Genomic DNA, 62,490 nt, shown 5'->3' with positions numbered 1-62,490 from the left:
CAAGGGCAGGCAGCAGTGTGACTGGCAGCACTGCTTCAACTACTTTTGTCATCATCTTTTAGGGCAGTTTTGCTGCAGAGAAACATGTGCAAGGACTCTTTTTTTTTCTTTTTTTTTTAATTCCAATGTTGTCGTAGTCCCAGGTATACAGTATGCCAGATGATGAAATAGCTTAGAGAAGTGCTAATGTGCTTTTGTTTGGGGAGGAAGGGTTTGCAAAACAAAAATTTATCATTACAGATATGCCACTGTTTTCAAATTTGTTGATTTGTTGATTTGTTGATTTGTTGATTTGTTGATTTGTTGATTTGTTGATTTGTTGATTTGTTGATTTGTTGATTTGTTGATTTGTTGATTTGTTGATTTGTTGATTTGTTGATTTGTTGATTTGTTGATTTGTTGATTCGTTGATTTGTTGATTTGTTGATTTGTTGATTTGTTGATTTGTTGATTTGTTGATTTGTTGATTTGTTGATTTGTTGATTTGTTGATTTGTTGATTTGTTGATTTGTTGATTTGTTGATTTGTTGATTTGTTGATTCGTTGATTTGTTGATTTGTTGATTTGTTGATTTGTTGATTTGTTGATTTGTTGATTTGTTGATTTGTTGATTTGTTGATTTGTTGATTTGTTGATTTGTTGATTTGTTGATTTGTTGATTTGTTGATTTGTTGATTTGTTGATTTGTTGATTTGTTGATTTGTTGATTTGTTGATTTGTTGATTTGTTGAATTGTTGATTTGTTGATTTGTTGATTTGTTGATTTGTTAATTTGTTAATTTGTTGATTTGTTGATTTGTTGATTTGTCTATTTGTTGATTTGTTGATTTGTTGATTTGTTGATTTGTTGATTTGTTGATTTGTTGATTTGTTGATTTGTTGATTTGTTGATTTGTTGATTTGTTGATTTGTTGATTTGTTGATTTGTTGATTTGTTGATTTGTTGATTTGTTGATTTGTTGATTTGTTGATTTGTTGATTTGTTGATTTGTTGATTTGTTGATTTGTTGATTTGTTGATTTGTTGATTTGTCTATTTGTTGATTTGTTGATTTGATGATTTGTTGATTTGTTGATTTGTTGATTTGTTGATTTGTTGATTTGTTGATTTGTTGATTTGTTGATTTGTTGATTTGTTGATTTGTTGATTTGTTGATTTGTTGATTTGTTGATTTGTTGATTTGTTGATTCGTTGATTTGTTGATTTGTTGATTTGTTGATTTGTTGATTTGTTGATTTGTTGATTTGTTGATTTCTTGATTTGTTGATTTGTTGATTTGTTGATTTGTTGATTTGTTGATTTGTTGATTTGTTGATTTGTTGATTTGTTGATTTGTTGATTTGTTGATTTGTTGATTTGTTGATTTGTTGATTTGTTGATTTGTTGATTTGTTGATTTGTTAATTTGTTAATTTGTTGATTTGTTGATTTGTCTATTTCTTGATTTGTTGATTTGTTGATTTGTTGATTTGTTGATTTGTTGAATTGTTGATTTGTTGATTTGTTGATTTGTTGATTCGTTGATTTGTTGATTTGTTGATTTGTTGATTTGTTGATTTGTCTATTTGTTGATTTGTTGATTTGTTGATTTGTTGATTTGTTGATTTGTTGATTTGTTGATTTGTTGATTTGTTGATTTGTTGATTTGTTGATTTGTTGATTTGTTGATTTATTGATGTTTCTCTTGTTGAACATAAGATTTGAATTTGTAATCCCTGTTATAAGCTTTTGAACAGAACCGGTACAGTCCATAAAGTGTTCTACTTCTGTCATGTTGTTTCTAAGAAGTTGTTACTGCTGACTGCCATGACAGTGGCTCGCTGCTCCCTTAGTCATCATTATCATCATCAAACGGACAGACATTTATGACGGAGCGAGGCGCGCGTGAAAAATATGCCCATTACGTTTCTTTGACTGGCTACAGTGAACCTACAAAAATTGACCTGAAGAAATTTAAAAAAATAAAATCTAAATATTTTGTAAACCCACCTAACAAAATCATGCTTCTTAAGCGCAACAATGTGTTTAAAAAATTTCACAGAATCATAGTCAAGGGGATACGTTTCCCGAAAGAACCTTTGCGGCAACCGCAACGGAGAGCATAAACATAGAGTCCCATAGATCTTGCCCTGCCGGGGTTCCTCAGCGGGACCAAGGATGGCACCTCAGCACCAGGCACCAGGCAGTTGTACGAACTATGTTGTCATTTTTCGCAATAATTTATGGACATGTTGTGAATTTTTAATGATTATTTATGAAAAATTGCCCCAAGTGCTCGCCGCACCAGGTTGGACTAGAACAGAGACGAGAACGAAGTCATTCGGAATAGTTAGTCAGCCAGCAGGAGGGGGTTTGGCCCAGGAAATGGCAACCAGAGCAGCAAATGGAGTCCCGCTTGCCGCGCTGCAGTTGATTGAAGTGACGTACTACGCCGGGGATGCACTGAGAGCGCGCTGGTTAGAAGGAATGTTGATTTGTGTTCTTGGGCCGCAGCCGCATCTATTACTTGCATTTGTACAAAAAGTTGTCGTTAAAATGTATACGTTCGGAAAGTGCGTTTAATGAAGCAGATAGAGTTATAAGTCATCTTTTTGAACCAGAATTTTCAGAAAGGTACACATTCGTCACATGAGTTGACAAACAGTAAGGAATGTATAGACTTAAGGGTTGAATGTGAATAACTTTTAACAATACTGTAAGTATGTTACGTTTTCATTTTCATAAGAACTGAAATTAAAATTGACATCGAAATTACCCCCAATCAATCAACATTCCCCAGAGTTAATTTTATGCCCCGTTAACTCTACGTCACAATGTTGATTACAACCGTCGGTCCTCCCGTTGTGGTCGTGGTCGATTAAGTAAATGTAATATTAACAATTATCGACGGCACACAATTGTCGTGCGTGTGTGCTCCTCGCGGTACATTCTCGCTATTTGTCGTCACATTTTTTAACCCGCACCGGAATACTTTTGTGCCGATAATTAAAGGCCACAGGAGCAGGAGGAGGACGACCACTCGGCCGAATGCCATCCTGTCGATAATAATTACCGCTCATTAAGGCGCAGAACTCTTTACTCGCTGGACGGACTTGGTAGCACTTGGAGCTCAAGCTGTGATTATTAACACGCTTTACGCCCCTACTTTTCCCCCGTTTTTTGCCATGTTCGAAGGGGGGGTGTTTCCTTGATTGGGTTGGGTTCTTTGCAGAAGTGCAAATGAAATAATCTGTTTATTTCTTTAAAAATTTACTGCATTTTATTCTAAACCAAAGCGATTGGTACGGTATGTCCACGCATCCATCCTCCCCTGTAGATTCTGTGAAATGTGATCTGTTCATTCATAGAAGAGCAATTCTCTACGAAATCGGTATTTTTTCTTCAATTTTAATTTTTGTATTTTTAATCCGACTGAAACTTTGATGGTGCCTTCGGTATCCCCAAAAAAGCCATTTTGCATCATTAGTTTGTCCATATAATTTTCCATACAAATTTGGCAGCTGTCCATACAAAAATGATGTATGAAAATTCAAAAATAAGTATCTTTTGAAGGAATTTTTTGATCGATTTGGTGTCTTCGGCAAAGTTGTAGGTATGGATACGGCCTACACTGAAAAATATGATACACGGTAAAAAAAAATTGGTGATTTTTTTATTTAACTTTTTATCACTAAAACTTGATTTGCAAAAAAAACACTATTTTTAATTTTTTTTATTTTTTGAAAACATTTAGAGGACTAAAAATGCCAACTTTTCAGAAATTTCCAGGTTGTGCAAAAAATCATTGACCGAGTTATGATTTTTTTTTAATCAATACTGATTTAAAAAAAAATCGAAATTGTGGTCGCAAAAATTTTTGAATTTCATTTTTCGATGTAAAATCAAATTTGCAATCAAAAAGTACTATACTGAAATTTTGATAAAGTGCACCGTTTTCAAGTTAAATCCATATTTAGGTGACTTTTTTGAAAATAGTCGAAGTTTTTCATTTCTTAAAATTAGTGCACATGTTTTCGAAAACAATATTTTAAAAAAAATTCAAATCAAGACTAACATTTCAAAAGGGCCAAACATTCAATATTACGTCCCTTTAAAATGTTAGTCTTGATTTGAAAATTTTAAAAATACTGTTTTCGCAAAGATCGGAAAATTTTACAAATATTTCATATTTTGACATTGAAAATCGGACCATCAGTTGCTGAGATATCGTCATCGAAAAATGGTGCGCTGTTTGGGTGAGACTTAGAAAACATCAATTTTCCTGTTTTTAAACCTTTGCATTGCAATATCTCAGCAACAAAAGCTCGTATCAACAAAATCCGAAGAAGCAAAATATAGAGAGTTTTCTCAGCTTTTCAAAAATATTTTTTTCAAAAGTGGGCAAACATGTGCACTAATTTAAAAAAAAATGAACAACTTCGACTATTTTCAAAAAAGTCACCTAAATATGGATTTAACTTGAAAACGGTGCACTTTATCAAAATTTCGCTGAAGTACTTTTTGATTGCATATTTGATTTTACATCAAAAAATGAAATTTAAAAATTTTTGCGACCAAAATTTCAATTTTTTGAAAAAAAATCAGTATTGATTAAAAAATTCATAACTCGGTCAATGATTTTTTGCACAACCTGGAAATTTCTGAAAAGTTGGCATTTGATGTCCTCTAAAACATATAAAAAAATAAACAAAATTAAAAATAGTGTTTTTTTGCAAATCAAGTTTTAGTGATAAAAAGTTAAATAAAAAAATCACCAAATTTTTTTTACCGTGTATCATTTTTTTCCAGTGTAGTCCGTATCCATACCTACAACTTTGCCGAAGACACCAAATCGATCAAAAAATTCCTTCAAAAGATACAGATTTTTGAATTTTTAAACATCATTTTTGTATGGCCAGCTGCCAAATTTGTATGGAAAATTATATGGACAAACTAATGATGCAAAATGGCTTTTTTGGGCAAACCGAAGGCACCAAAAAAGTTTCAGTCGGATTAAAAAATACAAAAAAAAATCGAATGACCGAAATCCTAGAGAACTGCTCAGAATCCTCCACAACGCAAAAGAGCTGACCGCATTATTTTTTGTAATACATTATCAGGTGTTCTCAGATGTACTGCAATTGTAAATAATGTCAAGAAAAGTACTTGGGGCGTAATCTTATCAAAATAATTTCCAGCAAGCTTTTTGTATTTTTGTATTTTTCAAATCAAAAAATCTAATTAATCGCTCTACAGCATTGCCTTGGCGTTCTCGATTGTAAGATTCCTACTCGAAACTGGGTGTTCGAAGGCTTGATTGTTGAGGCAATTGCAAACCTCTTTTTACACCTTAGCTTCCATCCATCCCGGGATTCGAACTGGCGACCTTTGGATTGTTAGTCCAACTGCCTACCAGCGACTCCACCGAGACAGGACCCAGAAAGACGACTCCTACACCTGGACTGAGCTATCGACCTAACCTCTAGGTTAGACCGGGGCCAACATTTACTTCCCGTCCGACGGCAGGCGTGATCAGACAAATCTCGTCTCGAAAAATGCCACCGGGACCGTCTGGGATCGAACCCAGGACCGAGTATTTTTGTATTTTTGTATTTTTGTATTTTTGTATTTTTGTATTTTCATATTTTTGTATTTTTTTATTTTTGTATTTTTATATTTTTGTATTTTTGTATTTTTGTATTTTTGTATTTTTGTATTTTTGTATTTTTGTATTTTTGTATTTTTGTATTTTTGTATTTTTGTATTTTTGTATTTTTGTATTTTTGTATTTTTGTATTTTTGTATTTTTGTATTTTTGTATTTTTGTATTTTTGTATTTTTGTATTTTTGTATTTTTGTATTTTTGTATTTTTGTATTTTTGTATTTTTGTATTTTTGTATTTTTGTATTTTTGTATTTTTGTATTTTTGTTTTTTTGTATTTTTGTATTTTTGTATTTTTGTATTTTTTGTATTTTTGTATTTTTGTATTTTTGTATTTTTGTATTTTTGTATTTTTGTATTTTTGTATTTTTGTATTTTTGTATTTTTGTATTTTTGTATTTTTGTATTTTTGTATTTTTGTATTTTTGTATTTTTGTATTTTTGTATTTTTGTATTTTTGTATTTTTGTATTTTTGTATTTTTGTATTTTTGTATTTTTGTATTTTTGTATTTTTGTATTTTTGTATTTTTGTATTTTTGTATTTTTGTATTTTTGTATTTTTGTATTTTTGTATTTTTGTATTTTTGTATTTTTGTATTTTTGTATTTTTGTATTTTTGTATTTTTGTATTTTTGTATTTTTGTATTTTTGTATTTTTGTTTTTTTGTATTTGAGCAATTCTCTGAGATTTCGGTCATTCGATTTTTTTTGTATTTTTTAATCCGGCTGAAACTTTTTTGGTGCCTTCGGTAAGCCCAAAGAAGCCATTTTGCATCATTAGTTTGTCCATATAATTTTCCATACAAATTTGACAGCTGTCCATACAAAAATGATATGTGAAAATTCAAAAATCTGTATCTTTTGAAGGAATTTTTTGATCGATTTGGTGTCTTCGGCAAAGTTGTAGGTATGGATATGGACTACACTGAAAAAAATGATACACGGTAAAAAAAAATTTGGTGATTTTTTATTTAACTTTTTGTCACTAAAACTTGATTTGCAAAAAAACACTATTTTTAATTTTTTTTATTTTTTGATATGTTTTAGAGGACATAAAATGCCAACTTTTCAGAAATTTCCAGAATGGGCAAAAAATCTTTGACCGAGTTATGAATTTTTAAATCAATACAGATTTTTTCAAAAAATCGAAATATTGGTCGCAAAAATTTTTCAACTTCATTTTTCGATGTAAAATCGAATTTGCAATGAAAAAGTACTTTAGTGATTTTTTGATAAAGTGCACCGTTTTCAAGTTATAACAATTTTTAGGTAACTTTTTTGAAAATAGTCGCAGTTTTTCATTTTTTTAAAATAGTGCCCATGTTTGCCCACCTTTGAAAAAAATATTTTTGAAAAGCTGAGAAAATTCTCTATATTTTGCTCTATTGAACTTTGTTGATACGACCCATAGTTGCTGAGATATTGCCATGCAAAGGTTAAAAAACAGGAAAATTTATGTTTTTTAAGTCTCACCCAAACAACCCACCACATTCTAATGTCGATATCTCAGCAACTATAGGTCCGATCTACAATGTTAAAACATGAAACATTCGTGAAATTTTCCGATCTTTTCGAAAAAAATATTTTCAAAAATTTAAAATCAAGACTAACATTTCAAATGAGCGTAATATTGAATGTTTGGCCCGTTTGATATGTTAGCCTTGATTTTAAATTTTTGAAAATATTTTTTTCGAAAAGATCGGAAAATTTCACGAATGTTTCATGTTTTAACATTGTAAATCGGACCTATAGTTGCTGAGATATCGACATTAGAAAATGGTGGGTTGTTTGGGTGAGACTTAGAAAACATCAATTTTCCTGTTTTTTAACCTTTGCATGGCAATATCTCAGCAACTATGGGTCGTATCAACAAAGTTCAATAGAGCAAAATATAGAGAATTTTCTCAGCTTTTCAAAAATATTTTTTTCAAAGGTGGGCAAACATGGGCACTATTTTAAAAAAATGAAAAACTGCGACTATTTTCAAAAAAGTTACCTAAAAATTGTTATAACTTGAAAACGGTGCACTTTATCAAAAAATCACTGAAGTACTTTTTCATTGCAAATTCGATTTTACATCGAAAAATGAAGTTGAAAAATTTTTGCGACCAATATTTCGATTTTTTGAAAAAATCTGTATTGATTTAAAAATTCATAACTCGGTCAAAGATTTTTTGCCCATTCTGGAAATTTCTGAAAAGTTGGCATTTTATGTCCTCTAAAACATATCAAAAAATAAAAAAAATTAAAAATAGTGTTTTTTTGCAAATCAAGTTTTAGTGACAAAAAGTTAAATAAAAAATCACCAAATTTTTTTTTACCGTGTATTTTTTTTTTTCAGTGTAGTCCATATCCATACCTACAACTTTGCCGAAGACACCAAATCGATCAAAAAATTCCTTCAAAAGATACAGATTTTTGAATTTTCACATATCATTTTTGTATGGACAGCTGCCAAATTTGTATGGAAAATTATATGGACAAACTAATGATGCAAAATGGCTTCTTTGGGCATACCGAAGGCACCAAAAAAGTTTCAGCCGGATTAAAAAATACAAAAATTAAAATTAAAGAAAAAAGACCGATTCCGTAGAGAACTGCTCATTTTTGTATTTTTGTATTTTTGTATTTTTGTATTTTTGTATTTTTGTATTTTTGTATTTTTGTATTTTTGTATTTTTGTATTTTTGTATTTTTGTATTTTTGTATTTTTGTATTTTTGGTTTTTTGTATTTTTGTATTTTTGTATTTTTGTATTTTTGTATTTTTGTTTTTTTTTGTATTTTTGTATTTTTGTATTTTTGTATTTTTGTATTTTTGTATTTTTGTATTTTTGTATTTTTGTATTTTTGTATTTTTGTATTTTTGTATTTTTGTATTTTTGTATTTTTGTATTTTTGTATTTTTGTATTTTTGTATTTTTGTATTTTTGTATTTTTGTATTTTTGTATTTTTGTATTTTTGTATTTTTGTATTTTTGTATTTTTGTATTTTTGTATTTTTGTATTTTTGTATTTTTGTATTTTTGTATTTTTGTATTTTTGTATTTTTGTATTTTTGTATTTTTGTATTTTTGTATTTTTGTATTTTTGTATTTTTGTATTTTTGTATTTTTGTATTTTTGTATTTTTGTATTTATAGTGACATACCGATTTGCAAGAGATTATCCCCCACAGTAAGTATGCAAAACGACGTCCTCCAACGGAACAAAACGGAAGCCAACCTCTGCCAGCTAGGACAAAGGCCCTGGCCAGTGTTTGTGTCGTAATTATAAGCGGTAATTGCCAATATTAAGTAAAATCAAATCGCTTTAATCGGCAATTATTATCTGCTCTGTTTGTATCTTGGCAGCCTCCACCCCTTTGAATCTTGCGAAAATTGCGCTTCCAACGGCTTGGCGTAAACAAATTACCTCGCGCGATCCAATCTGGCCCCGGCTACTGGTTTAGTGAGCTTGTACCAACATCCACCGCCCCGCCATGCAACGCGAAAGGACCAAACGTGGCGTGTATCACCAATCAAGGTGTCAGCTCTATATTGGCACTAACCTGGGCTACCGACTGCAATGCCGACAAACGGCCGCCCGTCGTGTGGTGAGAAAATGGTTGTCATTGGTGATTAAAATATCACGTCAATTTGGGCTGTAAATCTTGCACGTTTTACTGCACTTGCACGAAACCATTCCGGTTCAGTGAGTTTCGGTTCGGAAGAATGAAGTGCTTGCAGTTTAATGTCGCAGACAATTAAGGTGCTAATAACTGGTATTTTTTTTTTATAGAATGCCTACCTTTACACCTTGTGCTCGGAGGGCTCAGTGAGTCGTAAACTGTGCAGTTGGAAATTACCTGTGAAGAAATTGAGATAGAGAAAAGGTAATTACACACATTTTTTTAAAGTTTCCAAAGTTTGAAAAAATAAGTTGTTCAAAATATAACAGTCAAAAAAGGACTGAATCTTTTAAAAAGTATAAATGCATACAATTTATGCGAAACTGGTAATGATTTCATCACCCAATCAATACTTATCAATCCGGGTTCGAAACTCAAACAACATAATTACTCTCTTGACAAGATAAATAGTGCCCAATCATGCGTGGCACATAAATTATTCCCGTTTTCAACTCGTGCCCAATTTCCGGATTATTGCCGCGGGCTTCAACCTTCAAGAAAACCCAAACCAGCCATGTTTGTCAAACAAAAGGATTCCGGAATCGAATACTTCGATTTGTAACGCGTTCTAGGATCGCAGATATATTTGCCAAAGGGATGATCCATTGTGGTTGGCCAGTAGGGGAGAGTGGTAAATTTTAAGAAATTTTTTACATTTTTAAAAGAAATTCCTTTTTTTAACCATTGTTTAAAAAATTCGAGAAAAAATGTTTTTTGTATACTATATTCCCCTAAAGCCTCATGCTAAGATTTTCCAGGGAATATCAACCACCCATGGCTTTGTGTTCAATAATGCAGCTGGAAGATGAGCCATCCGGTAAAATCTTTGAAGGTTCTCGCCGGAAATTGGAGCAGGTGGTTGGAGAGACTTTCATTGAAATATTTGCGATAAGTTCCCAGCACTATTTCCGCCACTTGAACAGTTTTGAATAATTTAATCTATCCAATCGTGCGTTAATTTTCGCTATAATTCAGCGAAAATTTTCCATTCTCATCGACAATGGAGTGCCAAGTCCGTGGTACAACCCTCGATTTACCATTTTACCAAACTTTCCCCGGAACGCGCCAATTCCAGCGAAGATGAGCTCCGCGCGTTCTTATCCACCGAAGGTTTTTCGAGGAAAAGTGAAAATTTTCCAACTTGTTTTTCGGCTGAAGTGCGGCGAGCACGCGTGGTACTGATGGAAATGTCATGAAAATGTTGTTTTTTTTTATCCGGGGATATGCTGATCTGGGAGCTTTGGTTGGCCCTGCAGAGGAAATTTTCCACGAACAGGGAAATTACGCTAATTGATTTCTGGGGTCTGCGAGTGGAAACAAATTGTGGGAAATAAAACAGTGCAATGTTTTTTTTTTTTTTCGAAGGCTGCGGGGGAATTTTCTGAGAAAGAGACGAACAAATGAGCTGCCACTGTCGGTGTTTTTTTTTATACAATTAAAACAAATATTACCTTTAAAGAATTTTTGAACGAAAAATGTTCCGTACAAAATAAAATTTTCTGTCAAATAATTTCCAAATTAATTACTGAGTACATATGACTGTATTTGTCCTTCAGATGCAAATAAATTCATTATTCTAATGCATTGCATAAAAAAAGTTCATAGGAAGAGTCCACTCGAAAACAATGCTAATTAAACATTTCTAGCAAATCTGTTCAAAACAGAAAGAGTAAAACTAATTTGAAGTGAATTTAATTCACTTCCCAACCACTTCATGTCTATCCTCAGCTATACAGAAATAAGAAAAAAAGTAGTTGTCAAACAAAGGAAGGAAGGAAATCTGTTTTCCCAGGAAAAGCACTCCAACAACACAAAAAGAACACTTTCCTCCGAGGCTCCAGAATGTCATCACCATCCCTTACCTCAGCGTGCTCGTCGTGTTGGATTGTCACAACGTGCACACGTGCACGGGTGGAAATCATAATCACGTTATATGATCATGACCGTGAATGTTATAATTGCTCTCCGAGAGCCGGGCAGAACATGCAACGTGCTGGCCCCGGGGGCCACCATCAGGGACCTTACTATGCCGGGCCCTGGCGCTCCTCTTGGGAGGGGATTTTCTCTGAAACACGGGACATGTCAGCAACGTCATGATGATGGCTTTTGTCGCCGGTGCAACACAAGACAAGCGACCCTGGGGCGAGTCAAACTTAATGGAGATTTAATTTTCTACAAATGTTGCCGACAATGGGGATTTGCGAGTTGGAAATTGTTTGAAGTTGTCGTTTTTGATAGACAGACAATTTTTAAAAATACTTTTGTAAACGGATTAAACAGTCATTTTACAGGAATTAGGGAAAACATCAAAACTTGAGTCAAAATATACGTTCAAAGGGTATTTTTTTATGCATTACTTATTCCTTATTAGGATCAACATTTTTGATCGATTTGGAGCTTCTGAAAAATTTTATGAAATTGTAGCTTAATCATACGAACTATTATTGAATATCCAAAAATTTTATATTTTGAATAGGCCTAAACATCTTTGAGCATGGTAAAACAAATTTTCAATTAAATTTTTAAAATAATGTAAAAATGCAAAACAATATTTGCAATTGAAAGTGATTTTACAATTTGTTTAAAAAAGTTCATCATTTTTAGGTTAGGCCGATCCAATTATTTTTCAATGTTTTTGTCCCTCGACTCTGGTCGGGGTCGAGTGGAGGGGGGGGGGGGGCTGCCCCGTGATTTTTCGGGCTAATTTTGAAGGGGGGGGGGAGACAAAAACTTTAAATAAAATTTGTACCAGCCTTATAGGCATTTTAAGGTATTTTTTTTTCGAGAGATGTTTAAAAAATTAAAATTTTCCATGAAGGAGAAGTTATTAGCCAATAGAAAGAAAGCAAACCAAAAATGAAGAGCTGCGATTTTCACAATTTCTTATGATTTTCTTATTTTGACTTCCAAAAGCTTAAACTTTGTGAAAAATTAGTTTTCCCAACGTCAGGGATTATTATACCTCGTTTTTCAACTCGGGATGTCTCGGTTGGATTTTTAATTTTAAAATAAAACTTTAAATAAAATTAGTACCAGCCTAATTTAGAAAATGTGAAAATGAAATACACAGCCTAAGCTGACCAAAAATAAAACGTTTTTTAAAACATTAACAAAGTTACACTTTCAACCTTATGATTTTCTTAAATTTAAAGAGTTCTTCTTTCCATTGCATTTTAAAGATAAATAGGTTGAAAAATAGATTTTTATATTAAGATACTTTAGGTTAACCCAATTGGGTTGTGGAGGAATGAGGACCTTTTTAAAGAAATAACCTTTTCATGAGCTTTTTGTGGCAAAATAGTACTTGGTTTTTGTCAAACTTTCAATATTTCGTATGTTTCATCGCAAATGTGTATACTGCCCAAGGGGTACACAAACTTTTGTCACATACTGTAAATCTGTAAATGTTCAGAGTTTTGAATGATGATTCCAAGATATAACAAGTTAAAGATTAAAGATTCAACATTTGAGTGCCACATGGGGTGATAAGACAAATGGAAATCTTTGGAAATGCCCCCTGGCTTAATTTCAGGTCAAAATAAGTATCTGAACTAATTTTGAGCCAAATCGGTTAAGGTTAAAGGGTCGCTGTAGAGCGTTGAACTTTGTATTTAAAAAAATGCAAAAATATATGGGGAAAAACTGAATTTTGCTGGCAGGTGGAGCTGGTCTCGTCCAAATTTGTCCAACTTTGAGATTCTTGTGAGAAATTCAATTCCCTAAAACTTTGTCGAAGGGAGCATATCCCAGTTGATCCTGATTTTTATTGATTTTTTTAAGTATAGGGAATGATACACAGCAAAAAAAAAAAATTTTTATGTCAGAAAATATGTGTAATTTTACCTATGGAAATGTGTGATTTTACCACTTTTCTGATGTCATGCCACTTTTCAATCTAAATTTAGGTAAAAATATACTATAAAAATTATTATAATAGATGCTCAACTTTCATAATAACAGGATAACACGTTATTCTCAAGTTACACAGAAAAAAATAGTTTTAATGAGCAATTCTCTCAGGTTTCGGTCATTCGATTTTTTTGTATTTTTTAATCTGGCTGAAACTTTGTTGGTGCCTTCGGTATGCCAAAAGAAGCCAGTTTGCATCATAAGTTTGTCCATATAATTTTTCATACAAATTTGGCAGCTGTCCATACAAAAATGATGTATGAAAATTCAAAAACCTGTATCTTTAAAAGGAATTTTTGATCGATTTGGTGTCTTCGGCAAAGTTGTAGGTATGGCTAAGGACTACACTGAAAAAAAATGATACACGGAAAAAAAATTGGTTATTTTTAATTGAACTTTTTGTCACTTAAACTTGATTTGCACAAAAACACAATTTTTTATATGTTTTAGAGGACATAAAATGCAAACTTTTCAGAAATTTCCAGGTTGTGCAAAAAATCTCTGACCGAGCTATGAATTTTTGAATCAATATTGATTCTTTCAAAAAATCGTTATATTGATCGCAAAAAAAAATTTCAACTTCATTTTACGATGTAAAATCAAATTTGCAATCAAAAAGTACTCAAGTGAAATTTTGATAAAGTGCACCGTTTTCAAGTTAAAGCCATTTTTAGGTAACTTTTTTGAAAATGGTAGCAGTTTTTCATTTTTTTTTAAATTAGTGCACATGTTTGCCCAGTTTTGAAAATGAATATTTTTGAAAAGCTGAGAAAATTATCTTTATTCAACTTTTTTGAACTTTGTTGATACGACCCATCGTTGCAGAGACATTGTCATGCAATGCATTATCTATAAATTATCTATAAAATTATCTACATTTTGCTTTTTTGAACTTTGTTAATACGACCCTTAGTTGCTGAGATATTGCCATGCAATGGTTTAAAAACGGGAAAATTGATGTTTTCTAAGTTTCACCCAAATAACCCACCATTTTCTAACATCGATATCTCAGCAACTAATAGTCCGATTTACAATGTTAAAATAATTAAAATTAAAAATTTTTTTTTGCTTTTTTCCGATTAAAATTCATGCTGAATCGACATATTTACGAAGATGGAAATGACGTCCTGGCTTAAAGTAAAACCTATACCTTTCTTTAGTAAGAAAGGCAAAAAGTAAATCGTTCTAAAAATTGATCGGGATTGCCGATCGATGTCGAATTTGTTTCAGATGCTCACTCATGGTCTGTACTATGAATGTAGCAAGAAATTTCGAATAAAATCAGAAATGAAAAATGTTGGCGAAGGTCACCAGGTGGGCTTTTACCTTTTTCAGGGTTTTTTTTTTCTTATGGTAGGTCAATCAAACGGCTCTAACTCCAGAACCATATTATGAATCTGGATGAAAATTTGGGGGGTTGTAGGGCTCGAAAAATGCAATTTTTGAGATAAATAAAAGTTATGAAAATGAAAAATTTTGACCATATTTTCATTTGAAAACTGTGTATTTTGTTGAAAAGTCTGGCCGCATCCGAAAACAGATGGATATTTCGAAATTTGCGCGGCAACTCGCCCAGGTTCAGCACACTACCTTTCATCTGCATTTAGAAGAATCGAAATCGGATATATGGGAGCTGAGAACGGCGCGACACAAAATTTTGCAAAATTTTACCACATACGAACATCACTCGACCTCCACGGAATTTATTTTCTCAAAATTCGAGGGTTGGAGATAGACGAGTTCTGTCAAGGTGAATCGATAGAGCGTCGAAAATCGATGCAGTGTGATTTTTTGACGATTTTTTCGATTAAAATTCATGCTGAATCGACATATTTACGAAGTTGGAAATGACGTCCTGGCTTAAAGTAAAACCTTTACCTTTCTTTAGTAAGAAAGGCAAAAATTAAAAAATAGTGTTTTTTTTTGCAAATTAGGTTTTTGTGACAAAAAGTTAAATTAAAATCACCAATTTTTTTTACCGTTTATCAGTTTTTGTCAGTGTAGTCCATATCCAAACCAACAACTTTGCCGAAGACACCAAATCGATCAAAAAATTCCTTCAAAAGATACAGATTTTGGTTGGTTGAATATTACTTTTTTTTTGAGTTACTTTACTTAACATTTTTTTGAAAATGTGAACCTGATGATAATTAATCAATGAATATTCACCTATTCCTGATGTAATATTACACTTTTTTTCACACAAAATCCGTCACCATTTCCTGATAAATATTACCATCATTTTTTCTGTTTAGCTTTAATTCGAGTTGTAGTGTTTGTTGGGAAGATGCATGGTCCAATGAGCCACTCTAGGCAAGTGGTAGACAGTTTTGTATTGTTGTTCTTATTATTCGTGTGTTCTATTTTTTTCCAATTGCTCCTCATTCATAATCTCTACTCATATCTTTTTGGATGAATTCTTTAAGACCCCCAGGCTAAAATTTGTTTTCGTTCTGAAAACATGACCGAGCCACGTAGCCCAGTGGTAACGCTTCCGCCTCGTAAGCGGTAGATCGGGGTTCAAATCCCTGCTCGGACCAACACAACTGGTGATCGTTTCTCTTCTGGATTCGATTGCTTAGTAAAGGGAAGGTAGTGTATCGTCACAAACTGGACCTTATCAAGACACCTTAGGAAGACAACCTATGAAATGATAACATTAACCTTAACATGTTAACATTAAGTTGATTAATAAACTGTCACTGAATCCGCTTTGTAAATGCCGGCCCCGATACTCTTCAAGGGTGTGCCCCTCAGGAACAGGGAAAGATTTACTTACTTACTGAAAACATTCAACTTATCCGATTCATGGGTTCAACTATGTTAGTACATGTCTCACAATTGTCGTGTGGATAGCATTTTGCTTCCCAATGCAATGGACGGAGATCGAACCCCGTCGAGAGCCTATTTTATTTCAATCATTCTGGAACTTTTTCGTTGGGGTCCGTTTTCGAGTCAAAACCAGGATTATTCGCTTACAAAGCGAACATTGTAATCATTTGGGCACGACTGCCACCTCAAATCCTTCTAAGTTGAAACTTATCTAGATTGTTCTCTTTATTAACAGTCAATCCCGTTTCTGTTCTGACTAACTGAATTTACCCTTATTCTCTTTACCATTAGTCAAACATGGGCAAACCTTCCGAGTAAACAAAGTCCCTATCCCCCCAGATCAAAAACAGAGGTGGTGCCTACCTCCAACCTCCATTACTCACAGTCACTGCCAAATGCCAACCTTCCGATTCACCAGAACAGTGGCAAACACAAACAATAGACTTAATAAGTGTTCACAGCACGGTGAGCAAACAGAAAATCGTCCGTCCGTCCTCAAGACCTGCGACGACCTGGATCCTCCGCTAGAACAAACAACTTCTAATTTGCATGTTTGCCTCTTTTTTTTTTTCGACGTCCGCCCAGGGTGGTGTGACTAAAATGTGCCGAAATTTCTCCTTAACTTCTCGTTGGCAGGAAGCTTTACGCTCACTTTGTGGCTGACTGGGCAGAATAAATGACCCAAGGTGAGGGAGGGGGTGGTGAGGGCGAAAAGGTAGGCAAATCTTTTGTTTATTTTATGTGAAAGGACGGGTGGTCATTTTTCTTGGGGCTGCTGCCCACCCCCTCTCGGGGGAGTCATTTTTACCTTTGCGTTTATTTTTATTTTGGGCTGGTCATTTTTCTTTAGTGTCGTTTCGGGGGTTAGCAAAGGTGCGAAAAGGTGTGAAAAGTTGTTGAAAGTGCACTGGAAAGGTTACCTGAAAGATTTTTTTTAAATATTATCCCAAAATTGAAGCTAATGTAAATAATAACATAGAAACATCACAAATGTTATTGATTTTGAATATAACCGACAAAAACATTAAAATCAAAAAATATATAAATTTTTTCCGTGTTCTGAACTCCCAATCTAGACAGTGAACATCTTCAAACGTTAGAACAAGAGCCAGTAAAAAATGATAGGCTTGTGAAAATGACTAGCTGAAAGGTATGTGACAAGTCATAAAAAAAAAACAAGGAGAGAAAAGGAACGTAAAAAGAATGGTTCACAAAATAAATGTTAAATGTACCTTTGCATCGGTATTCGACCTACTTACGAAAAACCAATTTCAAAAATGCTTGAGATTGTTCAGTTACACGTCCTTCAATCGCCCTAAACTTAAAACAAATGAAATGTTGTTTTAATTTGAAGAAAAAGAAAAATTAGTGCCGGAGGTCATGGTGGCTCTTACGGCTTTTTGAAAACTCACCCGAGATTTGTTGATTAGCAGAAGATTCTGAAAACTCGTATTGGTTTCAATTTCAGCTATAAAGCTTACCAAAGTGGGATTCATCCAAAGCAAACTATCTGCGAGATCAACGGTCTCAAACCAGCCAGCTCACCCTAAGTGGAATGTCCCTGCCCTCCCCAGAAGCCAACCACCCCGACGTCCTTCATCCGTGTCCCAGCTTGGCAAACAATAAGGCGATAATACCACGATTGCGCGGAATTGAATAAATTTGATTTTAAATTCAAATAAATTTAAAAACGAAACGCAAGGCGCAAAATAAGTTCAAGCTGCTCAACCATCGACCATCGCCGTCGTCGTTCTTGGTTTGACTATTTATAAGCCAACCAACCGGGGAAACTTCCTCTTCTGTACAAGCAGGAATAGCAGAAGGAAAAAAAAAAGCTTGGCCGCGCGCGCCTAGATCGTGAAGATTACATTAATTTCCTCCCAATCCCCAACTCCTTTGCCGCTCCTAGTTCTACGAGGGATAATCCACGTCGACAATCGTGTAAAACAGTAGCCGATTGTTCTCCGTCTCGGGTCAATGGCAGCAAATAGCTGGGTGCCCTTGCCAGAACCCTGGCGGACGAGGTCTCAGGTGCAGATCCGGCGCAGGTGTCGGTAAACTTGCTTACGGTGGTCCACCTCCCAGAACAGGGGCTGATAATAAGTGAAATTTCCATTATCGCCACCTCGCGGGTCTCGTTAGAGTCGACAAACGGAATCGCAAATTGATTGGTTTGAATAATGGATGGAACTGCGGAAACTCGCGCTCTGTGGTCTTGTTAAATATTAATATTTGCGGTCAATTCTGACAGTGGTGGCAGCACCCGCAGCAGGCCAAAATGAAATAAAAAAGATTCTACCAAATTACGGATTCAACGCACTGGCGAGGGACACTATAAATTCGCAGTGCTGTAATTTATTGGCTCTATATGTCACATGGAACTTTGAACCATTTTAAGTAAAAAAAAAATCCAGCATGTAAAGGCAATTTTCAGCATCATTTCAAGGGTGCAAAAAGAATAAAGTCGTTCTAGCCATTTCTTAAATCTCTGAATGTGCTTTGCATGTTGGAAGGAAAAAAAGTGACCTTTTCTCGCTTATTCGGCTGTCGTCCAAATGGCCATATCTTGATGTCGTGGCTTATCTAGTATTTGTACGAAGGCTGCCCTTTTAAATTGGATGCGTTTAATTGGATGGGACCTTTCTGGGTTAATGTAGATTCGAAAAGTACATTAAATTTCCCTTCAAATGACATGTTACAACATTTTTTAACAGTTGAGTAACGGAAAATGGCAGAACTATTTATCACAAAACTCAATATGGCAAACATTAACTTCTTCGATGTTTCTAGCGAGTTGGCCGTGCGGGTTGGGGCGAGGATTTAGTAAGCTAGATATAACTAACGCTGGTTTGATACACAGAAATTAAAATCATGGTTATATTACATCTGGGAAGGGGTACATCTTTTATGTCAGAAAAAATGTGTAATTTTACCTCTGAAAATGTGTGATTTTACCACTTTTCTGTTGTAATGTCGCTTTTTCAGTCTAAATTGAGGTAAAATTACATCGTAAAAGAGGTTATATTCAACTTTCCTAAATTACACCATCCAAATTTACACAATTTTTTACTATGTATTATTTTTTTTGATGACATTTTTTTCCAAGCGTCTGCCAGATGTAAATTTACACATTTTTAGAGGTAGAATTAACCCTTTATTTTGACATTAAAGATGTACACCTTTTTAGAAGTAATTTTATCAAGATTTTGTTTACTGTGAACCAGGGATGCCACATGATTTTTTTAAATGTCTGTGAAAAAGTCTGTGTATGTCTGTGTCTTTGTCTAAAATTCAAAGAAATCAATTTACAGTCATAGAAATCTATCAAAAATTGTGTTTTTAAGCATTTGAAGACTAACGAAATAAGTTTCGATTGATATTTTAACAAAATAACAATTTAATGAAGTTTTTAAAAAGTCTGTGCACCTCAAAAAATGTCTGACTCGAGCTCAAATGTCTGTGAAACACAGACAAATCTGTGTATCTGGCATCCCTGCTGTGAACAGGGGCGTAAACCCATTTTTATTTTTTTAATTATTCAACAAAATTGTCTTGTTTAATTTTTAAAAATGAGAAAATATATATTCTACAACTTTATTTTTTGAACATTGTTGATCCAACAATGTTGGAAAGATGCTGAGATGTGATTATTTTTAAGTTGTATCCAATTGACCCTCAATTTTCAATCGATGATGTCTTGGAAACCGTTGATTAGACTTTCAATGTTTAAAAGTGAAACTTGTGTGAAATGTTTTAAAAGTTTTATTTAATTCGCGTCTTGCATTTCAAAAGGGTTCAAATCTCATTTTTTGGCCTCAATGAAATTTATGTAGTGATTTCAAAAATCTGGAAACAAGTAAAATAATCAATTTATCATCGTTACTCACCTGTAACTCATGCATAAAATCGGTCTCATCCAGGAGCACGATCCGCACCGCGATGGTCTTCGATGATCGGCAAAGGCAATACATTTTGACGACGATGACACGTGCTACTACTACAATAACAACCACACTACAACCTCTTTCACTTGAGTAAAACGATCACTTAACTTCTCTTTTTCTCTCTCAGTTCGCTGCTCCAACTTTGAAACCAAAGAAAAAATTAATAAATAACTATTCTATTCAAACCAAATCACCTCACTTTAAACAAACACTCCCTCCACGTGGTCTTCCTTCGCTCACAGCATCAGCAGAATATTTTCACGGCTAAGCCTTACACGGTGCGACTTCCACCACGGGTAACACGAGTCGTCGCAACTTGAAGATCTTAGAACCCGGCCTAGTCCCATCCATCATAACTGCCGGTCGGCTCGGCACTCCCCAGCAAAGTGGACCACGTGGCCACTACAGTTTGGTTCCGACAACTTGCCGGTCGTCGTCGTAGTTCACCAGGTAGATTTATAACCCCCCAGAAACGACCTGCAGCCTCCCGCCGGCTTGCTCTTGATCTAGCGGGGGTCGGTCGAGTAGTTTGAGGGTTGATTGATTGATTGATTGATTGGTCGATTGAAAGTTGATGAATTATACACTCGGTCTAGCCGCCGCAGCCACCGTTATTGTTCTGTTGTTGATGCTGCCGCTGGCGAACTCCCGGCCTTTGCGTAATTATCTTCGAGGAATCCGAGTTGTGGACCTGTGTAGAAAGAAAAACATTGCGTAAGTACGTGATGATACGTACTCCTAGGGATGGGAGGAATCACTTCTTTGGGAAGCACGAGTTGGAATTCTATTGGAGGGTCTGAGGTGTTGAGTTCATGTGCGTGTAGTGAGGTGGTGAGGAATTGAGGAGGGAGTTGAGTTCGTAGTGAGAAATGCGCATTTTTCCGGTTCGTTAAGGTATGACGGATTGGCGGTGGTTATTGGCAAATTGAGAGAAGAAAACACTGGAGTTCAGATGTCAGGAGCAAAGGTTTGCGAGTTGCAGCGATTGAAGATCGCAAATGATGGATTAGAAGTGACTGTATTGGAATGTTTTTCAAACTCAATTTGAGCACATTTTGCGCAATAAGATGCAACAACTTTTGACAGCTGCAACAATTTTGCATTTTCTCAGGCAATAGACAACTATTTTACAAAACCAAATATGTGAAACGGTAGCTGGGGACGCTAGCTATTGTTTCCCACTTTGAATTTTGAGAAAAAGTTACCTGAAGCTTGAGAAATAGCAAAATAGTTAAAATGCTTATCCGCCCTTTTCTCGTGTTGCCCCAGATTCCATGGCATGATCCCCTATGTGTACTGTGCAAAAAATCCAAATATTATCTGGATTGGTTACGACAGAACCTGACGCTTTGGCTTTAAAAATCAGAAAAGGAGTGACAAAATTAAAACATGTCAGGCATCCTACCAAATATGTCACATAAGGGTAATTTTAGGCAGCTGAATTCAAAAAATACATTTATTTTTTCATAAAATGAAATTTATTTACATCAGGGTGGTTCATAAATTTAGATTTTTTAAATATTTTTTAATTGCTGAAATTGTTTTTTTTTATATCAGTAGTAGCTTGGAATTGTGATTTTTTGTGTGTGTAAATCAAAACAAATAAAATGTTAGGGTTTATTAGATGAAAAGTGTTATTTAGCTTCTATGAGATTATCACAGTATTTTAACTGTACACATTTTAGTAGTATCTTGAGTTTAGCTAGAAAAATATCTGAAGACATTTCGAGAGTTTTTAAAGGTCCTACAAACATATAAAACACAATAACTAGATTTTCTAAGAAAACTCTAGATTTTTGTTAAGGCCAATGGAAAATTTCATTTCAAGTTTTTATCTCCTTCCCCTTTAGAATTTTCTCCAAACACTAGGGGGCAAAACAAAGATCATCACCTACAGAATTAATAATTCATTACGTTTTTGCCTTTCTTACAAAAGAAAGGTTTAAGGTTTGCTTTTGGTAAAACGCTTTTCTCAGAAATCTTTAAAAAAATATGCAGGGCGAGGAATCGTCCCAGGAAAAAATCCAATTACTAAATTGAAGGTTTAGATGCGCTCTTTCGATTGAATTTTGGCCCGAAACCCGGAACTCAAAGTCTGATTTTTGAGAGCTCTTTTTCTGAAATACTTGAGCGATGTCTGTATCCGCTCTTAAAAATTTGTGTCTTCCATCATTGGAAAACCGCTCGTAAAACCCACATTTTTTATATTTCAGATTTGTAGCCATGGGGTCGGAGACGAACATTTTAGTTTTTGATTCACAATTTTCGACCAGTAAATGTGGTCAAAGCCATTTTTAGAGGTATTTTTTGGACTATTTTACAGACATATAGCTGTCGGCCACCATTGATAGTACCAACCACTAGTGTCTTCCTTTTTAACTACAAGGACTTCGCCGCCCTGGGCTCCTAAGTGTTTGAGTACGGCACGGAGCGACGGCGCCGGATACCTATATTTACACAAAGAATTTTGGAGCGCCCGCCGCGGGATTTGAAACAGCAACCTCTGGATTGTGAGTCCAGCGCGCGGTCTGATTGATCCACACGGGCGGGACAGATAACACTTTCAAATTAAAAGAATTCAGTTTCAAACAAAAAGCCATTCGAAAACATGCGCCATAAACTGCTTGGGCCCAAAATTTGAAGCTTTTCCAAAATTTATTTCCAGAGATATAGCCATATTAGTGTTTTACGTCTTATTTTTACCCTATTTTTTCCTATTAAATTTTTGGTTTTATACAGAATCATATGGGTAATTCTCTACCAACTCACACGAAATCGGGAAAAGTTGCCCCGACCCCTCTTCGATTTGCGTGAAACTTTGTCCTAAGGGGTAACTTTTGTCCCTGATCACGAATCCGAGGTCCGTTTTTTGGTATCTCGTGACGGAGGGGTGGTACGACCCCTTTCATTTTTGAGCATGCCAAAAAAGAGGTTTTTTTCAATAATTTGCAGCCTGAAACGGTGATGAGATAGAAATTTGGTGTCAAAAGGACTTTTATGTAAAATCAGACGCCCGATTTAATGGCGTACTCAGATTTTCTAAAAAAACGTATTTTTTATTGAAAAAAACACTTAAAAAGTTTTAAAAATTCTCCCATTTTCCGTTACTCGACTATAAATTTTTTTGGAACAAGTCATTTTATGGGAAATTTAATGTACTTTTCGAATCTACATTGACCTAGAAGGGTCATTTTTTCATCTAGAACAAAAATTTTCATTTTAAAATTTCGTGTTTTTTCTAACTTTGCAGGGATATTTTTTAGAGTGTAATAATCAGGGCTGTGGAGTCGGAGTCGGAGTCGGAGCCGGAGTCGGTGGAGTCGGGTCTTTTTGGGGACCCGGAGTCGGAGTCGGAGTCGGAGTCGTCAAAACTTGAACAGCTGGAGTCGGAGTCGGAGTCGGAGTCAGCTAAATTTTAGGAGCTGGAGTCGGAGTCGGAGTCGGAGCCGACAATTTTAGGCAACCTGGAGTCGGAGTCGGAGTGATCTAAAATTCAACAAAAAATATTATTTTTAATTATTGTTCATTATTTTATTACAATGCAGGTTAATTCACAAAACTTCTTATATTTTTAATTGTTTTTAAGTCGCATGCACTGCGATGCCACTTTTTTCATTTTTTTAAAGAGATTTATCAGATGCCATTATGTTTTTGAATCATTTTTATTGTGATTCGAATGCTCTAATTGTTTTATTTCGCTATTATCACTAAAGCATAACCTTTTAATCCTCTCTAACCCAAGTATGTAGTATCATAATTTAAAAAATAATAGACAATATTGGTTTTGTAGTCAGAAATATTCAATTGATTCTTGACTGCATCCTGCCTATATTTATGTACCTTTTCAATATAAATTTGACCAAATTTAATCCAGTTCATTCTGAAAAAAAGTACACACATAGTAATTTTTTCCCCGATAGCGAATGTTTTGGAGGTTTTAAGTAAATCATTTTTCAGGAAAAAAAAGTTACGAGGTACATAAAAACATTAAAAGTAATAATCACTGTTTTTGGAAATCTGAAAAAAAAACTCGCTAAGAGTATAACTCTTCCATCAAATAATCAACGATTATAACAATCTACTACTTGGAACTTAACATGCGCATTTTGTTTATAACTAAGTACAAAAAAATCAAAGTGTCACGTTTAAAATATTTGAAACTGACAAAATATATCAAAAAAGGTGCAACTTATTTTGAAATTATCATTGAATACGATAAATATATCGATAATTTTAATGTTTACTATTGCTCTACAAAAATCTGAAAGTATCGATCCTTGGGCAAAATATTTTGATATCATTGCAAATTATCGTTGAACGAATGTCAAGATTTCTGTTCCAAAGGACATAATAGAAAAAAGTATAATGAAAATGATAGGATTTTTTTTTTCAATCGGTAAGATTTTTTTCATAATGTATATGTCCCACGCAAATATGACCTAGAAAATATTTTACCGGAGGCGCACGATCATTCATAAAGCTTCGTTTAAGGTGAAGATTCAAGAAGTATCGCGCGCCTCCTTTAAAATATATCGAAAATTATGAAATTTAAATAAATAAAAAATCCTGGGTAAAATATGTTTTAAGTCAAGGATTTTGAAAAGAACCACTTAACGTCCTTTCCACGAATAAAATTTTCAGGTACATTGATTTGCAATAATAATCTCCTTCAGCCATGGCGTGATGTCCATGTACGTCTTTAATCAAAATCAAAAGCAAAGCAATCCTCTGTTGCAAGTTTCTGCTCATTTCTAGGCGTCCAAAGGTTTTGTGTGGTGAGTCACCCAAAACCTCTTTTTACGCAAATGGACCGACGTTTTACTTCCCCATCCGATAGAAGGTGTGGTCAGGCAAATCTCGTCTCGAAAAATGCCACCGGGTCCGTCTGGGATTGAACCCAGGCTTTAGGCGTCATCCATAAAGTATGTCACGCAAAAATCGGCCAAAATTAAACCCCCCTCCCCCCTATGTCACACTTTGTCACACAAAGTTGAACCCCCCCTCAAAAAGTACGTCACATTTTGCCAGACCCCCCCCCCCCTTGTTTTCGATGGGATTTTTTATAGTTTTTATATCTTTATTTTGGTATTTTTGCCAATTTTAATATGAAAAAAATGTCTAATTATTAATTTTTTAGAATAAACATTACGAAACAAAAAACAGTTGTGTATCTTTTAGAAATTATAAGACCTGGTAAAACATTCGAGTATTAAAAAATCTAGCAAACTGTTTTTCACAGCTTTGTATCTAATAAGTTCAAACCATTTATAGCAGTTTTCTTAATCTGCTTGCAAAGCATTTATTTTTATCAAGCAAGAATTTGCAAAATATTGAAGTTCCAGCTGCAAAAAAATGTGACTATATAATAAATTATAATGTGATACCGTCATCAGGGGTGACATTGGGTCTGGGGGTTAGTTTTGGGTCATACTAAAATTCAGAAATTTGTATGATCTAATCTCACCCCCCAGACCCAATGTCACCCCTGATGACGGTTCTTCTAAATAATAGTAAGCAAACAATTTTAGAAACGAGGATTTAATTTAATTGTGTTAATATTATGCAATCATAAAAAACAACCTAGCGTGACGTCACAGTCTCGCAAACCACCCCTCCCCCCTTGGTCACATCTTGTCAAACCTACGGTAACCCCCCCTCCCCCCCTAAGAGCGTACGTACTTTATGGATGACGCCTTACTGGGGTGAGAGGCTACCACGCTAACCACTGAACCACCGGACCCGGCTTTATGGAGCTTTGAAAAAATCGTTTGAAATTTTATTTAAAAATCCAAGGTGACTTTGAGAGTCACTGTGCTTCTGAGCAAATTGAATTAATATGTAAATCGATTATTTAGGCTAGGTTTCTTTTAATGATTTATTTAAAAAAATAACAATTAAATATTTAAATTTATTAGTTTTTAATAAATTGAATATAAATTTAAGGTTATGTAAATAAATCCTTATTTACTTACATAATTCTTCTAAAAAAAATTCTAAAAATGCCTTCAAAACTGATTTTTTTTTAATTTCTGTTTTAATAACGTATAAAACTTGTAACCTAGAAACTTTTTTCCCGTTTAGTGATTTGAACTTATTTTCCTTGAGAAAAATTTTACACTTAGAGGGTAATTAAATTGTCCCGCCCGTGTGGATCAATCGGACCGCGCACTGGACTCACAATCCAGAGGTCGCCGGTTCGAATCCCGCGGCGGGCGCTCTAAAATTCTTTGTGTAAATATGGGTATTCGGCGCCGTCGCTCCGTGCCATACTTTCATACACTTAGGAGCCCAGGGCGGCGAAGTCCTTGTAGATAAAAGGAAGACACTAGTGGTTGGTACTAGCAATGGTGGCCGACAGCTATAAAGTCAATTTCGTTTTCGGGTAATTAAATTATCCTATTTATCGTTTTTTTTCATAACTATAAGTCACTAATTTTTGAAAAAAAAAATTAAAATATGTGGAGTCGGAGTCGGAGTCGGAGCCAACAATTTGTTGAAAGCTGGAGTCGGAGTCGGCTAAAGTTGGTAGGCCAGAGTTGGAGTCGGAGTCGGAGTCAGTTGAAGCTGAAAGCCGGAGCCGGAGTCGGAGTCGGAGTCGGCTAAACTCAGAAAGCCGGAGTCGGAGTCGGAGTTGGAGTCGCTTGAAATATGACCCGACTCCGCAGCCCTGGTAATAATGTTCTTCAAAGTTGTAGAGCAGACAATTACAAAAATTAATATATAAACATAAGGGGTTTGCTTATAAACATCACGAGTTATCGCGATTTTACGAAATTTTTTTTGAAAAAGTTGGTCGTCGTTGGTCATGGCCGTTCAGACACGGACGACGAAACAAAGAGAAACGCAAAATTTTACTTTCTCAACACTCGTGATGGTTACAAGCAAACCCCTTATGTTTATATATCAAAAAATTTTAATTGTCTGCTCTACAACTTTGTAGAACATTGTAACACTCTAAAAAATATCCCTGCAAAGTTAGAAAAAAAACAAAATTTTAAAATGAAAATTTTTGTTCTAGATGAAAAAAATGACCCTTCTGGGTCAATGTAGATTCGAAAAGTACATTAAATTTCCCATAAAATGACATGTTCCAAAAAAATTTACAGTCGAGTAACGGAAAATTTGAGAATTTTTAAAACTTTTTTAGTGTTTTTTTCAATGAAAAATACGGTTTTTCGAAATTCTGAGCACGCCATCAAATCGGGCGTCTAATTTTACATAAAAGTCCCTTTGACACCAAATTTCTATCTCATCACCGTTTCAGGCTTCAAAATTATTGAAAAAAACCTCTTTTTTCGCATTTTCAAAAATTTAAGGGGTCGTACCGCCCCTCCGTCACGAGTAGGGCGTCCAAATTTCCCGGGTTTTGAATTTCCCGGGAAACGGGAAAAATATTTTTGGAATCCCGGGAATTCCCGGGATCCCGGGAAATTTTTTAAACAGTAATAAAATCAAATTTTTCATTATATTTGTTATGTTTTCAAGAATTAGCTCAATTATATAAATTGCTGATAATCTACACTTCAATAATCTATACAAGGACGACAGTTTTTAAAAAGCCTATATAAAATTAAAATAAGTTTTTTTGTTCTTTGTTGTGCTTTGGATTGTAAATGAACTACAATGTGATTCAAATTAAATAAACTTATACGCATATATTTCTTTTTTATTTGACATGATTAGAAAAGCTTGAAAAAAATCTTTGAAAATATCTTTAAAAAACAAGAGGCGATAACAAATTAAATAACACCATCCAATGTAAAATTTAAGATTAGTTTTGAATTTCATGTTTTACATAATAAAAATGTATGCAACAAGTTACAAAAAGAAATTTTTTTCAGCACGAGTCGTACATTTATCGGATAAATCTCGATTACTTTTTCAAAAGGTCCTATGTACATAGAAAACTCTTGGCGCATTTGTTGTTTTGAAAAAGTTATCTAGAAATACGACAAGTGCTGGAAAAATCAAGTTTTACAACAAGTTGCTTACAACATCTTTTGCAATCCCGAATAAACGCCTTTCTAATGAAATTTTTCGCAAACATCCATGTGTTAAATAAATTCACCTTTAAAATTAAAAAATAATTAGAAAATTTTAACTTTCACAAAAAAACATTTGCAAAAAACATATTTTAACAAATTATTTTTAAGTTACTACCGCCAACTAGGAAAAAACAGTCTAAATAGGTAAGGAGATTTTAGAACAATAAATAAAAAAATCGGTGTTCTGTGAAATTGTTTTGTTCTGTTCCTGTTTTAACCAAAGTAATTCAAAACATCATGCAAAAAAAATACTAATTAGCTGTCTTAATTCGTTTCATTTGTCCTGATTTGCCCCACATACCAGTGCTTGATGAAACAGTTTGCCCTAATAAACTAAATTAATGCTGATATATGCCGAATAATGCTTTACAATTATTATCGATTCTGAGGTATTCAACTGTGCATAGAATATTTCCACAACCAAATCAGAATTTCCAGATCAAAATTTGTTTTTTTTTTTCGGGAATTCCCGGAACAAATTATAAAAAATCCCGAGATTCGGGAATTCCCGGTTCTGGAAAAATCCTGGGATTTTTGTCCCGAGAATTCCCGGGACGGACGCACTAGTCACGAGTTATCAAAAAACGGACCTCGGATTCGTGATCAGGGACAAAAGTTATCCCTTTGGGCAAAGTTTCACGCAAATCGAAGAGGGGTCGGGGCAACTGCTGTGTGAGTTGGCGGAGAATTACCCATATACTGAACATCAAATTCAATGTCCCAGCTTGACTTTGGTGACACCCGTACAAAATTGTTCCTGAAGTGTTAAAATTCGAAAAATTCTTGAATATAGTTAAGGCTTACTAACAATTTTCCATAATGTATTTAAAAATGAGGTTCATAAATAGGATTCGCGCGATGTGATAACTCGAGAATTTCAGCGATGACCTATACATGTTAGAGTACATTTTGCCTTCCTAACTGAGGTAAGGCTATAATCCTAATCTAATCTAATCTAATCTAATCTAATCAGACCCTAGCGCAGCCAATCTTTCGAAGGGATCCTGGAGAGTGCCTTAGGTTAGATGACGCCTAGCACTCTTCTTGTCATTTATTAACATTTGTAGTGCGCCATTGCATTAGAATGCATTGAAACATCACAAGCGTTAAAGCGGCCAGGCCTACTGCGTAAAGCCGTATCGCAGAGATGACTCGTAATTGGGTTGAGTTTGAGCACTGAGTGTTCGAACAACAACACAATTCTGAATCGACAGGGGAGGAAGAAGCGTGGGGACACACCACCATACGCTCCGAGATTTGGTTGTATTCGTTGGGAGCACCATGCTAAGAAGGTTTGGTACTCCGGGACCCTCTGGGATGGGACATTGTATTTCCACGAATGCCCTGGACATTATTTGCCGTGGTTATAGCGCCACAACTCGCTCTCTGTAACAGTATTCCTAATTCCAGTCCACGCTCACCAAGTCGTCATGGCCTAGTGGTTAGCATTTATGCTTACCAATCCAAAGGACGGAGGATTGAACCCCGCCTCGAGCGACTTTGAATTTTCGATCATATTCATCACTTCAAATTAATGTGTCCTTAACTTTCTCGTTGGGAGCAGATGGGAATCGAACCCAGAACCTGAGGTAAGGCTATAATCCTGCTCTAAAAATGAACTTTGTATAAAAACGTCGTAGACCCACCTTCATGTAATGTGGATTAAGTTAGTTTTTTTTTTTGTAAGTGAAATACGCAACGAGTTATTGCAGTTTTAGTAAAAAAACTTGAATTTTCCCCGTTTTTGCATTTTTTTTTGCTTTTGCGCGTGGCGCGTCGTAAAACCCAGATTTTATTTAAAAAAAAATCATATCTCGGAATCCTGTTTATGAACCTTGCCTATTTTTAAATATGTTATGTTAAAATTGTCAAAGAATTCCGTAAAAAATATTTTCAGACATAGCCGCTTCGGTCCAGACATATCGTCGAAACGGCACATGAAGTTTTCCAAACTATTTTTGCTTTGTAAACTTAACTTACTTACTTCATTTGCACCCAAGAAAGCTAATATCAGTTTAAATTGGAGCAAAATTATGATTTTTTTTTAAAGTGGTTATTGTGAACAAAAATTGCCTTTAAACGGACCACCCTAATTCGGTTAATGGCCAAACAAAAAAATATAGGTCTCATTATTTCGGCCAATTTTGTCTGTGTCTGTGTGATTTGTCTGTGTTTCACAGATTTTTGAGCTTGTGCCAGACATTTTTTGGGGTGCACAGACTTTTGAAAAACTTCTTAAATTAATATACTGTTATTTTTTTTGTCGAAACTTATTTCGGTAGTCTTCAAATGCTTAAAACGCAATTTTTGATGGATTTCAATGACTGTAAATTGGTATATTTGAATTTTAGACAAATTCACAGACATACACAGACTTTTTTTACAGACAATTTAAAAAACCAAGTGGCATCCCAGGTCGGAATTAAGAACTATAACCATTAGTCAAAGTTAATTTGAACTGATTAGAAAAATTTACTGTCCCATACTAGACATACAAGTTGCAGATCATAAAACTTAATAAATGATATTTTGAGTTGATCCAGATTAGAAAAAAAAATATAAATGATTTTTTTTATACTTTAAAAATGTCATGTAACTCAAAAAAGCTTCCTTGCGCATTTCTCTTCGCTAAATACTCCCGTGTTTTCCCGAGTGTTGACAACTTGAGACAATCCGTCGAAAGCGCCACATGTTCGCTCTTGAGTGCCCAAGACAAAGTCCCTCCCGCCCAGAACAGTGACAGAAACGAGCCAACCATCCATAATTCATCCCATATTCTATAGCTGGTGGTGATATTTCTCCACTTGCCAGAGTATTTATGGCTACGGGAAAAAGGGAGACAAAACATCCCTCCCGGCTTGTCGGTCGTCGCCATTCTGGCTGGAAAAGCTGTCTGCAAGTCTCAAGGTTCCGCCATCGTGGATTTCTCGGGAGTTCAAGGGAAGATCCCATCTTTCTTTTCAAGAAGGTGAGCTTTGCGCGATTCTTATCGTAACGAGATTCTGTCACACTCTGTTTTGACTTTTTGCCGCCGCCGCCGTTGGTCACCCGGTGACGTTATCTATGATTCTGGAAGATCTTCACTGGGGGAGGTGGGATTGTCGGCTACCGATGCTACCGGCAATTACGGGTTTGGATTCTTGACTTTGCCACTTAAGGTGAAATTCTTAGGTATCAAAAAAATGGCCGAAAAGGCTGCCGTTGTTTGCCCTTAATTTTTATCAATGATTTGTGTTGCTTCCTTAACCATTCCCGTTGATCGTCACTCGCTACCAGAAAATTGAACTTTGTTCCAGTATTACTGCACCTACCTTCTCCAAATTTCATCTCCAGCATAATAGTGGTACTATTTATCATTTCCACTAACTTTTGTAGCGCTATTTGGCCTAATTTTCCTGTAAACTTCCTATAGATCACAGATCACAAAATTTGAGCATCGATGTTTTCTTCTTCATCGTTTTCAGCACTCTTCTTCGCACATATTTACCACTTTTATTTATCACTTAATATCGGCTTGATTATCCCACGGCTGAACTACATGTTGCATAAGACCTCACTTGTTCATGACATCTTTGCACTAATTACAGTTTTGGCTCGAAAAAATGCGATTTTCTTCTCTAAACTGGCCAATATTTATTGCCGTCGAACTTTTCCAATCAAAACTGTCTTGGTATACAACAGTGTACAGACACAAAAGCATATCATGGTGTGAGTATTGATGATTTGGTCATGTACTTTTGAAAAGGACGAATCTGCGCAAGCGCAAAACAGGCTTTTTTGGTGATATATTTAATGTTTTGCGTGTTCATAATTAATTTTAATAAATTTTATAAGGTTTAATTTTTAGTATAAATGTTTTTCCAAAGAAAAAAGTGTGGTTTTATGACAAAAACATTTTATGAAGAGATTTTTATGACCTTTTCAAATATCACATTAAATAAGGTGTGACGATTTTTACTCTCCAAAACGGAACGAAAAGTTTACAACACATTAGATTTTTGTTACTTTATCTGTTTTTAATGTTGGATACAAATAAACCAACCTTATTTGTTGAGAAAATGACAAGTTATAAATTTCCTTTAAAATTATCATGCGAAATTCCGTGGAAATTCCCCTCCCGCATTTACTTTATTTATGAGATAAAATTCTGTCATACCCTCACAATCCAAATACTTGGCTGGCTCTAGTGGTTTGACGTTTAGATCCTGTCGTTCAATTCTTCAAAATGCCTCGTGTAAACAAGCAACGTCGAGCTGTTTTTTTGCATGAAGGTTAGAAAAAATCGCGAAACAACTTATCAACCGGATCAATTTGCGTGGAGAATAACAAACCCCTAGAATGCCAAAGAGGAGCTTATCAGGTAGGTTGAAATCATAATCGAAGTGATTTGTTTTTACGGTACTTTTTATTCCTCCCAGCCTGAATCTCGCAAGCGAGAATGCCTTTTTCCCCTCCGCTCAAATGGCTAATTTGTTCTACAAGGTGTCACCGGCTTTGGGAGTCGCAAGCGGATCTCCTGGCCTGCGTTCCGACGGTCGGCGACCCATCGCAGGACGTCGCAGATGCAGCTTCCGGCTCGAGACCCGCAAAAGTGAACGCCACCGGTTTTGAGAGTCGCAAGCGGATCTTCTGACCTGCGTTCCGACGGACGGCGACCCATCGCACGACGTCGCAGATGCAGCTTCCTGCTCGGGACCCACAAACGTGAACGTCTACTTCGTCCCCTGCGCTAAAATGGTGCCACCGGCTTCGGGAGTCGCAAGCGGACGTTCTGACCAGCGCTCCGACGAACGGCGACCCATCGCAGGGCATTGCAGATGCAGCTTCCGGCTCGAGACCCGCAAACGTGAACGCCACCGGTTTTGGGAGTCGCAAGCGGATCTTCTGACCTGCGTTCCAACGAACGACGAACAATCGCAGGACATTGCAGGTGCAGCTTCCTGCTCGGGACCCACAAACGTGAACGTCTACTTCGTCCCCTGCGCTAAAATGGTGCCACCGGCTTCGGGAGTCGCAAGCGGATCTCCTGGCCTGCGTTCCGATGGTCGGCGACCCATCGCAGGACGTCGCAGATGCAGCTTCCGGCTCGAGACCCGCAAAAGTGAACGCCACCGGTTTTGAGAGTTGCAAGCGGATCTTCTGACCTGCGTTCCGACGAACGGCGAACAATCGCAGGACATTGCAGATGCAGCTGCCGGCTCGAGACCCGCAACGTGACCCACAAACGTGAACGCCTACTTCGTCCCCTGCGCTAAATGGTGCCACCGGCATTAAACGAAAACTAATTATACTCTCAGGGAGATTGATAACCAAAAAAATTTCTTCGATCAAAATATTTAAGCAAAAATTGTTGTGTTCAAAAAAATGTTTCATGATAACTTGGAAATCAAAAAGTGTTTCTTGCAGCTTGCAATGTTTTAAATAAACACTGTTAAAAATGGTGAAATAAAATCAACATAATGTACAAAACTTTAAAAATGTGTTATACCATGACGGGTTTTCTTACAAAAATTATCCTTTCGCAATCTTCCGGCCGTAAGTAAAAAAAATATCGTATTTTTTTCATTTTTTGAAGTACTTTCGTAAAATTTATGATTTTGAACAGAGACTCATGAGACTCCAATACGGATCGAATAGGACCAAAACAGTATTTTTCGGTGTGGTTTTTTACGCGTATTATCCGAGACCGGGTATAGGGGTAAGCGTGGTTGCCTCTCACCTAGTCGGCCTGGGTTCGATCCCTGAGATCCCGGTGGCATTTTTCGAGACGAGATTTTCCTGATCACGCCTTCCGTCGGACGGGGAAGTAAATGTTGCCCCGGTCTAACCTAGAGGTTAGGTCGTTAGCTCAGCCCAGGTGTAGTCGTCTCCCTGGGTCCTGTCTCGGTGGAGACAACTAGTTTTGAGTAGGAATCTCGCAATCGAGAACGCCAAGGCAGTGCTTTAGCGTGAATAATATATTTATTTTATTTTTATTCATCCGCCATTTTAAAATGTGTGCCGATATCTTCTTAACACTTAAATTGTTCAATTGAATTTTTGGAAGAACACTACTGGATGAATTCATCTTTTGGGAAATGTTTACATTTATCATCAAACAAAACAAACAGAATTGTGTTTGATCTTAGTTTGTAAACATTGCCAGGATAGTGATGGTGTGTGTGACGGTTTTACCAACACAAACGTACTGCAAATGATTGATGATTTTGATGATGATTATGAAGAAGAAGAATAAGAAGAAGAAGCCCAAATATATTTTGATCCGATTTCACCTTAAGCTACGCTAGATTTACCGCCGTTGACGAGGTTGCTGCTTAAGGTGATGCTGTGCTAGTTCTCAGTTTGAAGGGATTCTTTGTAAAGTTTTAAATTTAAATATCATAATTGTTCATAGTTTGTCAAAAAATAATAAAAAAGCCTTTAAATTTAAAAAAAATCGATGAAAAATATTGTCTAAATAAAAAAATACGATTCAAGCTCAAATTTCGCTGAGAATTCCCCCTCTCTGGATCTTACACGGACGGATCCACTCGAGCTTGACAGACGAAGTGGAGTCAAGTGGACCCAGCGTTGATGGCCAGATGACGGTGAGAGACGATGGCACGACGTCAACGATAACGGTTGCTCTGCTCGCAGTCTGCGCCGGGAATGTCCACAGAATCGGTATCACACATCGCAATCTGGAATGGAACGCGGGAAGGAGAGAGAGAGAGAGAAAGAAAAGATATAATTGAAATAAATTATCTGTACGTGATGCACAATGCAATTGGGGAAGTTCTGGTAGTGAGGAAGGAAGGTAGGATATTTGAGGTTTTGCTCGTGAGAACGAGTAGCGGATGTTGCACCTGATTGTGTGCCTGAGGTACCGTCAGGTATTATTGGAAAAGTGCTTTTAAAGAGTGCTTGTAAAGTACCACTTGGGATTACTGTTCCGCTCACTGGGTAGTAATTTAATAAAATGCATCATGATTTGAATTATTTTTTTTTAATCAGCCCCTTTCCAAACAGTAGCAATTATATCAATAATAATTAGCAGACAGATCTCCAATGATTCGAATTTGAAGCAATAATGATTAAACGAGACCGCGGAAGGATAAAACTCCCTTTAGAAGAACTCTTTCAAACTCTTAAGGATGGTTCGAAGAGACTTTCATCCTTACCCGATCCAATATACTATGCTGAAGCTATCTTGAAGAGCTATTGTAGAACACCTAATTTTGTTGCTGCTTGGGATGTACTGGTGTGACCTTGAATATTTGAAGTTCAGCTTTAATATTTGAGCTGTAATCTGACAGCGTACATAAAACCAGCTATCATTTAACAACATAATTTCATCAAACGATTTTTTTAAGTGTGTATTAAAAGAACTAAAGTTGGGCAAATAAATTTTCATCTGCTTGTGCCATAGCTCAGAGAATGAGATATTTTGTTATCTTAAAACTATTTGAAAGTGAAACAAAATACATTTTTTTCAAGACACGTACCAAATTAACTAGAATGTTTCTTCTCAAGATACACATTTATGATTTTCTTTTTCATGTCAGACCATCAAAATTTTGGTTAGATTTGTATGGAAGCATAAATGTTGAAAAATAACAATTCTGTGTGCAAAATGTCCAAACTTATAAACACATATTATTCATATACCAATAAAGTATTATATAATTGCTACGTTTTCGTTGCTTCATAGCAAGTTATGTGTTTCGTTTGTACACAGAATTCAACAAATTATGTATAACTATTTCATACTTGGGACAAATTCCCTATTATAGAGAAATTAATTATTAACACATTTTTTAAATTTAGGGAGTTTTTGGCCGATTTTTGCGTGACATACTTTATGGATGACGCCAAATGTAGAGAATTTTCTCAGCTTTTCAAAAATATTTTTTCAAAAGTGGGCAAAGATGTGCACTAATTTAAAAAAAAAATGAAAAACTGCGACTATTTTCAAAAAAGCACTTTATCAAAATTTCATTAAAGTACTTTTTGATTGTAAATTTGATTTTACATTGAAAAATTAAGTTGAAAACTTTTGCGACCAATATTTCAATTTTTTGAAAAAAATCAGTATTGATTCAGAAATTCATAACTCGGTCAAAGATATTTTGCACAACCTGGAAATTTCTGAAAAGTTGGCAAAATGGCTTCTTTGGGCATACTGAAGGCACCAAAAAAGTTTCAGACGGATTAAAAAAATACAAAAATTAAAATTCAAAAAAAAAGACCAATTTCGTAGAGAATTGCTTAGCTGACTTTTAAGAATAATGGGGGGAGGAGTGAGGGGTAACGCAAGCTTTTAAAAATATTTGCGCCGTTTTTATCACTCAAAACCAACACCATGAGCATAAATAAACCCGTTGATTTACGGAAAAGAAAAAAAAAAATTGTTTTATTCCTAAAACAAAAATCTCCAAAAATATAGATCGTCTGGATCGTGCTATCTTGTCGCACGTCGATTTTAAAACAAATTGAGTTAAAGACGCCATTTTGTACAGCTTTAAATGTCCCATATGTTGATCTTCACAGATCCTCCAAAATCGATTTCAATCCTGAGATACTAAAAAAACAGAATAATTCCGTGCATTGTTATCACACTTCATATTTAAGAGGTTTCGATCTGATCTATACACGCAGAAAAATTAAGGGTTATCAAATTGATAAATAACATTATCAACATCACTAGTTTAAAGTTATTGTTTTGATAATGTTGATTTATCGTTTTGATAAACTTTAACCATCAAAACGAGAATAATTTTTATTGTTTTGATAAATAAAATTTTCACGCAATTTTCGCCATGCAAGTTTTCTTCTGTCAATCAAAGCATAAACAAACAATTGGGTCCTAAAATGAAGCTTAGATTGCTGATATTATTGTTTACAGCGATAAAGCTTATTTTTCTGAGTACAATGACCCCCTGTACGACCACATAGAATTTAAAATGGATTTTTAAATCAATTTTGAAAAATTAACCTCGCGGTCCTTCTTGACAGAAAAGCTCCTACTTGACAGCTTGTTCCAAGGGGACCATAGTTGATCCATCGAAAAAATGTTGTCTTTTCAATATTTTTTTTTTTTTTTTGCATGAAAATGAAAAAAAAGTGATCAGAAAAGGTTACGTGTTTTTTACCGTTGTACATAAAAATTGGCATAGGGCTTTAGTACCCAATTATTTAGTGACGTGCTGGAAAAAGCTTGACAAAAAATCATGTTCAAACGAAGTTTAGTAGACCGGGAATGCCGCAGCGACTTCTGTCCCGCGTGTTTCCCGTGGAGAACTGCATTTTACAAACCTCCGGGAACGGCGACAAACTGCGTGATCAAAGCTGGAGAAATCGGCTGCTTTTCCGGCATCATTTCCGACCCGGAGAAATAACAACAAAAGACTTATGCTTAGAGAAGAGGGAGTAAGTATTAACAATTGTTTTTTAATTAAGGGTACCTTTTGATTGTGCTAACTCCCCGAATCTTGCATTGAACTAGGTATTTGAATACCGTCAAACTACTTACTGGATGGATTTGACCTTGAGATGTGCGAGGAAGCTTGTGAAGAGTTGTTTTCGCAAAACAACATTGCTTACACGGTGTCGGAGTTGTTGGTCGAGCAGAGTTCCGAGGCGATTGAACCATCATCGAGGCAGCATCCGTTAATTCTCCGAGTTTAAGATCAACGACGTCATTAATGCATATTTGGAAATTGAGTCTCACCTTAGATTGCAAGATCAGCCAGAATGCGTAAGAAAATTGAGCAGAACCAGCGTCGGAAAAGGATAAATTCGCACATTTATGAGAATAAAAAAAAATATTTATATGTATTTTGCTTTTGTTTCATTTGAAATTAAAGAAAAAAAGGAAAAAAAAACGTTCAGAAAATGTTGATAAATATAATTTTCATTTTGATAAAAACACTTTATAGTTTTGATAAAAATATTTATCAAAACGAGCAATATGCTTATCGATTAGATAAATTTTGCAATTGACGTTTCTTTTATGACGTTTATCAAATTGATAATACATTTTGTCAAAATGATAAATTTCGGTTGTCAAATTGACAAGAAAACTTATTGATTTTGATAAAATAAATTATTGGTTGCCAACCGATAATTTTATTTATTGAATTGATGTCAGAAATTTATCGAATTGATAATTCATTTTTCTGCGTGTATAAAAACGCGACAACTGGCCATAGGGAGTTAAGTCAGAAGACGTTTTGTCACACGTACTTGACCGTCAAACGCAAACATTTGTAATGATAACTTAGGCCTACTAATTAATCCAAACTTCGAGACAATGCATAGAACGATCAGCCAAACAAAACGCGTTTGTTACTGTTTACATAGCGTGCTCTACACAGCATAAAATCCGATGGTAAAATTACACGCAGCTGGATTACTACTTTTATTGCTGTGTAGTTTTTGTTTAATCATGGTCAAACATTCAAACGTGTTTTACTCAAAACGTCAAAAAGCGACGTGCGACAAGATAGCACGACAGCGTCGATTAAAACTCTTTAAATTTTAACTAGATAGAATGGGTACAACATTTTCGTTGCTGATGGTAGTTGTTATAAAATGAAGTTTAATAAGGTTTTGGCGATAAAATCATAACAACATATATTTTTGAAAAATGTTTTTTTCCAACATTTAATTTAGTTTGTATTTTCTTCGATTGTTGATTCTCAAGATTCAGCGATAATGCATTCAGAAGTTAACATCAAAGATCACTTCCAACCTTCTCGAAGAGAACGCCTCTCAACACGAAGACTTGCATCAGAAGAAAACTGCCAAAAAGAGAAGGTGCCAAAAACGCTGATTACTGACAAAGTATCACCCCATAATCGAGTGTCAAAACGAGCCCCGTTTACGTGTGGGCGCCAAAAGCGCCGCTTCTTCGCTCTTTTCGCAAACGCAATCAATGAACGAGCGAGCAAGGTTACGTGTGTGAGTGTGTGTGCACAAGTAACTGTGTATTATGAGATGAGAGCGGCGCAAGCCTTGATACGAATTTTATTGCACTGCGATCTCGTCACCTTAACACATCATTTTAGCTCGTTTTGCAGCACCTCTCTCTGCTCTCTTCCTCTCTCCTGAGGGGTCGCTCATAAACTGGATCACCGCGCGCGTATGTAACTGTTATAAAATTAATATCACATCCACTCTTGTGGAACTTCAACGTGCGGCGGCATGAGAGTATCAAGGGAGAGAGGTAGGGGCACGTCCTAAATTGCATCTTCAAAGAGGCAGATCACGATGACGATGGGTTGCCAAACGAACCGCGGTAAATTGTGGCGGCTCCGGATGGGTTCTTCACCGGGAAGGTCCTCAGCACGTTGATGGCATCAACTTTTGGGGTCGTTTCGGGGTATGATGGAAGGTTAGTGACGCGCGTTCCGGTTTGATGGTTTTCCTTAGCGTCACAGTGCACTCAGTTGTCACTCTAAACTTTAAATTTGAAAACTGTTCGGATATTAAATCTGGAAACATTACAGGTTATCTTTGTTATGAAACTGAGTGCAAGTCTGCAAACAATGTGTCGAGTGTTTGTCGTTTCACCGCGGATCGTGCCGCGTATGTTTGTCAACCATAGAAGAGCTTGAAGCCGTTTCACGGGGGCCAATCAAGGCTCTTGAGATCAGTGCCATTTCTCCGGCTCCAGTCACGTCTCCAGACTATCAAGTTAACTACATCTGGCGGAAGTATGTGGCGGTACGTCATAAGTTAGGGTTCGTTCAAAAATTACGTCCATGAATAGGGGGAGGGGGGGGGGTCTAGGGTTTGTGACAGCCCATGTTGAAGGTATAGGAAAAGTGCGTGACAGGGGGGAGGGGGGGGGTCTGAAATCCCGAAAATCACTGGACGTAATATTTGAACAAACCCTTAGGAGTGTTTATGGTAGAACTCTTTTTATCATACTTTTCCTTATGTTTGCATTCTTTGAATCGTTTATCGCGAATGTTGTGACACTTTTTTCCTTCGTTGAAACTTATTTCATGATATTAATAAACAAAATTGTATGATTTTCTTTAATGTCTTTCATAATATCGACAAATTTGAAAAATTAAAATATATTCCAATGGTTCAAACAAAAGTATGTTCAAAATCCATTCAAAATTACCTAAAGCAAAATTTTTTAAATTTTTTTTTAACTAGCTGTCATTCCATTATGACGAAATGGTCTAAATATCACACAAAAATAGCAGTATTGAAAAGTTCATTATAAAACTAATTTTAAGTTAATTTTTTCTGCATTTCACAGGAAACTCGTATTCAAAAGTATTGTTTTACAAAATTTCAAGAAACGTTGCATGCAACTCGTTGCAAAACTCGATTTTTTCAGCACTCTTCGTATTCATCCAACCCAGCAGAGCCTCGTAAGAAAAATGTTCTTAAAATATCGTTAAATATCTTTTTTTACAACCCATTGCATGACTACTAGGAGAACGGCATGGTAATTCCATCGAACACCTAATGTTGACATATCAACACTTTTTATTCAAAGCTTTTAAAAGGCTTTTTTAACTGAAATCGAGCAATAAAAAGTCAAAGTAGTTATGTCACAGACATAACCGGAATGGCGTAGACTACATAAAGTTTTGATATGTGGACATAGGGTTTTCCATATCTTAATTTTGAAAAATTAGCTAGATACTTTACATAGATTTACGGAATAAGAACATAAATGGGAGATGGAACCCCCAACACGATAAAACTTACACACCCTTATGACCAACCCAGTAAAATAATTCTGGAAAGTAACTTACTCAGTGAAGTAATTCTGAAACAGAATTCATAAACGAATTGAATTCCGAGTGAGTTGACTGGAAAGACCCATGCCAAACACAAATTTATAGGCCCAGTAAATAAATATAAACTCGAAAATGACTAATTCCTCGTCACAGTTTCCTGTTCTGATGCAAACCATGATCATGCATGATCGAGCTTGAACTGTCAGAGCTCCAGTGAAATATGGGACGGAAGTTCAAAAAAACAAGCTTGAAGTCGCATTTCATGTCAATAAAACTTTTGCTAGAAAGTGTTAGCTCATCTGTTGCAAACAAATCCGCAGCTGCCATGTAAACATACTTTGAATGTGTTGGTAAATTTCTGACTAGAAAGTCTCTTCAAACACCAACACCAAAGAGAGGAAGGAAAGAGAAGAACGAACGATTGTTGGCAAAAGAATATAGGGGTGGAAGTGGGATTGGGGGCGAGAGCAGCCTCAGAAAGCTGTGCATTCCGTCGCCCCCAAAGACTAAAATTCGTTCCTGAAATTTAAATTCAAATTAGCTCGCTGCCTCGTCCCGGGTGGGACGAGAGATGATGGCAACTCTTTCAACAGTTTGGAATTTGACACGACGTAATTCTTTCAGAAGCGCTCGCCGCGAATGCGACGAGCTAGTTGGATGTCCTGATTGTTTCCTAACCACGGCTTGACCCACGAGAGGCTTTTCGGCGGAAGGCAGCAGGCGCGCGCCTCATCTTGTTGATGCCTCGTCCCGGGTGGGACGAGGGACGAGGAGTGAGGCAACTCCGAAGAGTTGAGAAATCCTCACCCCCTACCACGAAAGATCCAAACGGTCCGGCCATCGAGAGGCAACTGGCTGACGGTGACGACGAGAAGGCGATGCGCGCTTCTTTTCCAGTTCTGGTCCCTCTCTCCTGCTGCTGCTGCTCTGGGCCGAGCTTTCCTGCTGCTGCTGCCGGTCCGACGTCTGAGACGTGAATGGTAGAGTGGGCTCTGGCGCGCGTTCTTATATATGATTTCGGCCCGCTACTTCCCCTCCTTTTTCGCGACCGACAGCGTTGCTCGGATGATTTTCCCCTCAAAATAGGTACTTGACATTCCCGTCCGTGAGTGGGAAGCACTCATTTTGCTTGCAAAATCTCTGCATTTTGAAAACATTTTAAATCATTCAATTGTTTCAATAGTTAAACTATTTTGTCAACAATGAAAGTTTTATAGCAAATTGCTGAATAATTTTCGAATCGAATGGAACATAAATCGTGTCGATTCGATTAGAGGAAAGGAAGATATAAGCGTTTGACGGATGACGCATTTATCCAGGGCCTTCGGCCCGGGTTTTTTTGGAATGGCACCCCAGTACCTTTGACAAAGACGTAGTCTACGTCAATAGAACAGAAGTTTGGCAAAACAGGGTGTTTAAACAGTGGAAATCAAAGGAATTGGTTCCTAGTCTTCAACCTGCCAAACATATGAGAATTTTGCTATTTATGCAGAAGCAAAACACATCTGATTAAATTGTTATTTTTGACATTCAATGTAAAACACCGTTTTAAAACAACGACAGAGAGTCTCTGTCAGAGGCTTACGAAAGGGAATTAAGGGGAAAGAATATTTGTATTATTTAGTTATGACCTTGTGACAATACAATTATGCAAATCTTGCAATTTTAAAAAATGCTTTTGATTTTTGTTTATCTCCCATAAATTTTTTGTGGAGTATCGAAGATTTTTAAAGGCCTTTTTAAGTGAGGCATGCCAATAGTTACAAAATATTTAGTTTAAAATGCGTCCAATTCTCTTAAAACAGCTTACCTTGATAGTTTTCCACATTTTCAGAATGTCTCAATCTGCTGACAAATTCAGAAAGGTTTCCTCTCCTCGAAAACCCCACTATAACTAACGTTGACACGGCTAAGTGAGTTTCTCGACTCCCTAAAAGAACCCTTCGCAAATCACATTTCCCAACTTTGTAGCCACGTGTGTGTAAAGATGTATGTAACTTGGTATGCATTTTTTGCTTTCCCGTTTGTAAAAGGAGCAACAGTCACTTTGCTCGCCCCCACAGCCATTTCCAGCGCACGTCTTCATCTCGAAGATTTAAGAAGACAGTTCTAACAAGCATCGGTGCGTGCCTTTTCAAGGGGTTTCCGTGTTACATCATAGACCGAACTTCAAGGAGCAGGAGGTGCAGACATTCCTGTCGACACCCTTAGAGCGCAAAAATCTCCGAACAAGAGTCAGGAATGCGCCTCAAACATACACCGAAAAGTCAAAGGATAACGTGTCAGAGTCAGTCTGCGCCGGCAGGAAGGGTTTCTGCAATGTAAGCGGGATTCAAATTGAAAGTTGAAGTTGAAAGACATTCCACTTTGCGTCTCGTGTAGAACACAAGTAACCGGTTTGGCAGACTCTTTGGGTTGGGTGAAAAACTTTTCCGACGTCGTCTTGCCACCACGGTTTCCCCAAAAGTGTGAACATTTTGAAGAACGATCCAACTTTTAACGAATCGGCTTCTTTTCAACTGGTTGGTTGACTTGGGAAGTCCCAAACCCCTAAATCCCTCTTCCCAACAACAACAAAAAAACGGAAAAAGAATCATTGAACGAGCCACAAAACCAAGTCTCCGAGAATGAGAAAAATTCGGAAATGAAAAGCCAGTCCTTCGCACTTCTTTTGCGGAAATTTCCGCCATCAAGGAAAAATTTCAAAAGCGTCGCAAAAGATGGTACAAATTTCAGCTTAAATTGCCACTTTGGAGCGTAACAGTTTCGTCTTTTTTGCATGCCACGAGAAAGTGGTGTCCGAGAGTCGTTTTGGGGATTTTATCTGCGATAAACGAAAAATGGCTCAAATTCACTCAACGTTCATTTTTTTTTTTTTTTGCCAAACTGTCTTGCGATGTCCTAGAATTGCCGGTTTCTTGATCCTTTAGGAAAAAGGTTGGAATGTTTCTGCCTCGAAGCACGCCAGGATTTGCTTTCGCATCGTGGCGTGTTGTGTCCAGTTATTTTTTTTTGTGGATTTTTGCTCTCCCCAGAAGCGATAAAAGGTTTGGAATATTTTGGGGAAAGTGTACTCAATCGGGAAACTTTGTCAGAGAAGCCCGTTGGGTGGTATCCTTCATCAGTTTGATGGAGTTTCTTTTTTTTTTATTTATGCCCAAATAGGGCTTTTGGGTTTGATATCACCTCGTCCGTCCTTGAGACTAACTTTTGTGATGTGTCCCTGTTTACTCTACACAGTTAGCCGGTTACTCGTACCCATTGACTTGGGGTAGCGAGTTGGTTGTTGGCTGACCTGTGCTTTTATCCCATTCTGGTATGATACAGTTCATGAAACTGATCATCTTTTTGGGATGAGTGCGCCATACGGCGTATGGCGAGAGAAGGCGACTTCCTAGGGAATTCAGCCTTCGAGTAGCAATTGCTCCACAGGTGCAGAGCAAATGCGCAGAGCTTTCCAGCTCTGTGTTGCAGAAGCGGCATATGTCGTTGTCGACCATACCGAGTTTTTTGAGGTGATACTTTGCAGGACAGTGCCCTGTAAGCAGCCCCGTTACAGTGCGCAGTTCACTACGTTTTAGACCAATAAGCTTATTGGTAATTGCAGGTTTTGGTGTAATGAAGTTTTTGGCTTGTCTACACCCCTGTGTTGCAAACCATGTGGAAGAAATTTGGTTATCCTCCCATTTTTTTAACTCGTACTTTACAGCACATTTTGATGTACCCAGAAATGGTTCAGGACCAACAAATTTAGCCGATGACCCCTGCCTAGCGAGCTGATCGGCAAACTCGTTCCCCCTGATCCCACAGTGCCCAGGTACCCAGAACAAAGATACTTTGTTCCGGCGGGACAGCTCCCGTAGTACGTCGATGCAGTCCCAAACGAGTTTGGACTCCACCCTTGCGGCTTTCAGAGCTAGCAGTGCTGCCTGACTGTCCGAGAATATACCGATTTTCGCATGCCTATAGTTCTTTTTAAGGCAATGCACAGCGCAGGAGTATATAGCATAGACTTCTGCTTGAAAAACGGTGGGCCATTTACCCATCGAGATGGATAGTTTGATCCCTGGTCCAAAGATCCCAGCTCCAGTGAGATCACCTATTTTGGAGCCATCTGTATAGAAGCAGATAGTTCCTGGTGGAAGTTCTGGCCCCCCAGCACACCAGAGTCTACGAGTTGTTTCAACTGTATCGTATGGAGTGTCTATGTTGGGTCTCGCTTCCATGCAGTCTGTAACTGTTGTTACTAGAGGAGTTATGTCGAACTCCTTCATGATGCGCAGGTGACCCGTTAGATCACCTTCGTAGTTGATATTATGCCTTCGCTGTCGTAGTGCTCCAGTCTCCGCTTCCTTCTTGACGTAAAGATGTAGTGGTAGAATGTGGAGCAGTGCCTCCATTGCAGCGGTCGGTGTTGTTTTCATAGCACTTGTGATGGAGAGGCAGGCCAACCGCTGAACCTTGTTCAACTTTGCTTGCGCCGTCCTCTCGTTCACTTTTGGCCACCATACGAGAGACGCGTATGTTAGCCTCGGTCGTGCTATGGTGGTGTAAGACCAGAGAGCCAGTTGAGGCGAGAGGCCCCAGGTCTTTCCGAACAGTTTACTGCAGGTCCAGATGGCCGATATTGCTTTTTTAACGGCGTAATCCAGATGTGAGTTCCAGTTCATTTTGCGATCCAGGAAAACTCCTAGATACTTGACTTCAGAACTGAAGTCGAGCCGAACACCTTTAATCACCGGCGGAGAAATGTTATGTTTTCTCCGCCTAGTGAAAGGAATTAAAACGGTTTTGTTGGGGTTGATGGATAGTCCCTCTTGTGTGCACCAGTGAATGATGTAGTTGAGACCTGACTGCAACCTGCACGAGATCGTCGCGTCACATTTGCCCCTGATGATGAGGGTAACATCGTCAGCATATCCTATGACTTCGTACCCTAGTTCGGAGAGATTTTGTAGAAGTGTATCTACTACTAGCGACCAAAGCAAGGGTGAGAGTACCCCTCCTTGCGGACATCCTTTGGCCGCTTTCACGACTACAGTTGTATCTCCTAGCGATGCAGAAATTTCCCTGCTCTTAAGCATGGTTTCTATCCAGTTCGTGGTTGTAGCGTCTATTCCTCTGTTGAGAAGTGCCGTTTTGATTGATCCGTATGATGTGTTGTCGAAAGCTCCCTCAATGTCCAGAAACGCCCCTAGAACCGTTTCTTGATGCCTAAGTGATTTTTCAACAAGCGTCACCAGATGATGTAACGCGGATTCCGTAGATTTACCCGATTGGTAAGCATGTTGATGCCTGTGCAGCGGAGAGTTTTTCAGGAACTCCGCGCGGATATAATTATCCGTGATTTTTTCCATAAGTTTTAACAGCGTGGATGTCAGACTTATGGGTCTGAAGGCTTTAGGCAAAGTCTTGTCAGGTTTGCCAGCCTTTGGTAAGAAGATCACCTTAACCTTGCACCAGCTTTCCGGGATGTATCCTAGAATATAGCTAGAGCGAAATATTGTGATCATTTCGGGCAAGATGATGTCGCCCGCTTTTTGTAAGAAGATGGGAAGTATACCGTCGGGTCCAGGAGATTTCAGGGGCTCAAAAGCATGGAGAGCCCACTTGATCGACGTACTTGTGAACATACGTCGAGCAAGATGGATTGCCTCTACCGGAACGCTTCTTCGCACGTTGAAGTCCGCTGGTCTGTTGGTAACTGCTTCATCCTTAGTTGATGATCCAGGAAAATGAGTGGACATAAGCACGTCCAGAGTATCCTTGTTTGTTTTCGTGAGACTTCCGTCTTCCGTTCTTAATTGCCCAAGACCATTAGTGTGATCTTTGGACAGCGCCTTTTGTAGTCGGGTAGCTACGGGCATTGTCGCAATGCTTTCACAGAATCTTTTTTTCGATTCTTTCTTAGCATTCCGCAACTCAGCGTTGTATTTGGTGAGAGCTGCTCTATGGGCATCCCAGTTTCCCGAGAGTTTAGCCCTGTTGAACAAGCGTCTTGCTTCTTTGCGAAGATCTGCCAGCTTTTCGCTCCACCAGGGAACGTCACGGCACACCCTCCTTTTTTTCAACGGACAGCTTGCGTTGAACGCCTCTATGATCCTTCCCTGAAGATTTTCCGCTTCAGTTTCCAGTTCCATAGGAGTCCGAATTTTTGGATTGATCGGCATTCGCGTACCTTGCAGGTGTTCCTTGAAGGCATTCCAGTCCGTTTTAGCGGGAATTCTATATTCCTCAGTTTCCAGCGCCTTGGCTTCGATGTTGAAGACAATGTGCCTGTGGTCAGATAGGCTGGGCTCGTCCGAAACGTGCCAGTTTTTAACTTTTTCGGAGATTGAGGAACTACACAAGGTGAGATCCAGTACCTCTTGTCGAATAGCGTTGATAAAAGTAGGTTTGTCTCCCTCGTTGCATACATTGACATCGTTTGACGAAAGGTATTCAAGAAGGCACTCACCTCTTTTATTTATGTCCGTGCTGCTCCAGATCGTGTGATGTGCGTTGGCGTCGCATCCAATTAAAAATGGTTTGTTGACGTCTCTGCAGTATCTCACGAAAGCTGTGGTTTCAAGTGGCGGTACGTCGTCCTGGTCACCAGGGAAGTAAGCCGACGCAATTATCAGCTCCTGTTTTCCCGTGGCTGTGGGGACTTCTACCGTGATTGCAACGATGTCTCGCTGGATGAATTCTGTAATGGGAGTATATTTAATACCACAGCGCAACAGAATGGCAGTCCTGGGCTTAGACTGAGTGTTGCAGTAGATTAACTTACTGTTTTGTGTTGGTAATCCAAGAATCTTCGTGTTGTTAACCCACGGTTCTTGTAGTAGAGCAATAGTTATTTGCTCTTTCGTGAATCTCCGGCTTAGGACACTGGAGGCGCCCTTCGCGTGATGGAGATTCACTTGCAAGCAGCGAATGCTGCTCATTATTGGGATGAGGAACTGCCAGTTGCCGGACCCGCTAGTGGCCCGGGTTTTGGGCGGCAGTTACCCGCAGCTGTAGAGCCGTGTTTCTTGGATGCTCCCGCGATGGCAGATTCCAGTGGCTGAATGCGGCCAGTTACGGGGCCACGACCAACACCTTGCAGATTGCTCTGTTTGTTTTTGCTAGAACCAGGTGGTTGGAGCTTCTTGTTTGAGCTTGCACCTTGCGGAACCTTCCATGGTTTCGTCTTGCGACTACTTCCAAGTGGTTGTTGCTTGGATTCAGACTCAGACTTTTGCAGAACCGTCCCTGGCTTCGCGTTAACGTCAATCCGGTCAAGTGGTTGCGAGCAGCTCGGTTGAGCGCCCGATAGAACCTTCCTCTCCGTATTTTGACTGTCCTGAGCAGGTGGTTGCGGAACATGTTCCGTTTGAACCTTCCCTGTCAAGGTAGCAGAATCTTTCTGGTCGGAGTTGGCCGTTGATCCCGTAACTTTCCGCAGACGTGCCTTACCAAACGTGTAGTTCAGTTGGAAGTGCTGCGCTGCGACTTGTTCCGCGGATTTCTCGTCCATCTCGATCAGCAGTTCGATGGTCTTCGAGTGTTCCGTTCTACGAGCGACCTTCCACTGCTCAGTGCGGAAGTCATCGTTTTGGTTCTGGACAAGTCTTATAATGTCCTCACTGGTGTACTGAAGACTGTCTTGGAAATATCCCAAGAATAGGACTTGTTTTGGCAGGTCAGCAAGGTTTACAGCAACGAGCTCCGCACCTTCCCATGGTTGAAGCTTGTTCACCACCTCTTTTGTCCAGCCAGCGGTCGCCTCATCAGCGCAAGCGAGGATGAGATAACCGTATTTGAAAGTGCAGTTCCTGTATTTCGGTCTGACGACGGGTGTCTCCAGCTTGATAATCAGGTCCAGCAGTTGCGTGCGGATAGCTTTCAGCTCTTCCGTAGTTAACGTTTTGGCGGGGTATCCTAGTGGAATGACAGCGACATGGATCGCTTCAGCCACTTCCTTGTAGGAGATCATCCCGGCTTGGGCAGCCGGTGGTGGTGCGGGTCCTTCAGATCCACGGTTTCTAATTTCTGATGGAGTTACTTTTTCCGCTTGATTGAATTCATTGAAAGGAATTTTGCTGTCATGGTGTTGCAGACCTGTTCCGGTGGAGTTGGTTGTATTTCCAATTATCAATTTTACGGCGACCTTAGCTGAAAAATCATAACATCCACTTAGCGAAATGAAGTCTGCAGTCCCAAAAATGAATCGAAATAACTAAATAACATTTTAAGCTCAAACCACTTCTGCTTTGCATACAAACGAAAAGCTGGCAAGCTTAATAAGTCTCATCTTGATTCAAATTTAAATTATGTTACCTTTTTTCCTCATTCTCGTCCATCGCAAAGTGCTACCCCTCTTCGGGTCAGTCATTTTCACAAGAGTAAATCTTGTTTACAAGTCGGTCCACGTCGCTAAAAAACAATACCAAGCATTTCTCTCGGTCCCATCCATCCGACTCCTCAAGCCGTGCTGTCGACCCAATTATCCGAAACTTCAGTCAGTCAGTGGCGGACAAATTAAGGCATTCTTCGCGGTTTCGTTCCAAATCTGCCGGCTCTTGGTTCGCGTGCCGATATCGTTAATTAATTCCATTGTTGACATGGGCAGGAGGAGCAGGAGAGGTGGAATCGCGGCCCATCCACGTCCATCATCCTGGTGGCAACTTTCGCTTTCCAATTATGTCTACCGAAGAAGAGACACTGGGCTTATTCAACATCTCTTCCAAAGATGACAGAGTGCTACTAAAGTTGTACGAGGATGGCTAAGTACCCTTTTCTAGTGGCTCTGTGCAAACATCTGTGGGGAAAAACCGACGAAACGAGTGCACTTCTTTTGGTCACCATCTGGTTCACTGGATTGTAGGGTGGGTCACTCGAAAAAGACGTCACATTTGCATTTAATTACATATAAAGCTTTTAGGTATTGTAATTCTAAATTTTGTTGAAACCAGCGATGGAATAATCATCATCAAAAGAAAATCATTGGACGTTCATCAAGAGAAAAAATCCGAAGGGAGCATGGCTCTCCTCTCTCGCGCACGAAAGATCGGTAAAAGAAATCTAAAAAAATCATCATCTTGATTATTCGGCGGAACATCTTATTCACTACTACACTTGCAGGTGTAACGCCACAAGTCGAAAAATGACCTGTCACATTTTGTAGATGGGCAAAGTGTGTAAACAGAGCGAAATAAATAATTTTAAGTGGTGCTGACAAGGAAATTCACAAAAAAATATCAACAGATTGATTTTCTTTGAGAAGTTCGGGAGCGATTTTCTTTTGTGTGATTTGCCTCCTCTCTCTTTCGCGGGTGAAGAAAGTTCGCTAGCGAAATTGATTTATTTGCGATTATTCCATCCCTGGTTGAAACTCATCATAGGTGCCTTATCAAGACATGCCAGTGTTCGAAAGAGTAAACCAAAGCTAAGAGAATTTCTGAGCATAGAGAGCAACTCCTTTACTCACTGTCGTCTTGGCTGAAAAGACTGATGATTTGGCTTCTTCATTGACATCTCAAATCTTCGTGGTTTACGACCACCCCCTTCGGGGCCAGTGCAGTCACGTCCACCAACCGGCAACATCCCGGGCACAGCAGACTCAGAGACCCTCGATCGCAGATATGCAGAGGAGCACGAAAAAGTGCTCACCACGGCTGCTGCAGTAGTGCTGCGCGCCGGGAGATGTCTTGTTTTGTAATTGAATTAGCTTAATTTGGTTACTGTTAATTGTTTTCTTACCTTATCCGTCTCGTTGTTGCTGCTGGCTGTGAAGGAGTGGAGGAGGATTTGAAGCCTCTTTGGCTCGAGGGTGTTCAGAAGACATGAACTGTTCAGCAGCTCCACCAAGAGTATGGAGTGAAAAGGTATGTTGTGATGAAAGTTAAGGCGCAAAGCTTAAAGTTTTGCGTAATTCGCTTTGCGATACGGTTAGTGCACTCTATTGCGTAGTTTAGCGGAATTTAGAGCGGACTTCTGATGAAATTTTGTGCGACTGCTAATCGGATCATTCAATCAGACAAAATGTGCGAAAAGCTTTTTGCAAGCAAATGGCAATGCATTGAATAAGTGATTTAGTAATATTTTAAACTAGTTTTTTTCTCAAAAAAAAAACAGGCGTTTTTAACTGCATGTAGAACACTCACCCGAAAGACGTTACTCATGTTTTCACAGTGTAATTAACGTTGTAGAAAAATTTATCATCATACACAGCTGACCTGACACGCGAGCTTCTCCGTAACATGGGAAGCTCAAGATCCCAAGAAGATTCTATACAAAAAAAGCAAAAGAAGAGGGGAAAAATTCGCAAAAAATTATGCTACAACAACTGTTGACGACAAGTCGAACTCAACTTCGCTGCACCATCATCAGGGAGAGACCCCGACGGAGTGGGCTCTCCAAAAAGGCGTGTCCAAGAACGACCCATCAACAGCTTGCAGCGGGACACCGTCCAAGAAGGTGGATGAAAAGGGTAACCGCAAAGCCCGGAGGTGGGGTGAAGGGGCGTGGGGATCAACGTGATGAATAACTGGACAATAAATCATTACATAACCGGACCGGCTCGGGATGACCACATGGAGTCCACGAGTTGCGATGTCGTAAGAGCGACAAGGATGTTCGACGTTGACATTCTTCCTTGCAATTCCCATCATGCTCAAACTGACCTACCGTCCCGAAGAACCCACCAGCATTCTTCATGCTGTGGCGGTGAGGGACTCGCTCCATCAAACGAAGATGCCCTGCTGGCGCGAGCGCGTTCTGGACACAAGACCCCAAGTTACAAAGTTTTCGCATTCTTCAAGCTCGTCGTCGTCGTTGGCTTTCTTGCCAAAACTGCACTGCGACACTCGACGATGTCATCCCCGAGAACGACAAGATATTGCCCGGATACTTGCTTTTTTGGCTCGGGAACTTGCTGCGAGCAGCTTTTTTGTTAGGAGTTGGTGTAATGGTCTCTTGTCCTACGATAGAATTGACGTATAATTTTTAATCTTCATCCGGAAACTTTTCTCATCTAAATACATTTAAATTTTCAAAGTTTTCTAAAACAAAAGTATATTAAATTTGCGACAAAATGGCACCACTTCAACATTTCCTTAATGTTTGCTGTTCAACCAGCAAAGCCACAACCTTTCAGACCAATGCAGGCCAACGTTGTTTTCCAGTAAGAACCCGGGACGTTGAGCAGCAGCCAAAAGTCGGACAGGAACATGCGTTGACTGGTGACGACGGTGTTTGCTGTATACTGCCCTGCACTCTGAAGACACACACACACACACACAGTAAAAGGTCGTGAGAGGACACCGGACGAGATAAAAGATGCATCGCTGCTGCGTGATGTTCGGCTTAAGGCAGCGCACAGATTGTCGTTGCATCTTTGGTTTGCGGATTTTGGTGGATTTTTGCGAAAATACATATATTTTTTTTAAGTTCTTCAAACCTCTGCAAATTTAATGGCTAAGACTTCCGCTTGCCAAAAATACCAAAAAAATGGTGATTTGAACACAGAAATAAAAATTATTATTATTAATGATGACAGATTTTGTGTAAATTATTGTTTTAAATTGTAAAAATTGGTGAATTTTCATCAGTTTCTGATGAATTTTCATCAGGTTCACATTTTGACACATTTTGGTAAAATTACTTTAAAAAGAGGTAATATTCAAGCAACCAAAGTTTCAACATTCCTAAATGCCTTTTTTTTCTGCAAAATGGATAAATTGATAAATTGATAAATTGATAAATTGATAAATTGATAAATTGATAAATTGATAAATTGATAAATTGATAAATTGATAAATTGATAAATTGATAAATTGATAAATTGATAAATTGATAAATTGATAAATTGATAAATTGATAAATTGATAAATTGATAAATTGATAAATTGATAAATTGATAAATTGATAAATTGTTTATCTAATTTTCTAATCTAAACAAATAAAAGTCAAGGATATAAAAATGGAATAACTAAACAAAATGATTTGTTCAATTTTGGATCGTCACCAGGGTTACCAGGTCAAAATTTTAAAAATCCGGCAAAGTATCGATAAAAAATCAGGAAAAATCTGGCAGACGAAAATCTTACAGTTTTGAATGGAAAAGGGGAAGGAATGTATGGATTAGTTAAAAGTTTGTAGAATTTAGATGGTTTGACTTATTTTATGGCCACAAAATTGATGAATTGCCATTTTCTTTTAGAAAAACACATTCTATTTTTTTTTATTTTCATTTTAAAATTAAAACCTGGCAAAATCTGTCAATATCTGGCACGGAGAAGGGTGAATCTTTATTCTGGCAGACACTTGAAAAATCTGGCATTCCCAGATTTATCTGGCAACCTGGCAACCCTGCATGCCATTGACAGTATGGTTCACTGCATAATATTTCTCTGTTAGAAGAAAGATAAGCAAAAGAAAGGTTCTAAGTGTAGGTTACGATCAGGCTCTCCAGGTTGCAAGATAAATCTGGGAATTCCAGATTTTTCAAGTGTCTGCCAGAATAATGATTCATCCTACTATGTGCCAGTAATTGACAGATTTTGCCAGATTATTCACCTTATGCCCAATTTGATCTACTTTTGATTAAAATGAACGAATGTAATTGAAAATTAGTAAAATTAGAATTTGTTAATTTTAATTAGAATATGTTAATTTAACACTTTTGAGGCGATAAAATCAGTTTAAACATCAAATTTCTACAATCTTTTGAATTAATTCATATCCTCCCTACCCTTTACCATTTAGAATTTTTAGATTTTTGTCTGCCAGATTTTATTAGATTTTTATTCGGTTTTTGCCAGATTTTTCAAATTTTGACCTGGTAACCCTGATGATATGGTGCCAAGAAGAGTCTCACTAACTTTATAAAAGTTCAAATGAACATAGAAAACCCATAGCGCATTGGTTATCTTGAAAAAAGTACTCTAGAATCAGGGCTGTGGAGTCGGAGTCGGAGTCGGAGCCGGAGTCGGTGGAGTCGGGTCTTTTTGGGGACCTGGAGTCGGAGTCGGAGTCGGAGTCGTCAAAACTCGAACAGCTGGAGTCGGAGTCGGAGCCGGAGTCGGCTAAATTTTAAGAGCTGGAGTCGGAGTCGGAGCCGAAGATTTCTGATAACCCGGAGTCGGAGTCGGAGCCGGAGTTATCTTAAATTTAACAAAAAATATGTTTTTTTTATTATTCAGTATTTCCTATCGAACAGCTTAATTTACAAAACATCTTATATTTTTAATTGATTTATCAGATCAGTTTTTGAAACTTTTTATTGTGATTGAAAAGCTCTAATTGTGTTATTACACTATAATCACTAAATGATAACCTCTTACCCAAGTATGTAGCATCATAATTTAAAAAATAATAAAAAATATTGGTTATGTAGTCAGACATATCTCATTGATTCTTGAATGCTTCCTTTTTCCTATTTTTTGATGTGCCTTTTCAATTCAAATTTGACCAAATTTCATCCAGTTATTTCTGAAAAAAGTACACACACAGTCATCTTTTACCCCGATAGCATATGTCTTGGAAGTTTTAAGTTAAATCATTTTTTAGGAAAAAATTACGAGGTACATAAAAAGATTAAATATAGTAATCACTGTTTTTGCAAATCGAAAAACGTCACTGACAGTTTAACTTTTGTAACAAATAATCAACGATAATAACAATCTCTTACTTGAAATTCAACATGCGCATTTTGTTTATAACTGAGTACAAGAAATTCAAAGGGTTGCATTTAAAATAATTGAAACTAACAAAAAATATCAAAACAAGTTGCAACAAATTTTGAAATATTAAATAACTATTTTGATATCGTTGCAAATTATCGTTGAACAAATCTCATGAATTCAGAACAAAAATGAACTAATAAAAAAATGTGTAGAACAAAATATAGGATTTTAATTTATTTTTTCAAATATTATAAAAAAACAAAATATTATCAACTGGTACGAATTTTCTCAAACTGTTTGTCCCACGCCAATATGACGGAAGGTGATAATCATTGCATAGCAATGTACCTTAAAAAAATGAAATATTTGTGACCTAGAAAATATTTTACTTGTGGATATTTGTTTTTTATTATATTTTAAGTTTTTTCATAAATTTTGATGGAGGCGCAAGATCATTCATAAAGCTTCGTTTTAGGTGAAGATTTAAGAAGTATCGTGCGCCTCCTTTTTAAAGCATAAAATTTTAAAATTAAAATAAATTAAAAATTTCCAGGTTAAAATATTTTCCTTGCCACAGATATTTGAAAAGGACATCTTAAGCGTCCTTTCCACGAAGAAATTGTTTAGATACATTGATTTGCAATAATAATCTCCTTCAGCCATGGCGTGTAGCCATGTACGTCTTAAAAAAAACAAAAAAAATGTTTCGTTTAAAATTGTCATTTAAAAACAAGTTGCCTGTCACTGTACTACTTACAAATGTCAGCCTGAATGTGAGCAAATTGAATTTTAATGTTCAATAGATCATTAAGGCCAGGTTTCTTTTAGGTATTCTAATCTAATCTAATCTAATCTAACCCTAGCGCAGCCAGTCTTTCGAGGGCATCCTGGAAAATGCCTTAGGTTGATTAACGCCTAGCATCCTCTTGTCATTATTAACATTTGCAGTGCCCCAATGCAATAAATTGCTTTGAAACATCACAAAACGTTAAAGCGGCCAGTCCAACTGCGTAAAGTTTACCGCAAAGATGATTCGTTGAATTGGATTGAGTTTGAACACGAATGTTCAAACAACAATACAGTTCTGAATCTACAGGGGAGGAAGAAACGTGGGGATCCCCCGCTCACGTTCCTGTTTTTTATAGCAATGAATCGTTGGGAGCACCATGCTAAGAAGTTTTGGTGCTCCAGGACCCTCGAGGATGGGACATTGTATTTCCACAAATGTAAGGCCTGGTTTCTTTTAGGTATTCATTTAAAAATAACATTTTAATATTTAAATTTATTAGCTTTGAAAAAAAAACATTTTCAAATTTGAGGTTAAGTAAATAAATCCAAATTTACTTACAAAACTGTTTTTCTCAAAATGCCTCTAAAACTGACGATATTTTTTGATTTCTGTTTCCATAACGTATAAAACTTGTAACCTAGAAACTTTTTTTCCGTTTATTTTCTTTAATTTACTTTTACTTTACTTATTTTTCTTGAGAAAAACATGACGCTTAGAGAGTATTTAAATAATCCTTTTATCAATGTTTTAAAAATAATTAACTAATAATAGTTAACTAACTTTTGAAACATTTAACAATATGTGGATTCGGAGTCGGAGTCGGAGCCAACCATTTGTTGAAAGCTGGAGTCGGAGTCGGAGTCGGAGTCGGCTAGAGTTGGTAGGCCGGAGTCGGAGTCGGAGTCGGAGCCAACCATTTGTTGAAAGCCGGAGCCGGAGTCGGAGTCGGAGTCGGCTAATCTGAGAAAGCCGGAGTCGGAGTCGGAGTCGGAGTCGTTTGAAATATGACCCGACTCCGCAGCCCTGCCTAGAATTGTGTATTGCCATGCTATACAGATACTTAAACAATTTATCCTGTAAAAAAATTAGCTTTGAAAACGATGTAAACTTAACCATAGATTAGCAATTAAAATAATCTTAAATGTATTTAGAAATTATTCTTCTTCGAGTATTATTTATTTTTTGGCAATAAGCCATTATCAAAACGTAACCAATTCGCTTATCAATCCCAACTTGAACAAATACCCAAAAAATGATACCAACTCTATGCAACATTCGCGAACCCACATGCAGTACGTTTGTAACCAGCGTTAAGTAACGATCTAGTGTACGGAGTCACAGAGCCCAACTCGAGGGGGTTTCGCAAACCATCAAAAATTCCGGTCCAAAAATGAGCGTTGGTGAGTCATGTCCGCTTATCAGCCGTACTTTGAGTGAATGAAGATTAAATTAGCGTTTTTTGTTTGTTGTTAACACTGCTAACACAACCTAAGTAATCATTTTCTAGTTCGTCGTGGTTGCATTTGTCGTTGCCACTTAGTGTTTGATCATTTAAAAAATATTAAACAAAAAACAAACTAAAAAATAAACGCAAAGTGGGCTCTACCTTACACAATGTATGTATAGTAGCCACACTTCAGATTAAAAATCAAGTTTTAAGGATTTGCAAATGGCAAATCGTGAAGCACCATCAACAAGTCCCAAACTCAACAGTCTGGACGCAATGTTCGATCTACCAGGATGTTCCCGGTGATGCAGTGCGCGCCGGTCATGACCAGGACGGGTCACCGATCTTCGTGGGCCGTGCCTTGCTGAACGAGAACACCCTCACGCTTCCGGCCAAGATCATCCCGGGCAAGCAAGCGGCGTATGTGTGCCACAGTGGGACAGAATTAGCTGTGAGACACTTTGAGGTGAGCTGATTGTTACAAATTCCGCTCATTTTTGATCAAAGAAATATTATCTTTCGCGGCAGATCTTAAGAGGCGCGGGATTCACCTGGGTCCAGGGCAGCTACGGAAATGTTCCGAGTGGGGCGGTTCCGGGTGGAAATTCGAGCTCTGGTGAGCTGCTGTACATTGGGCGTGCCCATCACGAGGGCAGCTTGACGCTGGGTAAGATTCACCGCAGCCATGGATGTCTGTACATTCCGTTCGATGGGGCCGAGCTCAGCTTTCAGGAGTATGAGGTGCTGGTGAGACAGCAGTGATGAAGGTGTGATTGACTATTGACTAGCTCATGAAATGTTTTGGCAAAAAAACTATTAAAAACTGCTTCTAAAACTGTGTTTAGTTCCAGACCGTTGCTTGTTATGACGTAAAAAAGCAAATCGTAGAAATTTTCCTCACTTGAAAACTGATAGTTTTTTTCATTAAGCTTCTTTTCAGATTTGATTTATTATGTAATGCTTTGAATCAGGTCCAACAATTGAATAAAGCAAGTTTAATTTTGGATAAGTCATGTTTTAAAATTTATTAATATCGCTCCAGACTTCATCGGAACCATTTCACGGAATTCGTAAACCAATTCAGAAGGCACAATACGTGATCAGCTGAGAGGCTTCAACGGTCCCTTCCCAGAATGCTGTCAATCATTCATAACTGTGTATCCCCGCTCTTCCTCCGCTCTAGAGTCAATGAAACTCGCGTCTTTGGTGGAAACCGTTTCTTGGTCATCAGGTGGGCATCTCTTGGTGTGGAAATCATGAGAAAACGGGGAGAAGAAAACTGGGCGCGTGTGCTATCTCAAGTCGTAATCGGCGACAGCAACAGTCAGCACACTCCCATGCACTCCAAAGCGTCCCGAGAATGTCCCAGGAAAGTTGTGCTCGTCACACATGTTAACCATTTTTGGGCAGGGTTGAAGTCTAAGTTGAATTGAGATTTGAGACAAAGTGATAAAAACGCCTGTTGCGAACAAATTTCCCAAGAGTTTTAAATTTCGAGAAATTCATTTTTTTATGGAAACATTTTATGAATACAACCCTTAAGAATCACATTTCCCTTCTCCCATCAAAGCAACCCCCCTCGGGGAACGTGCAGAAGAAAGGCCGGGAAAATTTCCCAAGAACAATAACAATAACTAATTACTATTATGATGATGATTTGTTTCATTGCATTCATATCGCGCTGGCACACGAGTCCAGCGGGGAAAGAGTTTCGTGCAAATAAATAAATTTCTGCTGATCCGGAGTCGTAGCGTTTGATGCATTCAAATGATACGTTTTTGTTCGGATTTGAACACCGTTAGGGGAAAAATTTCATTCTGAAACGGTTATTCAAACAAACGGAGCCAAATTATGTGACAATTTTGTTAGAAGCTAAAACTTTCAGTGTCCCAGAAATGATACCAACATAAGCAACACGAGCAACACTAACAAATTAAGACGACAACGACCCCGGGAAGACCCCTGGCCTTCTTCGGCGCCACGTGAAATGCTCGCCAGAGGGCACGTGAATCATCTCATCATGCAAGTCGAAGACCCCGACTGCTGGAAGAGAGTTGCTGCCATGCTGTGCATGCTAATGTGATGGCGCGAAACTTTAGCTCTTTTTTCCTTGCGCATATATGAATTGGAAGCAACTTTGCAGTTTGGAGCCAAGAAAGAAGTTTTTTGAATGGGAAAAATTAATAATCATAGTGCTGTTTGCTCTTTGGTTTCTGCGGTTGCTGTGAAAATTTATGGCATTGTTTTGCGGTTCCAATTGTGGGACTTTTTCTCAAGAAGGTTGTTGTTTGCTCATGCATCCACACTTATTATACATAATGAACTTCTTCCTAAAGTTGTTGTTTGCTTTTAACTAATCATCTTCATTTGCTATCAGTTGTTTAAAAACCGGAAATAATATTGTAATGAAACTAAAAAAACTAAGAGAAAATAAATCCTCATTTCTTGAAAAAAACAACCAAACCTTCACGCTCAACGATTTTTTCAAAGGCCATCCATAAATTACGCCCTCGAAATCTCCTCCAGAATGTAAATGCCCTAGCTTTACGTGCTTCTCCTCCTATGGCAGGTCAGATTTTCCGCTCCATTGAACACCTCACGTCCGATAAATCTCCACTCTAATGGGTCATTTTTGTGGAAAGTAAAATTTTCCGACCCAGCAGGACTTACACCGCCCCACCAAACTTGAACTCAAGTATTACATTTTCGACGAAAACAACATCATCGCCGTTGCCACGTCCAGATCTCCTTCCGGAGCAAACTGTTTTTTACTGGTTCACTGCTGTGATTAATGGGGTCCTGCCCGGAGTGCGTGGAGCACCAAAATGGACTTAACAGGAAATGGGCAAATGAAAACATTGGGTTCTGCGAAAAATTGCAATATTACTATAAGTTATGGAAATTTCAACGGATTTTTATATTCATGATATACGGAGCAAAACCCCAAACATTTAAAGTAACACGCTTAAAGTTCAGTTTGTATTTCTGCACACACACAAAAACCAAACCTGTGGCACTAAAACCCAGCACACACATGATGTTTGACATTTCGGTAATGTAGGTTTCCCATAATGATGGGCTACATAGCTTTGCGTATAATATTACATAAAATTTTATAAAATAATTATTGTTTTACTTTCGAGAACTGCATGACTACTTTTTGTGTAGTTGGAAATTTAAAAAAAAAAGCTTTGTTTATTCATGTTATCTCCTGAACTGGTTATTTCAGGGCTGCGGAGTCGGGTCATATTTCAAACGACTCTGACTCCGACTCTGACTCGGCTTTCTGAGTTTCGCCGACTCCGACTCCAACTCCGGCTCCGGCTTTCAGCTCCAACCGACTCCGACTCCGACTCCAACTCCGGCCTACCAACTCTAGCCGACTCCGACTCCGACTCCGACTCCAGCTTTCAACAAATGGTTGGCTCCGACTCCGACTCCGACTCCACATATTTTTAAATATTTCAAAAGTTTCAACTAGACTATTATTTTTAAAACATTGATAAATAGTTTTATTTAAATACTCTCTATGTGTCATATTTTTCTGAAGGAAAATCAGTTCGAATCACAAAAAATGATCCTAGGTTACAAGTTTTATACGTTATTGAAACTGAAATCAAAAATATCTCCAGTTTTGAAGGCATTTTAAGAAGAACAGTTTTTAAAGTAAATTTTGATTTATTTACTTAACCTCAAATATACATTTAATTTAACTATGGCTTATAAATTTAAATATAAAATTGTTTTTTTTTTAATGAATCATTACAAGACACCTAGCCTAAATGATCGATTTATCATATAAATTCACGCTTAAGGGGTCCTTTTCAAATATCCGTGACCTAGAAAATATTTTACCTAAGAATTTGTGATTTGTTTAAATTTTAAAATTTTCTATACATTTAAAAGGAGGCGCGCGATACTTCTTTGATCTTCCCCTCAAACGAAGCTTTTAAATGATCGTTCCGTCATATTGGCGTTGGATATACAGTCTAATCTAATCTAATCTAATCTAATCTAATCAGACCCTAGCGCAGCCAATCTTTCGAAGGGATCCTGGAGAGTGCCTTAGGTTAGATGACGCCTAGCACTCTTCTTGTCATTTATTAACATTTGTAGTGCGCCATTGCATCGGAATGCATTGAAACATCACAAGCGTTAAACCGGCCAGGCCTACTGCGTAAAGCCGTATCGCAGAGATGACTCGTAATTGGGTTGAGTTTGAGCACTGAGTGTTCGAACAACAACACAATTCTGAATCGACAGGGGAGGAAGAAGCGTGGGGACACACCACCATACGCTCCGAGATTTGGTTGTATTCGTTGGGAGCACCATGCTAAGAAGGTTTGGTACTCCGGGACCCTCTGGGATGGGACATTGTATTTCCACGAATGCCCTGGACACTATTTGCCGTGGTTATAGCGCCACAACTCGCTCATATTGGCGTTGGATATACAGTATGAGAAAACTCTTACCGGTTGAATAATATGTTGATTTTGATTTTTTTTTAAAAAGTATTTGAAGGTACTGAAATCTTGGGATTTGTTCAACGATAATTTGCAACGATATCAAAATAGATTGCCTGAGGATCAACATTCGCAGATTTTAGTAGAGAAATAGTAAACATTAAGATATATTTATCATATTCAATGATTATTTCAAAATTAGTTGCAACTTTTTTGATTTTTTTTGCCAGTGTCAATTATTTTAAATGCAACACTCTGATTTTTTTGTACTTACACCCAACCGGCGGTCGCATGATTGTGTTACATTGGGGCATGAAAGTATATCAGAATCTGCATGAAAACTGTCCTCATGCATTTTTTGCGATATAGGGGTATGACATTTTTGCCCGTTACCGACAATTATCGACATTACCGACTGCAGATTGATTGTATTGCGGAAAAAAAAAACCTTAACAGAACGAGGATTGAACCATCAGCTTCTAGGTTGCTGATCCGACACGCTACCACCGCGCCATGGACGCTTGATGAATGGTGAGGGACAGAGCGCGAACATAATGTTCTCTCTAGAGTGTTGTTCAGGGACGCGCCAGCATTCTATGTGTTGGTGAGAACTGCAGATCGCTGACGTGTTTACATGCGGGCAAAAATGATCTATGGGCTTGCTGCAAAAAATGTAATAAAATATAACATTTTCTGCAGCAAATCCACTGTTGCAGATTTTGAGATATATTTTTCGTTTGGGTGTAGTTATAAACAAAATGGGCATGTTGAGTTCCAAGTAATAGATTGTTATAATCGTTGATTATTTGTTGGAAGAGTTATATTTTCAGTGACTTTTTCCGATTTCAAAAAACAGTGATTATTATTTTTAATCTTTTTTCCATAAAAAAACATTTACTGAAAAACTCCACTACATTCGGTTTTAGGGTAAAAGATTATGTGAGTGTGTACTTTTTTCAGAAAGAACTGGATTAAATTTGGTCAAACTTGAATTGAAAGGGTAGGCAAAACGAAGCAGTCAAAAATTAATTAAAGATTTCTGACTACAAGACCAATATTGTTTATTATTTTTTGAGTTATGATACAACATACTTGGGTAAGAGGGGATTAACAGGTTATCATATAGTGAAATTACACAATAATAGCTTTCCAATCACAATAAATAGCTTTAAAATTATAATGGCATCTAAAAAAATGAGAAAATAGCAGTGCATGCGACTTAAAAAAAATATAAGAAATTTTGTAAATTAAGCTGTTTTATATAAACACTGAACAATAAAAAAACATATTTTTTGTTGAATTTAAGATAAATCTGACTCCGACTCCAACTCCGGGTTATCAGAAATGTTCGG

At 37.4% G+C, this 62,490-nt stretch overlaps 1 protein-coding gene and 1 long non-coding RNA gene across 2 annotated transcripts; one reads left to right on the top strand and one right to left on the bottom strand.

Moving 5' to 3' along the window:
- Window positions 1-8,795: 8,795 nt before the first annotated feature.
- On the bottom strand, window positions 8,796-34,712 carry LOC128093151 (uncharacterized). Its single transcript, XR_008212272.1, has 3 exons — window positions 34,557-34,712; window positions 19,939-20,686; window positions 8,796-9,487 (listed from the first exon to the last, which is right to left on the bottom strand). It is a non-coding gene; the product is annotated as an uncharacterized LOC128093151 (long non-coding RNA).
- A 21,805-nt stretch (window positions 34,713-56,517) lies between these two features.
- LOC120425699 (uncharacterized) lies at window positions 56,518-57,468 on the top strand. Its single transcript, XM_039590287.2, has 3 exons — window positions 56,518-56,628; window positions 56,942-57,141; window positions 57,204-57,468. The coding sequence occupies exons 1-3, from the start codon at window positions 56,619-56,621 to the stop codon at window positions 57,435-57,437; spliced, it is 444 nt and encodes a 147-aa protein (XP_039446221.1). The 5' UTR covers window positions 56,518-56,618; the 3' UTR covers window positions 57,438-57,468.
- Window positions 57,469-62,490: the final 5,022 nt, after the last annotated feature.

Source organism: Culex pipiens, chromosome 1 (genome assembly GCF_016801865.2).
Source record: "Culex pipiens pallens isolate TS chromosome 1, TS_CPP_V2, whole genome shotgun sequence".
Lineage (NCBI taxonomy): Eukaryota > Metazoa > Arthropoda > Insecta > Diptera > Culicidae > Culex > Culex pipiens.
The sequence above is the reverse complement of the archived record's forward strand: the minus strand, read 5'-3'. Positions and strand labels throughout refer to the sequence as shown.

Coding starts and splice junctions, on each gene's coding strand:
- LOC120425699 (XM_039590287.2), top strand. Junction 57,142..57,203: donor TAGCTGTGAGACACTTTGAG/GTGAGCTGATTG, acceptor CTTTCGCGGCAG/ATCTTAAGAGGCGCGGGATT.